This window comes from Pristis pectinata, chromosome 4 (assembly GCF_009764475.1).
Source record: "Pristis pectinata isolate sPriPec2 chromosome 4, sPriPec2.1.pri, whole genome shotgun sequence".
Classification (NCBI taxonomy): Eukaryota; Metazoa; Chordata; class Chondrichthyes; order Rhinopristiformes; family Pristidae; genus Pristis; species Pristis pectinata.
This window is the reverse complement of record NC_067408.1, coordinates 99,449,868-99,521,956: the sequence shown is the minus strand read 5'-3', so window position 1 is coordinate 99,521,956 and position 72,089 is coordinate 99,449,868. Positions and strand designations below refer to the sequence as shown.

The window sequence follows — 72,089 nt, the reverse complement described above, 5'->3', positions numbered from 1 at the left end:
ATACAGAAAATCTCTTCTATTTTACACTTTCTCCACAAAGCCCTCTAGTACAGTTCCTGAAAACCATGGAGCCCATTTATTCCATGTTGCTCCATTCTTCACAGCTTCCCAACACAGGTTCAGTTGTCAAGCTAGCTTTGAGCAGTGCAGGCTAACTTAAACTGAAGATAGCCACTAACTATATTGTCTCCCTCATGTTGGTCCCTGCTAATAAACAGTGTGATAATTGCAGGCTGAATGCAGAAATCTGATGCCCGTCAATGTGCTATCTACATAGCAATCAACAGGCGGAGGTTAATTGTTGGGAGCTATAACATAAAGCCCCCTTATCTCAGTAAGGATTCTTTCAGTTAGTTGGTTAACAAAATATATTCTTTCTTTCCCTGTTTCCATATGACCAGATCCCCTGTAGGGGATGCTGCAACTACATCCAGGAACCACATTCCTCTGAAAAGGCACGTAGGAAGTGTGTGGCCAAGTGTATTGTGGAATGAACAGCTGCTGCCATTTGTTCACTGTTGACTGCAAAATTCATGCCAATATTGAAATTCTTCCATCATCTTCTCAGAGGCAAAGGCCTCTGGAACGATTTCCACCCTCTTGCTGCAACCACAATGAACCTTTATATAAGGAGGTTCAGCCGGGCTTTACTCCATGGTGCAAACCACTCATGAAATTGGACTTGATGGCAATACTCTAAGGCAATTGACAATGTAATTAGCATGGATTGGATGCTTAGATCATGATAATCAACTGGCAGCCCTAATATTGTGCCTGGCTAGCACCAAGGACAATAGGTTAATTACACACAGATTTTGCATCAAAATCCAATTTAGCCCCTGCATGTCTTTCTGAAGTTTGTACCATTGTTTATTACATTTCTAAATTGTATACCCTGCAAGCTCTGTAATTATGCCCTACGAAACCAAACCCAGGATATTAAAATGTATAACAAATAGAGTGATCTCAATACCAAATTTGGGAACTACTACTGTATGTGTTACTCCATTACGAGAAACAACTGTTCACCACTACTTTCAATTCTGTGTCCCTTAACGAACATTTTATTAAAGCAGCCACTCTCTGTATAATCTCACAGGCATCAATTTTGCTAGTTTGTGGTACTTTCCGAAAAGCTTTCACCCAGTGTTTTGAATTCAGAAAAGGAAAGGTAAATGTATAAAAACCTACCTTTGCAGCTGGTGCTAAGTTTAAGACAAATGGAGGTTGGAGATCTACAAAACAGTCGCAGCACTCTGAACCCTTTAGCTTTGAGCCTGGCTCCCTATTTTTACTAAGGGAGAACTTTATTCTTTCAACTTATCCTAAATTACTTCTCCCTCAACATTAACTGAACCCAGTTGCTGTCATTACATCCTCACCCATCACTACTTCCCCTTCTACCACCATTGCTGCTCCATCACAACACTCACTGTCATTCAACCCTTCACTCCCACTCTATCATTCACTGCCACTCCTCAATCACCATAGCTTTAACCATCACTACCATTCCCTTAACACATCCACTTGCCATCTATCAACCCCACTCCTCTTCCAGTGTGCCTTCCCCCACCCCCCCCACCCCCCCCCCCCCCCCCCCGGCAAACCCAAAGTCCCCGCCACATGTCGATTTCCTCCCCATCATCAGTGACTACATTCCTCTTACATCGATGTCCTTCCCCAACCCCTTCACTATCACTCACCAACAATTCCAGGATCTCTCAGTTTTCAGTCCCAAATACTTACTTCCCACCACTAAGTCTAGGCACTGTTAACCCTGCATTCCTACACCCAGCACTGATCTAACCCCAAACTCAGAACAAACCTGATTTCCTGAGATTTGTGGCTATCTTCACTCTGACATTCTGATTGGTCACTCTTCGCCATTGGGTTCTCATCCCGCTGTTCACTCGTTGAAATGAGTAGAAGCCTCGGGGCTCACCTTTCCAGAGTAGAATATGAACCTTAAATCCCCCAATTTTACAAAACTTGAAATTCTGTGCTGCTGCCTTGTGGAGGTCCCCCTTCACCCACCCTGTCCATCTTCCATTGCAGTTTAATTCTTAGTTCACAAAATTCAAACTTCGAATTTGTGGCACCAATATAGGCAAGGGAATTACTCATTTAATTAGATTATGTTCAGTTGATGTGCTAACTGCTATAATATGGCTTTGCAGGTTATTACCTGATACACATGGAGAACTTGTATTCCCTGAATTATGAAGTAAAACACAATGAGTGATTACAATCCAGTCCTGATGAAGGGTCTCAACCTGAAACGTCGACTGTTTGTTTATTTCTCTCCATTGATGCTGCCTGACCTGCTGAGTTCCTCCAGCATTTTGTGTGTGTTATGTGATTACGTCAATCGTAGACTGCTGTGAGACCAGGTTTATCCCCAGCAAGCTAAGGTTGCTGGCTAATATTCGTTGCCACCCTCCCTCTACCCACGTAACCAATATAAAAAAAGTGCTGAAGAGCAGATAAATGTAAATACAGCAAGCATATGCCAGATGTTTAAAGAGCATACCACTGGTAAACTGAGACATTAATGTCAATGTTAGGACGGGTCCAACAATGTGATGCGTTGTAACTTAGCAGCAGTATTGGTATTGGTTTATTATTGTCACCTGTACTGAGGTACAGTGAAAAACTTGTCTTGCATACCGTTGGTACTGATCAATTCATTACACAGTGCATTGAGGTAGTGCAGGGTACAAACAATAACAGAATACAGAGTAAAGAATACAGGGAAGTGCATTGCAGGTAGTCAGTAAGGTGCAAGGTCATAACCAGGTAGATTGTGAGGTCAAGAGTCCATCTCATCGTATAAGGGAACCGTTCAGTAGCCTTATCACAGTGGGATAGAAGCTGTCCTTGAGCCTGGTGGTATGTGCCCTCAGGCTCCTGTACCTTCTGCCTGATGGGAGAAGGAAGAAGAGAGAATGTCTCAGATGGATGGGGTCTTTGATTATGCTGGCTGCTTCACTAAGGCAACAAGAAGTATAGACAGAGTCCATGGAGGGGAGGCTGGTTTCCGTGATGTGCTGAGTTGTGTCCACAACTCTCTGCAGTTTCTTGCGGTCCCAGGCAGAGCATTTGCTATACCAAGCCATGATGCATCCAGATAGGATGCTTTCTATGGTGCATCGATAAAAGTTGGTGAGTGTCAAAGGGGACATGCCAAATTTCTTTAGCCTCCTGAGGAAGTAGAGGCACTGGTGATCTTTCTTGGCCGTGGCATCTACGTGGTTGGACCAGGACAGGCGATTGGTGATGCTCACTCTCCTAGGAATTTGAAGCTTTCAACCCTCTTGACCTCAGCACCATTGATGTAGACAGGTGCATGTACACCACCCCCTTTCCTCAAGTCAATGACCAGCTCTTTTGTTTTGCTGATATTGAGGTAAAGGTTGTTGTCATGACACCATGTCACTAAGCTCTCTATCTCTTTCTTGTACTCCAACTCATAGTTATTTGAGATACGGCCTACTATGTATCATCTGCAAACTTGAAGATGGAGTTAGAGCAGAATCTGCCCATGCAGTCATGAGTATATAGAGAGTAGAGTAGAGGGCTGAGGATGCAGCCTTGTGGGGCACCAGAGTTGAGAATAATTGTACTGGAGGTGTTGCTGCCTATCCTCACTGATTGCAGTCTGTTGGTCAGGAAGTGAACAGAGGGAGGTGTTGAGTCCCAGGTCTCGGAGTTTGGTGATGAGTTTGTTTGGAATTATGGTATTGAATATTAGAATACGTCATCTCACAAACTACCCACCTGCCAATCCCATCACAGACCTCCTGACACACCAGTGGAAGAGTTGCAGTTCCCCCATTGGCCTTATCAATCAGTTCAGAACCCACAAAACCAAAGGGGAGGTAAGTCGTCCTTGATCCTGAAGGATCCCTGTCTAAGAAGAAGAAATAGAGATATCAAAAATGTCTGTTGTAACTTGCAAAACTTCATTGTATCAAAGAAACAAAGTGAAAGATAATTGTCCAACAGTAGCAGAAGAGGTTGAGGAGGAAATGGACTATGCAGAGGTGCAAGCAGGAAGTTCAATGCAGAGTACATTAACAAATAGTTACTTTCAGTAATTCCTAGATCCGGCCATGCACAACTACTGACAAGTTATCACTTTGGAGTTCCTGATGGCTGCTGTGCTGTACATAGGCAATTATTTCATCCTAACACACATGTAATAGCACTCTAGCATCTGTTGATACCATAATGTAGCTCACCCAACAAATGTTAGATCTAACTACTAGTAGAGGGCAAATTATAGTTGTATTGCCTTTACTCCTCCTACTTCCTTACTTCATGTTACATCAATGTGCACATGCAGATCCTGATTCAACATCTGTCTTGCTCCTATGTGCTCAAGGACTTGATGTTCCATCATTTCACGTATGCCACAAAATATGCTGCATGGAGGAAAAGGAAGAGGATGAGGTGGAGGAGTTCAAGGAATGTAAACTTATCAGGCTACACAAGACGAGTATGGTCACACCTTCTGTTTTATTCACATCTCCATATGCTAGCAAGGAACCGTAACTCTGCCTGAAATATAGATAGAGCTTATGGAAGCTGTTTCACTCAGAAATTTTTCAATGAACTTTTTACGTGGCAGAAATGTACAGACAAATTTAATCAGTATGGACACCATAATGGTTGTAACGATCATCACCACGTTTATTTTCAGGGGTTCAGGGTCATTTGAGTTGCCTTTTGGACCACGCCATGGAAGGTGGACCCGATCTGAATAATGCAAGGAATGAGTTTGTAATTATTTAAAGTGGACTCATATTTAATTAAATTTGCTTTATCTTTATATGCCTTTAATGATGTATTAATTTTAACAATTTTGATTGTAAACTTTTCTGCTCTGGTTTTCCTTTCTGTGTCTGTTGATCAAATTGTTGAGTCTCTTCTCTTTTTTAAAATTGCATTGACTGAAGACACCCACTTGAAGTTACACCTACTCCTTAATCCTTTCATATTTCACAATTCTTCAGTCTGTTTGGATCAATAGATGTACATATGCTTTACTTGTTTCCTTAGCCCCCAAATATCTCATTTCCTTTTCTGTGAGTTATTCAGCTTAGAGTTGTAGCACAAAATATAAATGGGAAGTCTAAATAATGACAGATGCCATTAGCAAATCATGGCCCAAGTACAGTCTATAGGTCAACATTCAGTACATTGGACAACTCATGGAAGTCCAATTGCTAAAATGTTTGGGTCAAAGGCTACATTCCTGCCACCCCAACCCTCTGCTCCAAAGCACAGTCATATACTAATACCTTGATAAAGCTGGAGAATTTGTAGGTCACCTGGAGGAGGGTCATGTACACAGATTATCACCACTATACCAACAAACCTATAGATGATTCATTTTGTCTTCTCTTTGAGTGTGTGCAAAAGTTTGGTTAAGGGAAGATAAGTTATCTCGATAGATCAGCCAATAAACTTGTTACTAACTATCTATTATTTTGAGGATATTGGTCTACTTTGCTCCTTCAAGCTACTCTAATTGGTATTGTAGCACCTTCACTGAATGACTGCTGCCTACCCAAAGCAAAACCAAAATCCAGAGCTTATATTGCAATCTAAGTGAAAAAATAGGAAGTAATTTGCCGATTAAAAGGATATTTAGAGATTAATGGCCTGGATGACATAAAACTGTATGCCCCTTCTCACATCCAACATAATCTTTCTAATAGCTTCATACTGAGAGCTTCTCCATGATCATATAGGACTGATTAATCACTTATTACATTCATCATTCTTAGTTACCAACCATTATCCATCTTTTTTCTAAGTCACCTGTCCTTCCATTTGCTTACTTGCTCACTTATTGGAATTTGTGGAGATAGACTGCCATTCACAAGTGTTATATGCACTTTCTCTGACTTAATTTGTATGTTTTTTATTATGTATCATTTTACTTCAAAAAGCACCTGTGGCTCTTAATTACATGACTAAATTAAACTGAAAATGATTGTCTACCAACGTTGTGTTTTCGCACTTGACGTATTTAAAATTCAGAAGATAAACCAGTGATCTTTTTCCGTTTATATTGTTCAGATTAACTACTTGACTCCTGGCTTTATTGACAGTGTTATTTAATCAGGAGATGAGATATCTAGAACACAGTACACAATAGAAAAGAACTACAGATTGATGCCCCAATTGTTTTCCCATCCTTTTCACTTGTTCCAAGTTGCACAGTAGAGATATTGGGCTAAAAATTAATTCAACTCCAATAAAAATGGTGCTGAGCTGATGAAATTCAGCTTAACCAAGAGTAGAATAATTTTGTGCCCATTTCTGGCAAATCTCCCTGGCAGATTCCTTCCAGGTATCCTTAGCTTTAGCCATAGAGGTCTCCATACCCAGCCTAGCACAATGCCTCCTGCTGGTATTCTACGTTGTCAAAGTCCTTCCAACACTTGACAGCAATTTTCCACTCCCTCTCCCAACATTGTAGCAACCATTCATTCAGTAGCTGCTCTCCCCTGTAGTTTCAAGAATTCTGTGTGCATTGTGTTATGCCCCTTTGGAACATGGTTGCAAAGACCACACCTACTGAGCTACATCCTAACAAGTGCAGCTCATCAGAAAGGAATATTGCACCAAACCCAACAGCACAATTCTGTGAGCCTTGCTATTGAAGTTTTTGGGTTTTTTTATATAACTTTCACAAACAACATTAGGATGACCCCCGACACTATTTTAACACTACAAATGGCATGAAGCAATTTCTAGATCATAGCCCCTATTACACTGCCAGATTCCTCACACTGACAGACTACTTGTTAGACATCAATTTGTGCATGACGCAAAACTTCCTCCAGTTAAACGGGAAGACCAAACTTGTTTTCTGGGTGGATTCCAGCAAAAATGTTATACCCTTGCCACAGAAATTATTCTCTTCTCCAGTTGCTAACTAATACTGAATACTGTTTACCTGAGTTAAGTTCAAGCCTCACAAGATTGTCTATTTCCTCTTCTGCAATAATAAACACAAGTAAGTAACATTGTAGCCTTTGTCACCTCTATACCTGATAACTTTAACATTGCATTTTGCCTACTCGTTCTTTGCCCTCAATAAATTTTAAGGCATCCAAACCATCATTCAAATCCTCTCTGATCTACAATAATTCCGTGCCCCCAGTGTGGTATATTGGAATCCTTGTCCTTATCTCTAATTCACTACATTCTTCTATCACATACATTTCTACAATTTGCTCCAGCCTATGTTGTCTTTGAAATATTTTTGTGCCTATCTCTGCATCCAACTTCCAGTACTGCAGCCTTCTGTTAATTCCATTTTTCTACTTGCAATTCCAGCATTTCATCTCCACTTCTCTCTTCACATTTAAATATCTCCATAAAATATTACATTTTGACCCATCATTTACTTGTTCCTCCCAATCTTTTCTTTTCTGACTACATCTATTTTCTGAATGTCTACTTGTGAACAGCTATGGAAACATTCCTTATGAATTAAGAATTTAAATTTAAAATCTTCATTTAAAATTCCAAGAAATCAACCACAACATGAACGTAGAAACCTGGTCATAAATTCAGGGCCACAAATTACATTATCAGCCAATTTTATATCCATTCAGACTTTACACATACCTTTTCTCTATATCATTATAATACAAGTTGGAACTTTATGTCTGTGTTCGCTGCTTAATAAATCATGATTCAATCCTGGTTCTCAATGTAATTCATTTTAAAAACCAATTATAGATTCTGCTTCCACCACTGGACATTCCTAATAAACTTTGTGCCGACAAATTTCTTCCAACCCCTCCCTTTTGTCAGCATGAACGAGTTGGGCCAAAGGGCCCATTTCTGTGCTGTACAACTCTATGACTCTGTTATTTTAATCTTCCATTCACATTCATTTGGCATTTATTCAATTCTTCTTCAAAATAATTTGGCCTCATTTAACTTCTTAATTTAGGTTTAAGCCTCATTGAAGAGCATCTTGTGGCACATAATTTTATATATTTCCTGGATTGTTCTATATATTTTTGATAAGGTTTCTTTGAAAGAATAAGGTTCATTGCTGAATAAACAGAATCATTACATAAACAGAAAAGAATAGTAAATTCCCCCACTATCCAAATGCATTTTTAAATCAATGTCATCCCAACACCAGAAAAGCAAAGTTGATAGTAACCAATAGGAAAGGTTTTCATAATTCCACACTGCTATCAAAATTACAAAACAGATTAGAAAACATCAAACTTCTATTTCTCAAATATTTCTCTGAAGCTCACCCGTTCATTAGAGTGGGTCTTGCTGCTGTTTCTTTCAATCTACATGTCAACTGTGACTCTGTTTGTAGCACTCTTACCTCAGAAGCTCTGGGTTCAGCAAATTAAGCCTGTAAATCCAGGCTGATGCTCCTCTCCTGAGGGAGTGCAGTGCTGTTGGAAGTATTTCCTTTCAGATGAGAAACCAAGGTCCCTTCATGTGGATGTAAAAGACCCTATGCTGGTATCTTGAAGAAAAGCAGAACATTAATTCTGGTGTCCTGGCCAATATTTATTCCCCATTCAACTTCTAGTCACATTGCATTTTATTGAAGCCCACTGTGTACTGTTCCCACTGTATGGTAACTACACTTCATAAAGGACTTCATTGGCTACTTTTTTATGATATTCTGAAAGGGATGTGGAAGGAAATATATAAATACAAGTTTTTTTTTGTTTCATTGTAACCAGATTGAACATTCCAAATGAAGCCTGGTCATTGTATCATAACATTTCAGAGACTTTATTTTATGTGTATATGTCCTAGCATTTCGTACACTATATAAATTATTTCAACACATTGTCTAGAGTTTGTCTAGACATTGTAACTAATGAGTCTACCATCACCACAGGTCCCTTTCTGAGCATGTTTCTGCTAAGTCATTTCCATTCATTGTGTCTTTATGATGCAAACCATTGCAACAGTGTGTAACAGTTTACATTCATCAATGTTATATTTGCGGCTTGTCTGCCTGATATATAGTTGATCTGAACTGCTCTGGAAAGCTTTTATTGCATTCTCCAGCTTTATAGCTTGTCCTACATGATCCTCTTCAGCAATGCTGACAGGCTTACGGATTAGAAACAACGGGAGTTGTCTGCGCTGAACCCTAGGGGACTTTACTCAACAGCTATTCCCCAAGCTGATATTAGTGTAAGGATTTTAAAAAATTCATCCAAAAGAATGGATTTATGACCTTGTTAGAAACTTGGCCAGTGGAAATCTTCCTCTTGTTCTACTTGCTTCACCCAATTTTCTCTGCAAGGCCCGAGGCTTCCATTTCATAAAATTCTATGTGGAATACATTTAATTAACAGCCTCTTTGAAAGTCCAAATAAAAAGGTTATGGGAATTTCAATTACTTAATTTCTTTGTATTATTCTCAAAAAGGGTAACTAACAAAAGTTTATCGAGCAGATTCACTGATCTACCAAATCCATATTAGTTGTTTCATATGAAGTGGTCACAGCTGCTCCATCTTACAAGTGGTCCACCCTATGATTCTGAATACCCTTCATCATTTTAAATGTGATTGATGTTAAGCTATTGAACCAGTAGCTCCCTGAACCTAAATTGTAACCTTCCCAAAAGTGGCGATGAATTAGCTGTCTGATACCAATGAGGTTTATATGTACATAGATCCTTATCAATTCTCCAGCCTCCAGGAGCTTAGGAATGTGTCATCTAACTCAGGGACATTGCTAGTCTCGTGGTTTTCATAAATCATTAGTTTAAATGTGAAGAATTGCAGAAGAAACCTTGAGGAAAAAAGGCAAATAAAAAAGTAAATGACTGCCAAGGTATCCCATTTTGGTCTATATTGCCATCTGTATCTACTCTGGTTCAAAATATGTGGCTGGTGAGTACAGCTCATGCATGCAAACACACATAGGTGGGTCTTTTCAGCTCAGTGAAAGGTGGAGCCAGCATTATAACTTGGTTTACACATCGTACATCACTTTCTGCAAATACTAGTCAAATTGGTACCTTATAGTCAAGCTGAATTAACCTGTTGTCTGAGCATACTTATATTGTCAATGCATCAAAAGATGTGAAAACTCACATTGAGCTATATGTGGACACATATTACTTTAAGTACTTGTATTCAGAAGATTGGATTAATATTTCTTAGTTATACTTTTAACTGAATTGAATCATAAATGCAGCTACTCATCACAGAGTAGATTTTAATGTGCAATTTGCAATGTAATGTTTTTGATTCAACCAGTCCTTAGTGCATTTTGTTTTTCTTGATCAGATTTTTTTTTGCACATGTTCGTTATGAGCTGAAAGCCACAAGAGCTCCTTGTGTTGAGAATGTAAATGAAGTGCTGGTTGCTGGGATTTCTGCAAGATTCTGACAAAGGAGGAACAGAGCCCCTTTCAGGTAGCTGAGAAATATACTCCCTTGGAGCCCGGTGGTTTTTCTAATAGCAGCAACTGGGAAGAGGTGTGTTAATACAAATAACTATGATTCCCTACCTGCCCGCCTTGGTACACAAACTCACTTATAGCAGACATTCCTTTCCTTGCCTTTCTCACAGAGTGTGACAGAATAAGTCTATGGCTTGCAGACTTGCTGAGGTAGAAGACTTGAAGATCGGACAAATGGATTCAACCAAGCTGTCAGAAATCCAAAAAGCTCACACTCTAAAACGATAATGATTGTTGAGAAGCTTTAGCTGTGAGACTAACATGACAAAACGGGGAAACCATTCTCACTGGCTGGTGAATTGGTAACTATAAAGCATTAGTTTAAAATCATGGCCAAAGATTTAGAAGATGTTTTGGTACACAGGGTGCTGTTAAGAGATGACATGCTTTTCTCAGAAAAAGATTAAAACAAAAGGATCACAGCTTTTAAAAGAGAAGTGGAAAATATCTTTCAAATACTAAAATCAGAATGAGTTGAAATAAATAACTCTTAGAACTCCTGCATTGAATCACACAGCACAGACAGGCCATCCAACCCATCATGAGTGGAAAAGTCATATCATTGTGGAGAAAGGCAGCATGGAAATAGTCCCTTGGCCCACCAAGTCCATGCAAACCATCAAGCAGCAGTTAACACTAATCCTACATGAATCCCACTTTTTTTTTCTCGCCACATTTTCATCAACTCCCCCCAGGTACTACCTGCACTAGGAAGAATTTATGGTGGCCAATTATCTTACCAATCCACACATCTTTGGGATGTGGGAGGAAACCCACTTGGACACAGGGAAAATGTACAAACTCCACATTGTCAGGATTGAACCTGTGTCTCTGGTGCTGTGAGGCACTGGCTTTACTATCTCCATCACTTGCCACCCACAGAACTATCCAGAAGGGCCCACTTTTTCATTCACCACAGCCCTGAAAACTTATCCTCAAGTACTTAGGCACAGGCAAAGTAGGTTGAATGATCCATTGTATAAAATTCTGACTGGATCTGCAATGGGATACAGATTTGTCATGACTTAAGCTCTAGATTGATACTTAAGTATTTAATCACTTTTATTGCAGCACCAAAAGTAGAATTATTGGCAGTTTTTGAATTAGAAATTACTGAAAGGGATGTGATTGTAAAAGACATAAGATTTATTTGCTAGGCAGTCTAAGGACATTCCAAAGAATTTTGACTTTAACGTGATACGATACCTTTTCTGGTATTTCTAGCCAAGTAAAATTCTGAATGTACTTAAGTGTATTTTTTTTAAATTAAGTACGTTACCACTCCAGGCCAATTTCCTATTTCCAAATCCCAGGAATTCTGTGAGTACAGTGATGGGAAAGCTCAAATAAAACCAGTCAAAGTATTTATATAGCTCCATCCTTATCACAAAGAAGTGGTGTGACTAGTTTTGAAGCAACTAATCTTTAGACATTAGCGACTAGCCAGATGTGCCCTAGGAAGTTTCTTTCAGTAAATAAAATGAAACATTTCCAAAGCTCCATTTTAATAACCTATTTGTTTCATATATATTTATACTTCATTGGGAAGGAGCACGAAACAAACAAACCTATAATTGCACATTTTAAATATTTTTACACACATTTGATTAAAATCCAAGTTTAAAGAGAAATTTTAAGCAAGAATGGAAAATGCTAAATAATAAAGATCACCTAAAGAAAAAGATTTGCAAGTTATTTTCTAAATGGGAGCAATATTGATTGAAGTAAGGTCTGATTTATCCCAATAATGCCACAGGTTCTAAAAGCCTTCAGTCCTTTTTATCATTTAACTTTAAACTATGAAATAAAAATTGTATCCTAAATAAATCATGCCAAAGAGTATTGTAGTAAGCTGTTTAATGGAAGGTAGGCAAACTGTATCTTTAATTTCTTCTAATTGTTCTTAGAAATGTAATTTAAAAGTTCAATATTTCATAATGTCTAAGAAAATTGTTTAAACTGATCTTTGCCCATCACAAAGTGTATGGCCATTTATTAGTTATGTTATTAGACTCGTAACCCTGAGGCACAGCCTAAATGAAATCTCAACTGGGAAGTTAAATCAAAAAGCTGAGGTACTAGAAATCTCAAATAAAAGAATTGCTAGAAATAATCAGCAGGTCAGGCAGCATTTGTGGAGAGAGAAAGAGAGTTAATGTCTCAGATGAAGGCCCTTCATCAGAACTGGAAAAGATCTGGGTAATTTGTATTCAATTAATTAAAAAAGCTCTTGAATAAAAAATGTATTTCTAATAATGGTCACCATGAAAATATTGGATTGATATTAAAATCCCATTAGGGTAGAAAATCTGCATCCATACCTAGCTTGAGTAATATGTTCATGCCTTCAATAAGTCGTTGAGTCTTAACTGCCTCTCTGAAAATGGTCTAGCAAACCAGTCAGTTCAAGGACAATCAGGGTTATCAATAAATGCCTTACAATTGACACCCATATCCCAGTAATGAATAAAGTGAATGGAAAATCATGCTCTGCCTGTCAAGAACCATCCAATCTTAGAAAATCCTTAAAGTAATCCAAATGTGAACCTTGAATGTACTTTAAATGGAAATATTTAATTAAAACATATTAAATTAGAAATAACAATTGTATGATATTTGTATGACAAACAGATATGTAAATGTAATACATTTACATATCTGTTTGGTGACAGTAACTTTATCACGAAACACATGAGGCTTCAAAGTATTTCTATGAGGAGGTTTCAATTAATATAATTTGTGTTTCATCATCTTCTGGTTGTTTTCTTTTCAGCAATTCCCTGTGTCACTGTTGGGTTTTCATTGATCAGAGACTGGCATTGTTGAAACATTTAGGGGAGCTTGAAGACTTACAAGCAAATATGTTGACGTATGTTCTAAATATTTTGACATATTACAATGAAATAGGTAAATGTATTTTATGGCTATATATTTTTGTCTTTCATGTTTTTGGACAGTTGCTTTATTTTTAAGGAAATTGCACTTCTACGGGAAAATATCTTTGCAGAAAGTATTATTGTAATCCATCATGTGATACTTTTCTCACTTCCTCTCCAACCATTTCCCTTTTCCTTCTCTTTTCCCTTATTTCTTCTAACCTCCCCTGCCACTCTTTTCATTTTCTCCCTCTTTCTCATCCAGGTCTGACCGCCCCTCCCTCCCACCAATTCTTCTATGATGATCTCCACTTTTGTTTCACCTGTTGACAGTATTTGATCTTGACCTAACACAGGTAAATCTAGCCTTTAATTGCAAGTAGTAAAATGGTCATTTGTGATGTGGCCACCTGTTTAACAACCCACCTATTTTCCTTTCCAAAACTAAAATAAACTTTGGATGGGTCATAAACCAGGTGGTTAAGTTGCTACTGCCCAGTTAAAAGAAGTAAATTTAGATGCCTCCTGCATCCCACAGCATGAAATGGGTGCTGCTGCAGCCTGCAAAGCCCTTGTACCACCTACAAAAGAAGTAAGTACTTCAAAGGGTTAGTAAAAAGATAACTCAATCTTGATAAATACAAAGTGAGCATAATTAAACTATTAAAATATTTTGAGCAAAGGCAAAGTTAGGCAAAACATGAGTTTGTTAAATATATTTTGAAACTTAACATTTCCAGCACCAATAGAAAAACAATAATGCCATTATTTATTAACCTGTTCCATTCCACTCTGCCTGGAGTTTTAAACAAACAATATCTTTAATAATTTATACATTGAATTTATTTTGTTTTTGCTTAGATGTTCATTTTCATTACTTTAATTATATGAAATATGTCACAAGTAACTATAGAGGAGATTAAGCTGAACACAATAATATACAAAATGTCAAATTCAGTATGTATTTGGCTTCAGAAAGCTGAATTATTTTTGGGAAGGAAAACTTAAAACAAAACTATTAAAAAACCCTCAATTTAATTTTTAAAAAAGGACATTTGTCTCTACTTAGCACTAATTAATTAGCACAAATTAATTTCCCCTTATTTTGCATCTTTTCATTTCCGTTATAGTATCAATCACATACTACTTCATTAGTCACATACAATGTCATAATAGATATTGTTAAAGCTACCAACAATAGCTTTTAATGGGGAGCAGAGTTATAATCATATTATTGTTTTTTTTTAATTTACTTGCACATACTTGCACATTTTAGTTTACAACAATGCTTTATTAGGTAGCGCTACTAATTGGTTTATACTGGCTTCCCTAATGGATTACTTCAGAAAATTCCATCCAATATTGGATCATATGATAAAGTGCTTTATCACAGGCTTAACAGCAAAGTTGAAATGTGTGGCACAGAAGGAGTATCCATAATCTGGATACAAAATTGGCTAATCAACAGACAACAGAGGGTCATGGTGAATGGAAAACAAATAAAACTGCTGGAATCTGAAACAAAAACAAAAATGCTGGAAGAACTCAGCCAGTCAAGCAGCATCTGTGGAAAGACAATCCAATTAATGTGTTGGGTCAGGGACCCTTCCTCAGAAATGGGAGCTTAGAACTGAGCAGTTCTGAGGAAAGGTTGGTGACCTGAAATGTTTACTGGTTTCTCTTTCCACAAATGCTGCTTGACGGGCTGAGCTCTTTAAGCATTTCTGTTTTGGGGTCACGGTGAATGTTTGCTTTTCTGATAGAGGAAGGTGAGTAGTGGCATTCCCCAGAGATCAGTGTTGGGGCCATTGCCTTTTCTGATCTATGTAATATCCCAGACTTGGGGTGGGGGTGAAGCCACAATTTCTAAATTTGAGGATGATACAAAACTGAGCAGTATTGTGAATTGCAAAGAGGATAATGATAAATTGCAGCAGGATATAGACAGGCTATTGGAATGGCGAGGCAAATGGTTTAATGTAGAGAAATTTGAGATGATGCATTCTGTTGGGAGGAATGAGGAGAGGTAATATAGAATAAAGGATACTGTTCTAAAAGGGATGCAAGAGCAGAAGGACCTGGGGGTATGAGTGCAGAAGTCATAGAAAGTGGCAGGGCAAGTAGAGGAACCAGTTAATTAGACAGTCAAATTCTGGGCTTTATTATTAGAGCCAGGGAGCAAACAAGCAAGGAAGTTATGCTGAACCTTTATAAAACAGTCTTATTTAATGGATTGTGTACAATTCCAGTGACCACATTACAGGAAGGATGTGAAGGCATAAGAGCGGGTCCAAAAAAGATTTACAAAAATGAGATGAGGTACTGCAGTTAAAAGGTTAAGTCAGAGAAGCCAGTTCTGTTTCCTTTGATGAAGAGAACGATGAGGGGAGATTTGACAGAAGAATATAAAGTGATGAGAAGTATGAAAACAGTGGATTGTGGGAGGCTTTGGAAGAGGGGGTTTGAGGACTAGGGGCCACAGGTAGAAAATAAAGGTGGGGGGAATTAAGAGTGACATGGGGAGAATAACTTTTTGTGCAATGTGTGGTTGTAACCTGGAATACACTACCTGCTGATGTGGTGGAGATAGGTTCCATTGTGGACTTCAAGAAGGAATAGGAGAGTATATGGTGAGGAAAAAATTGCAAAGCTACAGAGAAAGGGCTGATTGATAGAAGCTGAGAGTTGCTCTGGGGGAGAGCTGGTGCAGACAAGATGGACCAAATGGTCTCCTTCTCTGCTCTAACCATTCTATGATTCAATTTGGCTTCAACTCTACCCAGGCAGAGCTGGGGGAGAGAACTGCACTTTTTCACTACCAGCAGAGAACGGGGAGGTCTAGGAAGGAAATTTACTTGGAGAGGGAGGACGCACTCACGACCGACAGGCGGACAGACATCAGAAGAGAGCAGAGGCACTCAGGAAAGGGAGGGGGTACTGACTGGGAAAGGGACAGTTCAGCTTTCGGGAGAGGGAGGAGACCAGGAGAGATGATTGGGAGTGTGCCAAGCAGGAGTCCATGGTCTTCAATACTTTAGTGAAGCTTGTAGATTGCACCAAAGTCGCAAGTCAAGGATTAAGCTGAAATGAAACCAAGAAGTCCTGAAGTTCAATGATCACATTGTTCAGGCAAAAAATAAGTATCAAATGTGATGAGTTAGGCGCGTGTTTCATTTATGCACTGCAAGTATAGTTCTCACCATGTTTTGATCATAACGGAAAAGAAGGGGAGCTTTAGGATCCTTACCTGAATCAGGCACTATGTCCTTCGTATATGAAGGGAAGCTGCTGAAATGTACCGAGACATAAAATTATGGCTACACTGTGGATAACGTGCCTGGTTCAGGGAAGCATCCTGATCGGTTTGCGTAGAGTTCGAATGCCACTGTCCTCAAGGCAGCCAGAGGAACCCTGACCTACGACCTGAACAATGCTCTTCACAGGAACATTACCGCAACCTCAGGTGCTTCGCACCACAACTGCCAACATTGCCCTAAAGCCTACGCATTCGAAATCATTCAGGTCACCCACCCTGCACCTTCTCAGAAACTTTTCAGAAACATTTCTGATATTCAGATATTCAAAATCTCTGATATCCTTCATTAAATGTGCGTGCATACATTTAAAATAATACATGGCAGCAATATTTTGTACTGTATTGTAACTGCATTGGTAACAGGCTTGTTTGTGGTAATAATGTTGATAAGTGCTCATAATAAAACAACGAGTGCCTAAAAGGTGAAGCTGAGACTCTTCAGTATTGCAAATGGGAGGGACCTGTGCATGTGTTGTCCAATGAAATTGACGATTAAAGACCATGTATTGTCCAATCAGGAGTGAGCCCAGATTGTGCGGGCGGGGTTGCTGATGCTCCGATCAATCAGCTCCAAACTTTACGGAGTCCCAGCAGCCGACAGGCGGAGGGTACTCGCATTGTCTTTATGTTAATACTTTGCACCACTCTCTGTCCCTCTGTGCCCCTTCTCCGGCGCTCACTTATAAAAGCGAGGATGCGTGGATCGAGACCCGTCTGAGGTTGAAGCTGCATTTGTCGCTACCGTTCAATTCGAGTGATCAGGTCGGTCATGAGTTGTCTGGATGTTATGTATCATCAGTCTTATGGAGCGCACCAGTACTTACCAGCAGCAGCCGCAGCCGCCTACACTGCAGCGTATTATCATCACCACCACTCTCAGCAGGTAAGGAAACTGCCGACCTGCCTCCGACTGATAACTGATTGAGAGCAACTGGCCGAAGGGAGGGAGGCAGAGAGAAAGGAGAGGCGAGTTAGCAGCTGCCTTGTAAACTGGCTACGAGTCAGCTGTCACATTCCGCTGTGGTTTCTTCATTCCGTTTGACAACACATGACGCGATCTCTTTGATATGTCTGACAAGCTTGCGCTGAAATTCTCTGCATAGCAATCCGTGGTCGGAGGGGTGTGTTCACCAAAAAGTTTCAGTCGTGAGACCAAAAGCACTCTCAGAAGTAAAAAAAAGTCTGATTCGTGTATATAATATTCCCGACTGAAAGAAACTGATTTGTCTTCCTGTGTGCAAACATATCAGCATAAAACAGCCACGGGGTTTTACGTAATGTGGTTTCCATGATCAAAACGTCATTCTAAAATAGCTGTTGTTTTTACATTATTTGCGGTTTGTTGTTTGGTGAAGTGGATTAAAATACAGAATAAATAGATTAACTTGACAATTTCAGTAATAGTGCGATGCAAAGTCATAATTCAGATGGATTGGAAATACAGCGTTAAATTGCCTCTCCCCCAATATTACAACTACCGTTACAGTGATATTCACATCAGTCATTTTAAATGGTCGCTGAATCACAACAGGGGAACAAGTATGAAATCGATCAACAAGCGCATCCGTCGAAACGAACATAGTGACTCAGTGTAAAAAAAAGCGATTAAGCAAGTCTAAATAACTGAAGTGGATATCCCACATCAATAATGTAAGTGAACAAGGATAACACGGAACTGGTGGTGTTTAACATAGCAGAGTGATGTGGATAATGCTATCGCTTCACTGGACATAATGCCACGTTAAACTTATTCAAGATGTGAATAGTTCTGGGAGCAGACACGCTGGACCACGGTAATAAGCCGTGGGAAAGCGACACATTTGAGAGAGAATGATATTGGATATTATGGGAAACGATATTCTGGAAAACATAAGCGGACAAACCTTGCATTGAAAATGAAAGAAGGAGAATTGGGGGTCTGGAGCTCTGGCGGTTTTCCTTTTTTAAAAAAGGACAAGTTCTCATGAAATCACACAGTGCACAAGCAACGCCGAGCAAAGGCATGTCTTGAACACCTGCATTATTATATCTGGGTTAATTGGGGATATGGGGCTCAAGTATATTTCCATTAATTAAAAATCCAAAACATTTACCACCGACTATGTAAGAGTTCCGTTATAATACTCTCCAGCAAGAGTTCCACTAAAACAGATCACCGATATAATTTGAACACTGATTTCTTATGGTTCCTCCTGTATCTCATTTAACCCCAAATTCATAGAAGGTTCAAGCTATAATTTGAAGCGTCCCATTGAAGAAAACGAATATTATCTGGAGGGAATGTTCCGCCGTGCATACCCGGGAATTAACTGTCCTTTTTTGTTGAGGGGTGGGGAGGGGGGCGCAGTACGTTAAGGCCGTAACTTATTCCCGAAGCAGGCCAGTGGAGGTTTGGGAGGAAGTTTTGTGGTGTACTGGGGTGAAGTGTGCCTGAATTGCATTTGGCTCCTGTGTCCCCGCAGCAGAAGTTAGCCCTGTACGGCAAGATTCAGGAGTCAATGGAGAGCAACGCGCATGGTAAAGAGAGCGAGAAGGAGCAGCCTCCTGAGGCAGAGTACATCAGTTCCAGATGTGTGCTGCTCACGTATTTCCAGGGGGACATAGGCGCCGTGGTGGATGAGCATTTCAGCAGAGCTCTGAGCCACTTCAACGCGGAAAACTCGAGCTCAAAGACCCGCGCTCCGTCCAGCACCTTGTGGAAAGGTAGGAACAGCAACACATGAAAGCGAAAACTTCGAATCCAATGAACAGTCATTGGCGAATATTTTACAAATACGTTTTGGTTTAAAAAAAAGCATTGTCGACTCTAACTTACAGCGGTGGTAGGAGACAAAAACATCCTGGAATACTCAGCGCCAGAAGTCTAATAAAAATGATCATTAGAATTATACTTCAGGTGCAACATCTGAATATTTTGTTCAAACCAATCCCCGCGGTGGAGGTTACATTATTTGGTTTTACTAACCACCATTTGACAATATAATGCATCCAGCAAACAGCGACAAAGTGGACAAAACGTAAGTTCGCCAATTCCATATAATATTTACAAAGATTTAGTTCACACGTTTACAAAGTAGGTAGCCAGAAAATTAGTTTACTTCTGGTGGTGTTTGGAAAGAGAATGTATTTTTCTTTGTTTTTCTTTTAAAAAAAGGATTTTGTTACGTTCATCTCTAATATAGTGTAAAACTGATATTTTCAAAGGGTTTTTGTTTCTGACTGTAACTACTTTGCAAATCTGACAAAGATCAATTTATGCTGAGGATTCTTACTCAGAAAGTCTCCTGTCTTTCTGCTAATTCATTTTAGCGACTGGGCCGTTGGGTAATTTATATTTAACAGATTATACCATTGACTGAAAACGATTATAACAACCGATTCTGTGTGTAGCAACTACAGAGACTTAATTCCCAGAGCCAACTCACAATCATCAAATCGGATTGATCTGGTTTTAGTGAAACGGAGTCTCGGTGTAGGGTTCATAGATCTAAAACTGATAGTGTTTATAGCGTGGCAATGAAGGCAACGTGAAGAATAAACAAATCCATAATTTGGAGAAGGCCACCATAGATTTTAGGTCAGCCTAAGACCCGCCAATGAGAGATATGACAGTTCCGCGTTGACTTTCTTTTGAATTCAGTTGGCTGCAGTGGCGTCAACCATTGATAGAGATGGGAGAGGAGAGTTGAAGCGTTTTGAATCAACGTTGATTTTTCTTGATTACATTACATCTCTAAAAGCTTTTTTTTAGGTTAGACGTGTTTGTGAAGGTTTATGTTGTATGCAAATGCAGCTTTAAGCACGGTGTATGTATTTATTCACCCCGTATACAACACTGTAAAAAGTCCAAAAATACCACCTCCACCATACATTGATTCTCCTGCTCAAGATTCTGTCGCCACATGGTAGCACTTTGCAAAGAAAATCTGAGATTATACAAACCTCAATTTCATGTTTTTCAGAAGGATTGCCGGTTTCTACAAATCAGAAGAACAGCTTCCCGGCTTCTTTTTGGAGTAGTACCTACCAGGCCCCAGCACCACCGTGTCTGAGTGGCAGTCATCCCGATTTCTCCGCTGCGACTGGTGGTGTGTTTCATCCCCCCGATTCCATGGCTTGGCCTGGACATGGACTACACCAGCCCAGCGCTCCCCCACCAAATGCTGAGGCGTGGCCCTACACGTTGGCATCACAAGGGAGTTCCAGCTACCAACTTGTGCACGACGTTTACCCACACGTGCACCACCCACATGCCCACGCCCACCATCATAATCCACACCTGGACCCTCGTTATGGGTCATTGTTGGTGCCATCCGTGAGGGCAGCTAGGATTGCCACAGCGCCAGGCGAGATCACAAAGACAGGCCCTACTGCTGCAGCTGCTGCTTCCCCGTGGACTGGAGCCTTTCATGGAAGCCTGGACATGGCGCAAGGAGTTGACACAGGTGAGAAGTTTTTAACCATTTACATTGATAGTGGCAGGATATATCAACAACATTTTTTTTACATGGTGTTATTTCAAATAAGTAAAGATTACAATTCATTCAAAGCCACGATGGAATGTTAAAAAGAGAAATGCTTACATTTATAAATTGTTTTCTGAACTCTCTCAGTAGCACAATCCCCTCCCCCCTACCCAAACACCTCCCGCTCATCTTCAGGACAACCCAACGTGCTTCAGAGCCAATCCTTTTACGAACGCAGTCACTGTTCTAATGTGGGGATTGAAGCAGCCAATTTGCGCGAGGTCGGCTCATCCAAATGGCAATGTGATAAAAGACCAGATGATGTTTTAGTGATGCTGACTGAGGAAGAAAGACTGCCCACGATAATGTGTCACTATTTCTTACCTTCACGTCTAGCCAAGAAAGCAGGAGGTGGTAGGATTTAACATCTCATCGGAAAGACACCACCTCCAATAGCATTTCTTCAATATATTTTTGGAGTGACAGTCTGGATGTGCTCAAGTTCATACTTGCAGTTAAAAGTTGGAAACATTGAATTTAATTATTAAAAGGATATTTAAATATTTTCACAGAATAGCAAAACAAATAGTACAGGCTGCAATCAATGACATAAAATGAATCAAAGAAGTTTAGAGCACTTAAGAAAATCTCTTCAGCACAACATATCTGTATTTGCTCTTTGCTAACCCAATTGTGCTACTTTTTCTCCATAGTCCAACTTCATCCCATTCAAGTTTTATCCACATTTCCCGCAAACCATGCTACAATCTTTTTCAACTAATCCCAAATAAAGATTTTTTTCTTTCTGCCCTTGTTATTTAATGTTTATCTTAAAGTAATGCACTTATTTCTTCTGTCCAGCCAGATTATTTTTGTATTCATACCACTTAAAACTTCACAGAATTTTAAAAACCTGTTGTAGATATCTAGTTGAATTGAAATAGTCCCCATAAATCATAATTATAGTCTTCCAATATTCACATTATTCTGGCTATGCTGTGCCAATTTTATATACCTTTTGTAATAAGACATCCAAAACAATTTTTATACATTTTTTAGGAAGTGGACATTCCTGGCAAAGTCAGTATTTTTTACCCTTCTTAAGGACAATGAGGGATGGGCAGTTCTTCTGGTGAAGGTACTCCCAAAGTACAGTTGGGTGGGGAGTTGCATGATTTTGATCCAGTGATAAAGGAACAGTGAAATGCATCTGAGGATGGTGTATGAGTTGAGGAGAAATCTGCAGGGTGATGTTTCCTTGCACCAGCTGTCCTTGTCCTTGGTGGTAAGTGTCATGGTTATGCTGTCAGACAAACCCATGCAAATAATTTCAGTGCACTTTGTAGATGGTACACACTGCAACCACAGTGCACTTTTGGTGGAGGGAAAGGATGTTTGGTGTGAGGAGATGGGTGTTAATGGGTCTTGGATAGTGTTCAGCTTCTTGAGTACTGTCGGAGCAGCACACACCTACATTCCTGACTTGCATCCTGTAGATGGTGGATGAGCATTGGTGTCAGGAGAGCAGGGACTCACCACAGGCTATGCTGTCTCTGACTTGCTCTTGTAACCACAGTATTTATGTGGTTAGTCCAGTTGAGTTTCTGGTCAATGATGACCCTAGGGTGGTGGAGGACTCTGTGATTGTAATGCCATTGAATACCATGGGTCTTGTTGTTTAGCATTTCAGTGGTACAGATATTATTTGCTACCTACCAGCCCACGAGTGAATGTTCTCTGGATCTTACTGTACACAGGCACAGACCGCTTCCTTTTTGAGCATTTACAAATGGATTTGAATATTATGTAATCATCAATGAACACCACACTGCAAACTCTACTATTGCTATGGCCTATTATCTTCAACAAATTTGACATTACTTTATTGGTCTTGTACTCTACCCATCTTTATAAAACTCAAAATGCTCAACTTTCTTTTCAATGCCTTTAGCTAATTACATTCTCACTTTTAAATAGTTAAATATTTGAATTCCAAGTTCATTTTGTCCCTCTACAAATCTTTTGTGTATATATTACAATTAATTTTATACACCACATTTCCAGACCAATTCTCCACATGCAAATCACACTTCTCCGTGTTACATTTACCAGTTGCCTGTCCATCTGCTAACTGTCCTGGTCTTTTTTAAATTCTTCTTGCTGTTTATTGACCACCTTGTTTTGGGTCATCAACAGATGTCAATATCAAGCCCAATGTCCAGGTCCAAACAGGAATACTGCAACAAAAACAATGACTCTGGAACATACCATTTGCAATTCTTCCCCATTTCAGACACTTTGCATTTTCTAGCATCTTACACACACAAAATATGAATGTACTCAGCAGATCAGGCAGTGCCGGTGGAGAGAGGAAGAGAGTTCATATTTCAGGTTCAGAATTAAATTGTACCCTATCTCTATTTTCTGTTCAACTACTGACTTTCCCATTCATGATAATATCATGTAACTTTTTAACAAGCTTCCTATGAAACCACCTAGTAAATGCTCACTGAAAATCTATTTACACCACACCTCTTGTTTTTCCTTTATCAGTCTATGAATCACCTAGCACAGATCTTTAGAGAATGAAGACTGCCAGGTATTTTTGCTTTTAAAAATATACGATGCTGTTTTTAATCACTTTAATTGTGATTCTAAAAGTTTCCTCAAATGTAATGTTATTATCAATTCCATAATAAACTAATTTACCTTTCTCCTCCTTCTTCAACAGAAAAATGACAATAGCTACCCTCCATTCATCACAGCACACTTTACATATCCAGGAATGATAGAAAAAACTAGGTTAGATGCTTTGCTCTATTCTTTCTAATTTCCTTCAGTTGTCCAGGGACATACCATAAGGTCTCGTTAAATTATCCACTTGAGTTCTGCTAATATTTTCAGAACCAGTGGGCCATCTCCTATTCCTCTCACCTGGAATCACTACCCACAGTCTCCTCACATCTGTACCTACCCAGTCTGGATACTCAGGGCATTCTTGCTGGCCCAAAGCATCCAGAATTCCAGTGGTTCAATCTCAGCAGCAGCAGAGCTCCAGCCGTGTAATAAGAAGGTCCACCCCCAAAATTGCTTTGAAAGTTTTGACTGTTGGCAAAGCCCTGGCCGCAGAAGAAAGCTGTGAGCAATTTTTAATAGTCTTTATATGTTCCACATATCCCAAGATATTTAAAAATTAATGTTTAAAAATTTATTCACTTTAACAAAAACATTTAATTAAAACATTAAACTAAAGCCATCTATTTTCCCATATGCCTTCTAATCTATAGCCCCACAATCCCCATCGAAGTTAATGAGGTATCAGATACTGCACCAGGTCTGACCCAGAGGATATTTCCTCACTGTAATGTTGGGACATCTCAGCTTTGGCCTTCTCAATTTGTCATTAAGTCTGGATCCTGCACATTTGACAGATTGTGTGGAAATTCTGCACTTGCTGTCATGGTTCTCAACAGATCTGGTCCAATATCTTTTCTAACTACAACATTATTTTGGCTCAAATGTCCTTTTTCTATTAGTGTAGACCAGTCTGCTGAGCAAACACCACAGCCTTTGTAACATGTTACACAGACAATGTGTAATCTGATTCTAACTGCTACATTCAGTCATTTAGTCTCACCCTATCAGAGATACTCCCTTTATTTCACCCATCCCTCCCCCATCTACTCTGCTACTGAAACCAGTTTGTTTTCTCTCTTTCAAAGTTCCAACCTGAAATGTTAACAGTTTCTATTTCCATAGTTGCTGCATCATCTGCTGAATAGACTACTTTCTTTATTTTTAACTGTCCTAACTGGTCTTTAATTATTATTTTATCTATATATGTTTATAAAAGCATTTCTCTTTTTTTAATGTGATCTACGTGTCTTTCTTTCAACATCCAATTTAGAACTGAGCAATTCATGAATAAGGAATAAGGACTCTATACTGCAGTTTAAAGAAAGGTTCACACAATAACTTAGTAATGAAGTCATCAATCACTTGGGTACTCAGACTTGCAGATGGCTACAATCAGAGATTTTCTCTATATTCTAATGCATTTAAGGAGTTAACTGATGTTGAAGTGTCATTGATCTTATGAGAGGATACAAGTTGTTCATCAACCCTTTCTTATCCCATAAATGTTTAAAGCTTTTCATTTTTGGAATCAGTTTGAGGAGGGTCTCAAGTATTTTATACCCTTTTATTTGTTCCAAAAGAGTGTTGATGACTTTAAGATTATTGCTGATAAATTAGAAAAATTATTTTTTAAAGCTATTGTTTATATATTTCCGATTCTTTTATTAGGACTCCTACATCAAGAGAAAAACAAGGAGCCCACTTGGTTTTAGACCAAAGTTACACCCCCCTTTGTTCCACAACCTTTTAAATTAAATCTCTACTTCAACTTGGTATTAGCCCCTTGTATGGTGGATCTTTCCCTGGCTAAAGAAAAAAATGCACCCATGCAATCTGATGGAATAGAATTGGTGATCAAGCCTACTTGTTCTGGAACAATCATCTTCAGAAGAATTGTTATGATGGAAAACAGAGGGGATTCTATTCTGAACAAACTGCCAATTTTTTTGAGAGTAAATGGAAAATCAAACTGTTGGCCTATATGGTGTTTGAAGAGTGATAAAGTACATCAATAACTATTATTGCAGCAAGAAAACAATATTACACATTTTCAGTGCCCAAAAATGTGTTTCATAACTGAGTTATATAACATTTGATGGCTTTAGAGGATGATTAACGCAAGTAGAGTGAAGATTTGCATTGTGCATTTTCTGAAGGTGAAGCACTGGGTGGAATATTGTATTCAACACAAAAAATTCTTTTATTTTTGTGGTTTAAGAAGTATGTGAAGTGTTGGATTTTTTTTTTATAAATTTCTAATACTGTGATTGTTAAAAAATGTAATATGACACTACCAGGGATTTCTGCATTTTCTTCTTACTTATTTAAATATAGTTAACCATTTGTGGACTGCAATAGCACTTTCACCATGTCCTAAAAAAGCAGGTTTAAAGTCTTCATTTTCTTTGATCTACCATAGGAGATGCACAATTGCCCTAATCTTTTTGAGATTCAGTATACTAGTTTTTCCACCACCTTGTAAAAAAGAAATGGGGGGAAAGTATCTCTCTGGAATTAAAATAAACAAAGATAAAAAGAGGACAGTGTTTTATACCTAAGACTTTTCATCAAGATTCTGCAAAAATATTTTTTAATGGTTGATACTTGTAAAAAGAATGCTTGATAAGTTTGATTTATTTCCACATTTTATAGCATCCTCAAAAAGGAAAACATAAATATAGTTTCATCTTTTTAGATGGTGATAGAACCTTCCATTCCATTAATTACTTGATCACAAATGCTTTTACTTTGGTCTATTTGTACAATTGAATCAATTTGTCATATAAAAAATTTAAAAAATACTATGCTTGATAGTAGCAAATTTGGGAATTATAACTATTCTCCGATATGGAGATGACAACGTGGTGTTTTTCCAACTGTTCTATAGTAAGGAAATGCAAGGCATGATTTTGTACACGAGATTGCATTCTGTCAGGGGCCCAGTAGATTAACAACAAAATGTCTGAAAATGAGTTTAAATGTAAATACTTGCGGGGAGGAATGACGTTTCAAAGCCAATTTTCCCACAACATCATATGATATGGTAACATTATTAACTATAAGTTTTGGAAATTTTATAAAAGAAAGAAAATAGACGCCTTTATTAATGAATGGAGCCAGGATTCTATGTTGAACATATTCTTTCCGAGATGTTACATATATTGTTCTTTGTTTATAATGAAAATGCGTATTGAGTTAAAAGTCAGGCAAAAAAATGGGAACATTTTGTAGCAAAATTCTTTCTGCGAACTTCAGTATTATTTGTATAATAAAATGCAAAACTCGTTAATAAAAAATGATGAAAATATTGTTTACAACTCAAATATGTATGATCCTTCAACTTCTGATCAAAGGAGAATATTATTGTAATTCGCAGCCTTTTGCTCAGGAAAATCAAGTTCCAAGCACACCATCACGCCTTGATTCCATTTTTACCGTTAAAAAAAATCAGATAACTGTGCTCTACCGGTCAGTAGTGTCGTGCTATTCGCCCTCTTTCCAAAACCACGCAATCAGGATGATTCTAACAACAAACCTATCTAGTCATTTTTCTTTATACAGAAGCAATAAGCAGAGCAATTCGCTCGGTGATGCAGTTGTTGACGGAGCAGATTTAAACCATCTGCCGGGACATACAAAAGCTTGTTATGAATTTGTTCTCTGTTGAAATTTCTGCACCTGTCCATGGTTTTTCTGTTAATGAGCGGCATTTTGTTACATTAAAACAGTGCAGACAGAGAAGATCAAACTATTAAACTCCAGGCATAGGAAGAACTAACCTCAAAAGGACTGCACATTTGTGAAAAGCAGCATGATCTGTAGAGTATACGGCTTCAGACCTTCTAAAGGGAATGCAATGCCGGATTTACAACCTTTAGTTTAACCACTTCCAACAATGAACATACTGAGGTTGTAGGAGGCATATACGAGGTTGGAGTTTTTAGCAACATGTAAAGTGCAGAGTCCCATATTTGTGCAGAGTAACACGAACTAAGATCTGTCGCCAGTCTGGCCAAATGCAACCATCCGACTACACCATCCTGTTTGAAAACGCCGGTTAGTCATGTTTAATATTGTTCTGATATAAATGAGTGAAAGTTTGCTCAGTCCGTAATGGCACGTGTTTACCAACAGTACACGTGGAAGCCTTGCACGGCCTGCTGCGTGGGAAACCCTGTGCTGTACACCAGCGAGATCAATTACTTTGTAATGAAGTTGCTGAATAATCAGTTACCCCCATTGCTCCGTGCAGCTGCGATATTAATTCAACTCTGGAATATTTGCTCATTTGCCTTTAGTGCAACCGCATCTCCTCGGTGGCTATCAAATCAAAACCCTTCCAATTTTGTTGTGGATGTTTTGCACGTTCATATGTGGCCTTGTTTATCCTTATAATATTATTTATCCTTATATCATATATTTCCCCTTTTTATTACCTCAGTCTCTAACACTATACTTATTTGCCCCCTCTGACCCATTTATTCTTAATTAAATCACTTCTCTGTTCACCATATTAGCATGTGTTTCCTCTTTTCACTTTATCCTATCCTGAATTTTCTCACGACACATCCCCCTCCCGCCATTTGTTTGAAGGTCATAATCTCGCTCTAGAACACTGATTCCAATCTAGTTTAATTGGAGCCTGTCTCAATGGAACAGCTCACTTGTAAATAGGGCTTGACCCGGTGTCCGTGAACCGAAATCCCTGTTTCTCAATGTATCCGTTCAAACTCGTGCACATTTTCATCATCGCAATCAATGTGTTAAACAGAAATCAATTTAGTCATCATTAAAATTCATCTATTGGGGAAAAAGGGATGAATGACAAGCAAGTAAACCATGAAAGTCATATTAACAACGGCCATGGCAAATGTCTGAAAGTTCACAGCCTCGGGTTGATGTTTAAAGATGAAAGTGAAGTGAATAAAATATGAGCAACAATCTGCTGGAGGAACTCAGCAGGTCGAGCAGCATCTGTGGGGGGAAAGGAATTGTCCACGTTTGGGGTCGAAACCCTGCATCAGGACTCTGCAATAGGCTTCCTGTAAATGAGTACTTGTTGGTCAGCGCCGACTCCGTGGACCGAAGGGTTTTGCGCTGTATGACTCCAAGATTATAATTAAGTGAAAGTGCACTCGTACACTATCTGCAGTATGAGGACCGAGGCCATTCATGTCACATTGCCTATACTGGAACCGCTGATGTTGACGTCAGCCGGTAGGTTACTCCCCAATTGTCCAACAAAGAACACGGCATCAGCGTGATCTTCCGCGGACCAGGTTCAAACGTGCACTGGGCAGGTATGAACTGCATTGGGACTTGGGCAATGGTAGAGGTTTCAGAAAATAAATATATTTAAATAAGCAGCCCTTGCTCCCTTTATCAAATATTTCTCCTATCAGCTGTGCGTATGTCTCTGAGCATTGTGGTGTCATTCACATACACCTCGTGATTAAACATCAACACAGCGAGTGAAACTGCGTCCGGGGAGATTTGCTCTCGGTCAACTGTCTAAAACCAAAGTGAATCTGGGGACAATTCGTTTGGGTGCAGTATAAATGCATCCTCATTTGCAAATGTTCTAGTTGAAAGTGGTTTCCTATTGTGGCCCAGAGACATCCTTCCAACAAGTGAGCCCCTATTTTGCAATAGCATTTGGGTGAGCAATCCACACAGATGCAAAACCTCTGCAGTGAAAAGGGCGTTTCATTATTTTGTGAATTAGAGTTCGCAGCATTCCGCAAGAATATCTTTCTCGGATATATTTCAAATTCTTCCAACTGCTCAAAAACAAATTATTTCCAGCTGTGCGGAGGGAAGGTGTCTTACCTTCAAAAGGGAGACTCGATTCAATGTGTCGCCTGAGAGAAGTGTTCGGTCCAGAAGGAACAAACCTAGCTTCAGCGAGGAAAGTCACAAGGCACACGTGCTTTCAGCGGACAACCGAAGACCGAGAGACATGATACTCATTTTTAAAATGTTGAGAGCAGTCCTGGGGATGTGCTCAAACCATCTTTGGTATCCTGAAACAGCAGAATCTTATCTCAAGGGAGTAAATAAATTGGGCGAAGTCCACCACAGAGTAAACTCATACGTGGTCTGCGGAATGAACAGCCTATTCTCATTCTTAATTCAAAGCACAGAGCAATGTTTCCTTCCGACAATTTCCGTGCAAGTCACGGATTCCAAATACGTGTAAATAAGTGCAGCTGTATGCTTCAGCCATGCACAGGTCGCACTTGCAGTGGAGTCTCAGCAGTTACCTTGTATTAACATTATATTGTCACTGAAGTGTACATCTGACATTAGTTCCCACTGCTGTCAAATTTATTGCAAGGTCTATGAACTAAAATGCGTCTGTGGAGCGTGTAACTAAATTGCCTTCAGACAGAATGAAGGTGAGCAACTCCGAGGCACAGTAATAAATTATTAACTAGGATGCCGCTGCCGGATTAACCTGTTCTGATCCATGGTTGAAGTGTGCATCTGCGCAGATCATTTATGCATCTTTGTAAATGAAGAGCGCGCAGAGAGAACATAGTCACATGTGGTTAAATGTTGCCTTCTAACATTACGTCCAACTTGCTTGTGAACTATTGTCCAGTTGTGACTGGATAAACAATGCCCACAGTTAGTGTGAAACTGTGTTTACACAGACTATTTGAATTATCAGTGGAGTCAGAGCTTTGCACATGCATTCGGTTCAAAATGTATGGTCATTGTGCTCCTCGCTGTTTTTCGTCCGTCGTAAACAATTTTAGAAAATGGTTAGCCTAAATGGGGCGGTGCATGATTGGCGAATCACGGCGAGCCGAAGTCCGACAGGACTAAACAAAAGCTAAACGCTCTTAGATTTTTGGAAGGCTCCATCAGTGCTGAAATTTGTGTAAGTGTGCACAATCCCGTTTCACGTCGTGCCTTTAGCAAGAGGCTCATGCCTATCGAGATAATCGAACGCAGCAAGATTATAGGATAGAATTAACATATCAGAAACTAAACAGTTTCCCCCGATGGAAAAATCGGTATTACAAGCATAATACAAAATGTCCATACGTATAATATCTAAGTAGCATCTTAGTATACAGTTGGTGGTATAAAGGTGAGCAGAAGAAAATAAGGGATTAGTTTTAGTAGCTGTTGTTTCCCGATACAATGCGACCGCCGTGTTTGACGTTTAACTTGAGTCAGATGCCGAATTGAAGCCACATACCGTGTAATCCTTCGCCTCTCTATCACCCACCTATCAAAACAGTACAACACAGTTTATATCTCCAGTTTTACTGATTCTGTGACATCTCTTAAACGGCGGAAAAATCAAAACCTTTGTTTTACTTGGTCAGGGATGTAGAAATGCCTACTGCCGGTTTTAGGCAAAATAGTCCGCAACTGACAGAAACATGTATTATGTAAATGCCCTGTCGCCACTCTATACTGGAGCTTATTAGATAATCATTTTGAGTGGGTGCAGAAACTCCCGTATTCTTGAGCTCCTTTCTACTTGATTTAGGGTTCAAGCTATGAAGGATACTTAAGAAACTGAAATTTCTTTCAACAGAGAAATGAAAGATGGGCATGTTTATGGAGGGAATCCATAAAGCCAGTCAAGCTACAACCGAATATAGAGGATTATTGGTACCTGCTCTAACCAACTGAGCTAATAAGCCCACAATAATTATCTCCAAATTGCAAATCAAAGTTGATTTTAGAGTATTCAGTGCCACCGCTTCTCAGTAGTTTACTTGTCGCGCCGATAGCCTTCTTTTACTCCAATCGGCAGACCAAAAACAGCAAAAAAAGACTGAAAGACCACTCCCTAAATTAATTAGTTTTTGGAGCCAGTGGTTTCTTCACAGAGCGTCAACCGTTTCTGCAATAAACCAATTTAAAGGAAATACACAAATACACTTTTAGTGAAACCCATCTTGTGCCAATACTGAAACAATGAGGGAAAATTTTGCATGGTATGGTAGGTTGGAGACAGTAAGCCTGACGTAGTTACAATGAATCATGTAACTGCAGAACAATTTATGAATGACTCTTGATGAGATCTCTTTTTGTATTATAGCCATTTCTCCCTTTAGGGCAAGATTCCAAATATAAGTTTACATGAAAAATGTTCTTAGTAATTTGGTCCTCACTGCTGCCGTCAGTTATAGAGTTGAGATAATCTGGAATGTAAATTTAGTCAATTGCTTTGAATTCTGTATTCAAAGAACAAACGATGGTCAATGATACTGTTTGCTATCATTGCATAGTAGAATGTTTTTTATAATCAATTCTGTTGATCTATTTCCAAAACGCTGTGATGCACGCAAACATACCTAATAATGCTGCAAATTTGATTAACAAAGACACTAATGCTAATAAGGATTATACTCAAACTTTGCATTTAGATACAAGAACAAAGTATTTTTCTATAGTCACAATTCATACAGCCTATTACAGAGATTTCACAGCATAGTATTGGACTCCAAATACCTCATAGTATTAACGATGGAACATCAAGCAGGAATATATTTACACATAGCTTTAACAATAACAGTCAGAGCAATCAACTTAAATGTATAATAATATCTCACTAGAATAAGCAGAACAATGAAAATAAGACCACAGTTACTTTTTAACTGTGCACCGTGCTCAAAGGTGCTACATATCATTTGTAGGGAATATTATGGCATCTTGTCAATTATTTGGGATGTACTCTATTTTTGTTTGTACATGATAATCATAGGTATCTGTTAATTAACATGTTCAAGGTTTACTAAATTTTCAGTTTCCAGCTTAAAATGCCACATTGTTTTGTTTTCTTTCAATTAATCTGCTGTGTATATACACAAAATTAAATGTCAAATGTAAATAGTGGCATCTGGACCAAAAAAGAAGCCCAATGTAAAAGAATTTGAAATGAAATTAGGTGTTCTATTTTGCTGTGATTAAGACAGGATTTACTCTGGAACAAAGGCAATTTAGTACTTTTAAAATGATAAACATTCTTCACAGGAGTATTATAAAACCAAGTTTGCCAACGACCTAAATATGGAGATATTAGGGCTGACAGTCAAATGGTTGTTCAGAACAGTAAGCTTTAAGGGACACTTTAAAGAAGAAAGAAAGATAGAGAGGCAGATACATTAAAGGAGAGAATTCTATAGTTTAGGTCTTTGGCAACTGAATGCATGGGTGCCAAAGGTGGACCAATTAAAATTGTATATGTGAATTCTTTAGAGGCCAGAATTGGGTTGGAGCAGATATCCTGGAGAATTTTAGGGGTTAAGATTAGAGAGAAAGAGGAGGCAAGGCCAGAAAGGGTTCTTAAATCGAGGTGGTGCTTGACCAAGAAACAATCTAGGTCAGGAATACATTGAGTAATGAATGAGCAGAACTTGGCATGAGTTCCAATACATCTAGCATTATTTTGGATTTTCAATTTACAGAGGGTAATAACAAGGAATGCCAGGAATTAAGTTTAGAGGCCACAAAAGTATGCATGGGTGTTTCTTCAGTAGACGTGCTGAGGCAGGACAAAATCAGATGACCCTATCAAAGCAAAAGGCAGCCTTGGTGATGGTGTAGAATTGTGCTCCATAGCATGAAGGATGCACACAGACTAGTTCCAGTTTAGATGGTTGACAGGAGCTGGCATAGTGCTAGTAGCTCCGACATCATTTTGTGACAAAGATGGGGGCAAATATGGAGTCCATAATTAGAAGTCATAAGTATAAAACAAACTTTAAGAAATCCAGTGAAGAATTCTGAAGAATTTTCATTCACCCAGAGAGTAGTTAGGATCTGGAATTGCTGGGATGGATAGTAGGTTAAGCAAATAGTTTTGATGCATCAACAGGAAATTAGGCACGCGCATGAGGAAGAAAGTATTGAATCAAATGAAGTGGGACGAGATACCTGTGGAGTTAGGCTTTGGGATACAGGCTAATTTTTTAAATCTCCTCCAACTATTAGGGTGAATGGAACAGATTTCCTACAAGAAATAGCTTATCCAGAGTAAAAAAGCTTCTTTAAAAAGGCACTGTACTGTTTTTCATTAATAACTGGAATTAAAGGTAAAAATGTTCAATTATTGTTCATGGGAGAATGGAAATAGAACCTTGTGTATTATATCAAGTCTACAGTAGAATTGCTGTGCGTGGACTTTAGATGAAGCAACTGAAGGGCTAAATAACCTTTCCTTGTGTCACTGTTCTTGCTTAGTTCTTAAAATATGGAAGGAGAAAAACAAACTAAAGCAAAAATCTTACTACTGCAGATGCTGCAAATCTGAATCTAAAGCAGCAAAAGCTAAAACCCATATAGCATCCGTTGCCTTCTGTGGAATGAAGAGAATCTGTTTTGGACTCGTGCCCATCATTGGACAATTAAAGAAAGAAGCAGAGTATCAGAGTGTGGAAGAGACTACATTTTTAAAAATATCACTGCTTCTATTTCTGATGCTAATAATATCCATCTGTCATGTTTTTAGATCTGATGAACATTGTTGTCCCCACAGGTGTTCATTGACATACATCTCCAGCTTTTTCTGAAGACGAATATATATTAAGATTTCAATGCTCTTTTGGTGGGCATTGATTTTGACAACAGAAATTTATTTTAATCTAATACTTTTAGATTTGAGTAATTGAATCCACATTTTATGATTTAATTTAGACTTGCAAGTCAGAAATCCTTCTTAGTGAACAAGTTAAGTTTTATACCCTGCATATAGATTAAAGCTACAACCACTGCAATCTTTAAGATTTAAATGTCACTAAGGAATTCATAAAGGTCAATCTTCAAACAGTTTTTTTCTACTGTGATTGCACTTTTGAAACTTTTCAGGACTCATGACATTCAGAAGATCATCAAAACCATTCACCATCACTATGGATGGAGTTTAGCTGAGGCCATCCCTATGGTAACAGTGTTGGTTGTTAAAAACCTTCACTAGGATCCTGTTGTCCCTTCACCCTCCTGTACAGAGCAAAAGGCTTTTAAAACTTTTGTTTCGCTCCCAGCCGGAATCCTGATTTCAAAACAAGGATTGGTGGTTTACTAAAAAACAAAGCATGGTGGTCCTAACCTCGTAACCTACTTCTGCTGACTGATTATTGGGCTTACCATCATCTATACACATTTTTTTTTAAATGGGCATTAAAAGCAATCACAGATCTGAGGCTAAGGAAAATGTTAAAATCAATTGTATTCTTAAAAGAACTTCTGGAAAAACTCTAATAATTCTGCACTGCCTTGTTAACTAGACGCAGTGTTTGCACATCTACAACTAAACATCAGAAAATATTTCCGTCTTCAACCCCTGTGGAAGTCTTCGTTAAATAACTGGTGTTCTTTTAATTATTTTCATAGGTTTTAATCCGGTGCCACATTGCAAGTTGCAGGTAAAATAACATATTCATACAATACTCTACATTTCAACGATTATCAAAATTTCCCGTTACATTTACGAATCCAATAAAGAACCAGTGTGTGAGAAAACAGCATTTAAAGATATTTATAGTGTTTTAAATATGGCTGGAAATAAATTCAGTAATGACTCCAAAAATTTATTTGTTTGACTCAAAATCATTTCTACAAGTATTTCCTCTATCCACAGTCTAATTGGAAGTCTTAAGGGAACTCCATGAACTGAGCTGTCAAAACATAACATGGACTTTGCTGCATTCCTGTATAATTAGACAGATGACTATGCTAACAATCATGTACACAATGCCAGCTGTTTGAAGCTTAATGCTTCATAAGCATTACCATCCTTTCAAGGTACCAGACCATATGGCAATCATAGGAAGTTTTCATTTTTTACTTAAGCTATACCTTCTCTACAAACGCTGAAACCTTGTTAGCTCTGAGTGAACAATTTGAACCAATTTGTTCTCCTTTAGAAACTTATGCCAACAAATCCATCATATGTCTGCCACAGAGCATATTGTGCCAATGTTTGTGTAACTGCATACAGTAAAAACACAGCTTTTAATTCAAAGATGGGTGAAAGGAGAGTACCAGTTATATTTGGAGATAAGTAATTGCAGCTGCTGCATTATACTGAAGATTTTGCCTTTGACCAAGTGATGTGTTGTGGCTCTAATTAGTGACAAAGTGTCTCAAAAGCCACAATTATATAAAATACCAAGATTTCATTCCCGTCCTCGGCCATCCATCTGAATATGCAATAAAAGTTTACAAATTAGCCTTTTTACAGTAAATAAATTTCAATCTATTTGAAAAGTCAATTTCCACGGCCATTTTTAATGGAGCTGTAAAACAGATGCCTCCATAATTTCTCATATTTCTGACAAATGAAACTCATGCACACACTAAACCTATGTTTTTTGTGAATATTTTTTGAAAATACTTGCCAACTTTATAATGTATTTTCTATTTCATTGCAAAGAATGTAGCCACAATTGATGAATACCAAACCAACAATCAGTACACAGTTCTAACTTGGTTACAGTACCAATCTCTGCCGTTCCTTACCATGTGGGAGTGAAATAGGGATCGTTTGTCAAATATTGTTTTTTTCTAATAAAAAAGGTTAAGCTAAATACGGCGAATATTTTTGAAAAGATCTTTATGTTGTATTAATCTCGATTGAATTAGATGATTGTGTATAAAGAGAAAAAGGCAGATTGTGGATGTGGACAGGTAGTCTACTCATTTTCTTCCATTTTAATTTTGCCTAATTTTAATGAATGACAAATGGTATTTAGATCAGCCAATGATGGAACTGGGTTGAGTAAATAGATACTACTGAAGTCTCAATCACCAAATATCCAGACATATGACATTAAAGATATGTTACAACTAGCCTAAGATTACAAAACAGTGTGCAACATACTGCTCAGGTTCAAATACACTGTTCTAGATTGCATATTTGATGCACTTAAGTACATTGAAGTAAATATTGTAAAACTTTTATTGCACTTTAAGTATTCCAATTATGTTTTTCCCTGGATATAAATCAATGAAGAGTGAAGCAAATGGTTATTGGCATCATATGGCAATGCTTTTTAATGTGTCCTGAAGTGGGTGCAGACTGAACAGTATATTGCCAGGCTCGATATTTTATCAATGGCATCGCTCGCGGTAGGGAAGCCTATCTTTCCCATCAGTGTAAATTTAAATTAAGAAAAAGGAAGTGATTTTAAATAAAGGAGACCAGTTTGATTTTGCATAAGTAAATAAATACCCATACAAATAAGTTATAAGGTGCTACAGTCATCAGAATGTCCAAACTGAATTTAGTTGAAATCTTGTGCACAGAAAGGCTTCTAATTTTCAAACCTGTTCACAGTATTTCAAACTACTTTGTATCAAATGTATTTTTTATGAAATGTCAGATTGCTACTTATCAAAATAAGCTTACCCAATTAAAAAAAAGTTGAAAATGGAGATTATTATAGTCAAGTTTTATTTTAAGTTTCTCATGTTCAAGTCATGTGAAATGTCCAAAAATTCGAAGAACTTAGAGAGTGTAGTTACACAGAAACTGCCAACACCTGTGTAATTCATCTGCAGTCAACCTTCTCAAGTTATATCACCAAGTACAGATTGCATTGGAATCACTCACAAGAATATTCTGCCTTCTGCAGATTAGGGAATGGGTCAGGTGGAACCAGTAGGAGCATTTACTGTGGTTCCCCACCAAAAAAAACAGGTTATAAGAAAAAAAACATTGATGTTCATCAAATCTCAATAGCAATAGGTGATAAGTAGATGAGGTCACATTGAACTGAAATATTGACTGTTCCTCTCTCTACCAATGTTGCCTAACCTGCTGAGTATTTCCAGCATTCTCTGTTTATTTCAGATTTCCAATATATGCAGAATTTTATTTATGGCGTATCCACAAGGACACAGGTTCCGTCCTCTGAGGCACAGAAATTCCACTGGATATAGGAACTTAATTTAAATAATACAGTATGTTTCCTGCTGGTTCCAGCACTGGATTCTTATTTCAAGACCTACTTTAAAATCTCTTTGCATGTGGTGTTGGCTGGTTTCCAGTGTGAAATAAAAATTGCCCTCACTGCATTGTGGACAACATGGAAGATGGTGGCGAGTGAAGCTCCTCGGTTTTCACCAAGGCCTGCAAATCTGTGCTGGGTAATTTAGATACACCACGAGAAGGGAAAGTAGTACACTTTGAAAACAATTTATTCATCAAACTGTATCTGAAATAAAAAGGTCTTTGTCAAACAATCTTACAAAATAAAAATAATCAAAAATACTTTTCTATTAAAAATGCATGAACATTGACAAAAGCATTCTATGACTATTAACTTCTAACATCCAAATAGTTGTGAGAGAAGATGGGCATATCCTTCTCTCCTTTAACATGCTGGGTGAGGATGGGGTGGTGACATTAAGAACGATATTACATTCAATGGCCCATGATGAATGCAAATCACTAATTCACAAGTTTAAGGTGTGCTATGGCAATGAGCTGCTTCATTTGTGTACTGCAAACCTACTCAGTTCAGAATAATCCATCAGCAGCAATCAGCAGTCATAACAATGAAGTCCTACAATAGTATTTCTGCACCAAAACCCTAATACAGTTAACTTTCTTACATTCTACAGTTAGGATACATTCTAAAACTTCTGGACTGTCAACTTCATTCATCAATCCAAAATAAAAGCTGCATGTGGAAAATCAGAAGGTCTTTTAGTAGTCAAAAGTTGAACTTAAAAATCAGATAAAACAGATCCCAATTTTATCAGATGGAGACTGGCTCCTCTAAGTTAGTAGCAGCTGTCAGGGCATTATTTCAAATAATACTGGCTACTTCTATCTTCACTTTTACTGAGTGCTTTCTCTCCCTGGCTCTAACACAATATCTGGGTTTTTACTACATTGAAAAGTCTCCCTGCATTTTTTGTTGCCACTTCCATACCTCTGTTGGTGACAGTGTATTTTCTCACTTCACTGCAGTGCAAAAATTGCAACAGTCATGCCACCTACACCAGGTTGTTTTTTTTGGTATTTTGGAATTTTGTTGGAGGAGTGTAATAGAAATAGATTTCTTTTCTAATTGCTGTGATCTAGTTGATGAGTGTAAACTATATAGCCTATTGTCTTTTCACTAAATGTGGTACAGCACACACAGCTCAATTATTTTTGAAAGGAGGCAATCTTTTGTGATGCCTGAGGTCATCTAAATACTCAATGCTTATGTCAGATTACCCATCTTCTGCACTTGTAACGTAGGAATAATTGACAGCTCCTTCTTGCAGTGCACTTGAATCACTTCTCATTTTAAGTGAATTGATTTTTAAGCAGCTATCTGGGGAGTGGCAATACATGACGTAATGAAGTCCATCTCCATCTTCATTAGTTACTGATGTCAGTCTTACACCGGTAGAAATGTCATCATCACATCTCTGCTTTTCACGGCCCTCCCCTAAAACAAAGACAGAAGTATATATGACATGAAAACAGATGCCAAAAATACATGGCAGGCTATAGAAGAAAAATCCAGGATAAATATCAAGTTATACTAGAAATGAAAAATACAGCAGATGCTGGAAATCTGCTATTCCCTTATTCATTTTATTCCACTATTCATTTTATATTACTACATAATTAGAAGCTTTGGTGTATAAATTTGGGCTCCGTTTCTTGGTGTAACCATTCATTAGAACTATTTACATTTGTTGTTGAGTAATAAAGGTCATCTACATTGACCTAAAAGGCACCAATCCAAATTTACTTATTTTAAGCTATATCTTTAATCAATACTTCTTCAGCGTTAACAGTTAAGCAGAATATGCAAGAATGGCCTTATACAAACAAAGAAATTGAACAAACCTTTCATATTGTTTCCCCTTTCCAGGGGTATCCCTGTGTGCTACTAAAACTAATCATCATTTGTATGGATGTGGGCTGAATAAGACTAAATTAAAATTTACATTCCAAAAATGTAATTTTTACTTAATAATTTACATTCCAAAAAAAGTACTCAAGAAATAACTCATACTTTAGCACCTAATTGTACAATATGGGCAAAATTGTCCATTTTCTGTTAATGACAAAAGCCTTTACAGGTCAAAATTATGTCTGTACTAAAGAAACACTTGTGAAATTAGTTGTGTTGCATGTAAAAATAATGCCCACTGGAAATATGTAAAGTAAACAGATCAAGATGTCAGTCAATGTTTAAAACTTATTAGGCAATTGGGAGTTCAAGTTCACAGATGACATTCTACTTAAGCCTGCAGGGTAGAGGAACACATGGAAGAAGCCCACTATCAGTTTATTTGAAGTGATCATCAACTATTTTCAGGTTATTATCTGACTGATGCTTTTTGCCATTGCTGTGATTCTGTGGAAGTTTGTAGATTTACAGAGTTGATTCGAGTGGCAGAAATCTACAGAGTGATGTGAGGGTGCTGAAGGACGTTTTTGCTGACTTCACAAACTAGTTGGTCCTGGACATGGGTGTATCAGCAGATATTCCCTTTTGAGTACACCATGACTGGGAAAAAGTGTGCAGAACAAGAACAGTCGCTGGTGGAGAAGGATCGGGGGCTCAGATGGCAATTCTCCGACCTTAGTGTCAGTAAAGAACAGTCTGTGAAGTGACTTTAATTCCATAAGAATGGTCACCTCCTGCAGCCACAACCAAAATGTTGGAACAGGGCAAAGACTGCATTGCCTGAAGCTATCAAATTAACCCTGGTAATATAAGTCTATACATCATTCACCCTCTAAAATGGACTTATAGAGACATATAGCATAGAAACAGGCCATTCAGCCCACTGAGTCTGTGCCAACCATCAACTATTTACACTAATCCTACATAAATTGTACTAGACGTTGGTGAGGCCACATTTGGAATATTGTGTTCAGTTCTGGTCACCTTGCTATAGGAAAGATGCCATTAAGCTGGAAAGAGTGCAGAGGAGATTTATTAGGATGTTGCCAGCACTTAGCGACTCAGTTATGGAGAGAGGTTGAGCAGTTTGCGATTTTTTTCAATGAAGCATAGGAGACTGAGGGGTGATCCTATAGAGGTGTATAAAATTATGAGGGATAGAGATAAAGTGAATGCACACAGTCTTTCTCCCAGGGTTGGGGAATAAATAACTAGAGGGCATAGGTTTAAGGTGAGAGGGGAGAGATTTAATAGGAACCTGAGGGGCAACTTTTTCACCCAGAGAGTCGTCAGTATACGGAATGAGCTGCTAAAGGAAGTGGTTGAGGTAGGTACATTAACAAATTTAAAAGGTACTTGGACAGGTACATAGAGAGGAAAGGTTTATAAGGATATGGGCAAACCACAGGCAAATGGGACTAGCTTAGATGGGAATCTTGGTCAGCATGGACCAGTTGGGCTGAAGGGCCTGTCTTCGTGCTGTATGACTCTATAAACCCTATTCTCCCTGAATTCTTAAACTCCCCCCACTTTCAGATTCTTCCATTCACCTCTACACCAGGGACAATTTGCAGTGTCCAATTTACCTACTTACTCACAAATCTTTGGGATGTGGGAGGAAAATGGAGCATGCAGGGAAACCCATGCAGTCACAGGGCAAACGTGAAAACTCCACACAGACAGCACCCAAGGTGTTCAGAACTGAACCCAGATGCTGGCACTGCGAGCCAGTGGCTCTACTAGCTTGTCCACTGTACCCTCCCACACGCACCCCTCCTCACCCCTGCTGGTCCAAGCTGGAGATACTTGCAACATTTCACAGTTTGCCAAGAACTGTTGCATCAGGCAGGTCATGAATGCTTTCTAGTTTCATTGGTTTTTTTTGCCAGAGAGCAGATCTTTGTGAAGATCTTAGACTTCCACAAGCTGCAGCATATGATTAAATGTAGGCATGCCACCTTAGAGAAGCTGCATGTCAATATTGACCCAAGCTGGATTCAAAAGACATTCCATTCCCTTAACGTCCACTTGCTGTACGGCCATTGGCAATGAATGATAGAACATAATGCTTTAATTCAGCATTATGAAACCAACATTATAAATCAAATCACTGGCATGCTGAAACGTGCTGCCATGGCCTGAAGGATCTCCTCAGTACTTGGGAGACCAGGTGTCAACATCCATCTGCTGTATGCTACACAGCTTTGCCATCATGAGGCATAGCCTTTGCCAGATGCAATGGAGGAGGAGGTGCAGTTAGAGAGGATGCAATCTGAACAATGTTTTTCTGCCTGGGTTGTCTGTAGAAAATCTAAGACAAGCACTAATCCAGTAACCACAACTTCACTTCCTCAGTCACCAAGGACCCCATGCTCTCCTCTGCCATCGACCATTATAGGCTCTCCTTGACCACAATACATGAATGAAAGCCACCACATAGTAAGGATCTCAGACTGACTTAATGAACAAAATCATGGCATATCCCATATAAAAGTCAGCTACTTACCCTTGAACACACCTTTATGCTCATCTTCCATCCACCTTTTCCTATCCTGATACTTCTAGGCAGAGCTGCCTTAATCGCAGTAATAGGTCTCATGGCAAGTCACTGACTTTCAGTGCAGGAGACTGCAGGTGGGCTTTAGAAGATAATACACTAGTGTAGTTGCAGGGGTGAAAGGGTAAATGCTGTCATCCTAACAAAGGAGAGCAGAAGAATGCTCAAGAAAATGTTACCATCTCAGGAATCTAAAGGACCACATATTGCTAGATTGCTTTAACATCCTGGAAGCCCCCTTTTGCACACTGTAATCCACAGCCATGATAGCAGATACAGAGCTTGAATAGGAACAGTCTGAGTTTGCAGTCTGAATTTCCGCTGTCTCATGCAACAGTGGGCAGCTGCTGGTTTTACTTCTGCGGAGTTGTAATGTCTGCCACAAAACACAGCACCAATGTTTACAAATGTGTGAATGGAGCGCAGATGGTCACATCACATCCATGTGGGCAGCAATAGGGCACCAAACTTTGGGCAAAACCTTGTGCCCAGAGGATGCATGGAATAATTAAGTGCCTTTCCACCACTACCTGTAGCCAGACAGTAGATTTATTGCAAAGCACCAAACCCACTGGAACGAGCCTTTAGCTTTGTAGACGCATTCCTGTTTCTCAAGCCTCAATCCAGGCAGCTTCAACAAATAAAAATTAGGAGGAAGTGTAGGTCACTCAGGGCTCATCCACCATTTAATAAGGTTAAAGCAGACTGGCAGTAACCTCAACTCCACGTTTCTGTCTGCCTATTGTAACTTTTCACCTTACATTCACCCTCTTGCTTATTAAGAATCTATATCCCCTGCATTAAAAATATTCATAGACTCCATTTCCATCTCCCTTTGAAGGAAAGAGTTCCAAAGATTCATGGCCCTCTGTTAGAAAAAAAATTCCCCTCATCTCCATCTTAAACGTACAACCCTTTAGATTTAAACAATAACCACGTTCTTGATTCTCCAGCAAGCGGAAACATCCTTTTCACATGCACCTGACAAGACCCCTCAGGATCTTATACATTTCAGTCAAATACCCTCTCATTCTTCTAAATACCAGTGCTTACAAGCTGAGCCTGTTCAACCTTTCCTAAGAAGAAAACTTGTCCATTCCAGGTAACAGTCTCTGAACTGCTGTCAATGCATCCTTCCTTAAGTAAGGAGATCAATACTGTACACTCCAGATGTGGTTTCACCAATGCCCATACTTCTGAAGCACCATCTCCCTCGCAATAAAGAATAACATTCTGTTAGCTTTTCTAATTACTCGCCGTACCTGCATACTAGCCTTTTGAGAAATATTAGTTCTGTTTCTCTCTCTGCAGATGCTGGCTGACCTGCTGAGCCTTTCCAGCATCTTCTGTTTTTATTTCAGATTTCCAGCATCAATATTTCTTTGCTTTTTCATTTAAAACTATGTTTATTATTGTGTAAACCAGTGACATGAACTTTCTGATAAACCTGGCACCATGTTCATTCAAAAGCAAAAATATCATACCTCTATGTTCTATATTCTATATCCCCATCCATGCTAAAGTGACATAGTTCAACATGTTCCAATAAATCATAACCCTTTTTTATAAAAAAGCAGAATAGTTCTGTGTAAAATTTAAAGGAACATTTGTTTCTTATAAGATAAAGATTGAAATTGATTTTATTTTTGCTAGTTTCTATGGGATCTCTGCAGACTTTGAATATGATGTTGGCTTTGTAGTTTACCTTTAAAGAAGTTTGCTCAGTCAATGTATGGTTAGACCCAACTTGCATTTCATGTAAACTTAAATAGCCAATATTATAAAAAGAATTAAGAGAGACAAATTCCACATGGCACCATTTAAATAATCTATTTCTGTTCAGAAGATGTAGAACAATTCAAGCCTGTTCAATGCCCTTAGGTGGACTGATAGTGATTACTGCAAGAAACTGAAATAGATGGATAAGTTAGATTTGTTGATTAGTAAATTACACACTAAATAGCTGAAATTGTAATTCAATTTCATGCATAAATGAATAGACAGAACCATCCTTTATATTTTATAAATGGATGTTTCATTATCTAAACTGGAAGATTAGAGATTGCATTTATAAAGAACACTGCATTTTAACAATGCCACAACCAAAATAGTGTCCATTATAGCTTAGTGTGGTATAATTTGCAGTGACCCTATTATCTCAATGGCGACTCTCCAGCCCTATTCTAAATGTCTTATTTGAAGGAATGTATGTGGCAGAACCTGCAAGAAATCTTAAAGATCCATTGAACACTTAATTTCACACATTGCAGACTCCATGCTCTTGCATAAGGTAATTGAAAGAATTTGTTTGCTTTAAGGAAATGCTTCTTTACCTGAGTAGATGTGAATACTGGGCAGAATTGATGGTGACTGAGAACCATTCACCTGTTCTCGTGCTTTTGCATTTGCATTTCTATTGGAGGCCCACAGGTCAAACAGATGCCTTTGTTCTCACTGTGCAATGACTAATGTGATAGCTGTGGCTATTATTTCCAAATGTATTAAAGCTTCCCCATGGATTGAGTCTCTGAAATTATTTGATCGTGCTCATTACCCATGTACTCAAATATGCCCAGTAAATGTCACTGATGCCATACTCTGTTCCGTGACAGAACACAGGACATACAACGGTTGCTGTGCGCCACTACCCAGCTATTCCTAAAATCAGCAATTCCATCCGCATCAATTTCTGGCATCTTGTGCAACATGTTCAGAAGTCAGGATAACTAACTATCCAAGTCATGTACACTGGTGTAATGTAATTCGCAGAGATCTTAGCCACAAGTATTTTGTCTTCAAGTCAGACGTCTTCTGTGGATCCATTCAGCTATAACAGGCCACTGAGATAGCAGTGACCTCCAATGTGGTTGGTCCTCTTGTTTGCAGAAACCCCAGTCTTGTCAGGAGTTTCCTTTTTATCCCAATTTTTTCCCCACTGTTCACAATAATCTGAGAAAGTTCAACTACAAAGCCTACTTTTCCAATAACATACTTTCCTCTTCATTGCAACTCCACACCCAAACAAATTGTAACAAAATTCTGATGTTTTAGATTAAATCATTTTACTTTAGAATTTTTAATCTCACCTCGATCTTGAGAAACTTATTCAAGAACATAAAAGAATAAATTCAGTTTTTAAAAGCCTGTTTTTCATTCCATAGGTTTCAACGAATAAAAAGAAATAGCATGTCTAACTATGATCGGACAGGTGACACACTCAATTGGTTTACCACTCAGGTAAATGAAAATGTACCCGAGTCTCCATCTACAACAGATCAGTATGGCTAACACTTTCTACCTCCACTGATTCTCTCCCTATCCATGTATGTTTTTCTTTCTTATTTGTCTTGATATATATCTGGCTAACTCTGCATTTTTTTTTCTTAGTGTCCACTGTGCATTTTGTTTCTCATCTGAGAGTACAAAGTGAGCTGTTGGAACGCAAGATGAAGTTGAACACACCTCAGGGAGAGGTTTCCAACCCAAGGGTTACAGAAGGTAGCTATGCTGTGGTGATGATCCAGGTGTCAAGAATATAAGGAACACAGGTTATTGCAACAACAGCAACAGCAGAGTAAATGATTCTTTCCAACAAGTTTGAGGCATTGGCTTTCTTTGGGAAGATGAGTTCAGCAGGATAACCAATTTGATTACATGACACCAAAAATAACTGGCAAAAGGTTAAAATGGGGCAGGAAAATGAGATGGCTGAGGTGAGGTGGAAAAAGAAATTGGCTCGCAGATCTTCAGAATAACAATGCCGTATTTTAGGTGTTTCTAAACTTTAAAGATTCATACATAAAACAGTGGCTCCTTGAATTTTCTAAATGAAAAGCTATAAAAGACCTTTAAAAATGAAGAAATGATCTCGTTCTGGTTGGTTACCGGTTACTAGTGGTGTGCCGCAGGGGTCGGTGTTGGGGCCGCTCCTTTTTACCTTGTACATCAATGATTTGGATGATGGAATAAATGGTTGTGTGGCTAAGTTTGCGGATGACACCAAGATAAGTGGAGGAGTAGGGAGCATAGAGGAAATAGAAAGGATGCAGAGGGACCTAGACAGTTTAGGAGAATGGGCAAGGAAATGGCAGATGAGATTCAATGTTGAGAAATGTGCAGTTGTACACTTTGGAAGCAGAAATAAGCGGGTAGATTATTATCTAGAAGGAGAGAAGATTGATAGTACGGTAGTACAAAGGGACTTGGGGGTACTCGTACAAGATACCTTAAAAGTTAACCACCAGGTTGGATCGGTGGTTAAGAAAGCGAATGCTATGTTGGCATTCATCTCGAGAGGTATAGTGTATAAAAGTAAGGAAGTGTTGATGAGGCTCTATGGGGCACTAGTGAGGCCACATTTGGAATACTGTGCGCAGTTTTGGGCCCCACATCTTAGGAAGGATGTGCTAACATTGGAGAGGGTTCAGAGGAGATTTACGAGTATGATTCCGGGAATGAAAGGGCTTAAGTATGATGAGCGTTTGTCGGCTCTTGGACTGTACTCACTGGAGTACAGAAGGATGAGAGGAGACCTCGTAGCGACATTTAAAATGTTGACAGGTAAGGATAGAGTAGATATGGCTAGGCTGTTTCCCTTGGTGGGCGAGTCCAGGACCAGAGGAAACAATCTTAGAATTAGAGGGTACAGTTTCAAGACAGAGATGAGGAGAAATTTCTTTACCCAGAGGGTGGTGAAATTGTGGAACTCCTTGCCACGCACAGCAGTGGAGGCCAGATCAGTGGGGCTGTTCAAGGAGGAGATAGACAGATATCTAAATAGTCAGGGTATCAAGGGATATGGGGATAAGGCTGGAAAATGGGATTAGAATAGTTTTTTTTTCCCCACCCCATTTCTTTTTCCCTTTTCCTTGGAGCAGACTCGATGGGCCGAATGGCCTGCTTCTGCTCCCTTGTCTTGTGATCTTGTGAGAAAAGCATTGTAACAGATAGAAGTGATAAAAATGGGAAAATGAGAGGAGAGATTGTAGGGATATTTAGTTTACTCTTGTTTCCTCACTATCAGTGCTTAGTCCTGTAGATTACACTCACTACCCTTTGCATGAAATTTATAGTGTTCCACTAATAATTTAAGCCTATGTATCTCTGCAAAGAGAAATAGGTCCTTTTTATTCACCATCTTGGCTCTCATAATTTTATACAGTTCCTTAGAAAACAATCCCAGCTTAACCTGGTCCTGGCAACATCCTCATAAATCTCTGCAATCTCTCCGGTGCTTGCACCTGCTTCAGTCAGATGAACAAAAATAGACACAGTGCTCCAGTTCTAGCATGACATCGATGGTCTTATAGTCTTGTAGCTTGGTCAAGAAAGGCAAATATCCTGCTTGCCTTCTTATATATCACCCTGTCCATATTTGCTGTTTTTTCCCAGCCACCTACAGACTACATGCAAGATCCCCCTGCCTCTCCAGTTCTTACCTTCCTACCATTTATCCAAATACATTATCTCACACTAGAGAAACAAAGGACTGCAGATGCTGGACTCTAGATGAAAAACACAATGATGCCGGAGGAACTCAGCAGGCCAGGCAGCATCCGTGGAGAAAAGCAGGCGGTCAATGTGGTTGCGGTCAATTGTCCTCACATTTCATCCCACCAGCCTACGTATCCAACATATCATTCTCCGCCACTTCCGCCATCTCCGACTGGACCCCACCACCAAGCATATCTTCTCCCCCCCACCCCTTTCTGCCTTTTGCAGGGACAGCTCTCTCTGCGACTCCCTCATTCACTCCTCTCCCTCCCCCCAACCCATCCTGCTCCTACCCTGGGAACTTCCAACTGCCCCCGCCATAGGTGCAACACCTGCCCCTACACCACCTCCATCCAAGGATCCGAACAGTCCTTTCAGGTGAGACAGAGGTTCACCTGCACCTCCCTTAGTATCATCTACTATATTCGGTGCTCCAAGTGTGGCCTCCTCTACATTGGTGAGACCAAACGCAGACTAGGTGACCATTTCACAGAACACCTGCACTCTGTCCGTAACCGTGACTTGCGTATTCCCATTGCCAGTCACTTCAACTCCCCCTCCCACACTATCACAGATATGACAGTCCTCAGCCTCCTCCACTGCCAGGAGAATTCCAAGCGCAAACTGGAGGAACAGCACCTCATTTTCTGTCCTGGAACCTTGCAGCCTAACGGCACCAATATTGAATTCTCCTACTTTAGGTAATCCCTATCCCCCTGCCCCACAACACCCCCTCACCACCATGCTTCTTCTCTTCTTCCCTTTCTTTGTCTCCTTTTATCCCCCCTCTCTCTCCTTACCTTTGACCCATCCCCCAGTGGATCTGCTCTCCCCTCCTCCCCCGCACCTACCTATCACTATCTCTTACCTGCATCTACCTATCACCACTCTGTGCCCACCCCACCTCCCCTCTTTTGTCCATCTATCACTGCTCTGCTTTTTCCTCCTACATATTGGGCTTCCCCTTTTCCTATCTTCAGTCCTGAAGAAGGGTCCTGACCCAAAACATTGACTGCCTGCTTTTCTCCATGGATGCTGCCTGGCCTGCTGAGTTCCTCCAGCATCATCATGTTTTTCACATTATCTCACACTCCTCCAGACTGTTGCATTTGCCATTTTTGTGCCTAGAGCTTTCCTCCTCATTACCAACCACACTGACTGTGTGGTTGATAATGAGGAAACTTCTTAATAAAGGCCTCTTCATTTAAATCCAAGTCACAGATGCATCCAATGAAAAATAAAGTACTAGATGCTGAGCCCTGGGAAACCAATGTGCACTGCCCTCTGGTCACAACCATTTCCCTTTGCTTTTCCCCACTAAGCTCATTTGTAATCCACCTTGCCACCTTCCCTTGGATCCCCTGATTTACTTTCCTAATCAATCTGCCTCAAGGCTCCCTTTCCAGATAACTGCATCTAGTAATAAATTTTAAAAAACCTTGCATATACCAGAGCATTACTAATATTCCAGTAAAGTAAGACTTAATTAATACTTCTGTCTATCGTCTGGTTTGCACTTCAAAAAATCCAGCTGCTCCTATTGTATTTATTTCTGATTCTTCTTCATAGGTAGTCCCTTGGGATTAAGGGTGCCTTGCTTCCACTCCAGTATTGTGGACTCGGTGGTGACTGATGAGGCCAATGTGGGACCTGCAGACTCTGCCACAGGTGGTACTTGGCAGTGCAGATGGTGACTCCTGACTGGAGCCCTCCCAGCACGCAGTAAAGCTTTCCATAACACCATCTGCCTGAGGCTTGCTTTGGTTAAGTTCTTTCAAGTTTTTCCTTTTTAAAGCAATTAAACAACTTCAGACTCATTTCTAGACATTCTCTGGAATGCTAGATTTAGTTTCAATACACCCCAAGCATTCTATCAATACAGTTAGTTTATTTATAATATATTTTCCACTTTTTTTTATTTGGTTTTCAAACCCTTAAAGGCTTCTAGAAATGGAATATGAAACTCTAACTACACTGCATAATTTGAAAAATTTCTTCCAACCCGAGTCCACCACCTCCCGCATTCCTTCCCCTCCAAACCTTGCATCCTCCCCATCTAACCCCCGTCTTCTCCCCACCCCCACCCCCACCCCCATTTCCCTTTCCTCATACAGTTTAGGATCTGTGAGCACTTACAAAAACAGTAATGGAAACACTACTCTTAGCCAAATAACTAAAATAGAAACATTACTTGCATTTTTCAAATAGTTCCTCTATTCATAAGAAAATATTAGGCATAGTGCATCACTTCTGGGGGCAATGGAACTGAATGCAAAAATATAACATTACTTTTGCAACTCATGAATCACAAGGTTTTTACATCTGTTCAGCATGTCGTGCTCTTCAATCATTTGACTGTAGTTATGCCATGTGCTTCCAGAATTCACAATGAGATCACTGTCTTCTGGTGTGCAGTGGTGGCAGTCTGTCAAAACTCTGAGTTTATTTTCAGGAAAAAGTTAAACAAAAGTGAAGGCCAAAATTCACAATATCTTTGCCATTCGTCAGCGTTAATGTGAAATGTTAAAGACATACAATCAAAGTACAACTGTTTACTTCTTTTGCAACTGATTGCTCTGAAATTGCTGTTGTCGGTGGCATGAGTTGCACATCATAAGAGATCCCTCTTTTTAACAGACACTTTTGTAGTCTCAGTCTATTATTCTGAATGTAATTTGATATCCTTCCTCCAATTTAACATTGGGCCCTACTAAAATGCATTTTGTTTTGTTGTGGGGGAAACAAGCTGGTCACTATTCTTGAACCCTTGGAACTAAGTGTTTCACTTCTGATTGCAATATACACTCTGAGATTTGCTAATATTCCACAAACTCCAATAACATCCACAGTTTACTGCTCCTTCTTCAAAGGCGCTACAGTCATCACTAATTTGATATTGGACTCCAAAAGCCAGTAGACAACTAACAGTTTTATGGTGGCAGTCTGAGCTGAATTCAAACTCTGATCCCAGACAGAGATTGAAACACCACCATGTGAACTAACCCTGCCACTCAGTTCCATTAATTTAGTGTCAAACCTGTCCGAAAACAGTGTTGGGTTTGAAACTTTCTGATGGATAGCTCCATGGAAAACTTTGTCACCAAAACAAATCAGGCTTCCACTGGTTAATTTAATTCTAAAGTGAAAGGAGGAAGTGAATAATTGGCATACTGTCAAAACTGGATAAAAATGACAATAATAACATGGTTAGTTTGATGCAACTCATTTGATAATTTTTCAGAAAAATATCAATTTAGAAGTCTAATTTAAAATAAAATATCAGTTCACTGATTCAATGGAGCAGGTGTTCTGATGCAGTGTGATACAATGGCAACTAATCTCAAATTTAATTGGTCATTTTACTTAATGCAGAATGGTTCAATTCTTTACTAAACTTATGCGTGATTGAGAAGTTCTTTGTTTAAAACCAAGAAAAATTGATAAGCCATAGGTCAAGTAAATATTGTCAACAGGAGAAAAGCTGACAGCCAAATAATACATACAAAATGTAATGAGCGCCAAAGAGAATTTGGACATAGTTAGACCTACAGATAGCAGTGAGATAAATTATCACTTTTTTATGCATGCAATTTAAAGTTGCTACTTCACCAATAAGTGATGGATACTGGAAGATTACATCAGTTTCTCTTTTAACTGTGCAACAGGGTCTTCTATATCCCCCAAATTCAGGTGGGGGAAAAAACTCCACAAATGCCTTTCAAATATTGCCTTAACTGGTGTATATGTTTACTAGACAGGTCTTACACATAGTGACTGCTCTTTTTTTTTAGTTAACTTTTGGGATCTGGGTATTGCTCACAACTCAGCATTTACTCCACATTCCTAACTGCCCTTGAGGTGGTGGTGGTGAGCCATTCCCTTGAACTGCTGCAACCCCTCTGGTGAAGTACTTCCACAGAGTTGTTCCAAGATTTAGACGCAGCAATGATGATGGCCCAGCAGTCTATTTCAAGTTTAGGATGGTGTGTGATTTAGAGGGGAACCTGCAGGTGGTGGTAATTCCTGATGCCCGTGGTCTTCTTGGTAGTGGGAGCCATGAGTTTGGCAACCGTTGTTGCAGTAGGCCTGGTGGGTAACTGCAGTGCATTTTGGCCCACATGGCAGGCACTCTGCAAAAGTGGTGGAGTGAATGAATGTTTAGGATGGTGGATGGGGTGCCAATGGTTGGAGCTTCTTCAAAGTTGTCGGCACTGCACTTATACAGGGAGGTGGAGAATATTCCGTTACGCTCCTGATTTGTCTTGTAGGTGGTGGAAAATCCTTAGCGTGTTGGAAGGTGTGTCACTTACAACAGGACACCCAGCCTCTGAAGTACTCTTGTGGCCATGGTATTTATGTGTTTGGTCCGACTGAGTTCCTGGTCATTGGTGATCCCTAGGATGTTGATGGTGGTGATAACTCGGTGATGGTAACACCACTGAATGTCAAGAATAGGTGGTTAAGCTTCCTCTTGTTGGAAATGATCTTGTCCAGCACTCTAATGGCATGAACATTATTTGCTACTTATCAACCCACATCTGAATGTTGTCAATGTCTTGCTGTACGCAGCCATGGGCTGCTTCACTTGTTGAGGAGTTGCAAATGGATGTCACACCTCGTCAAATGCTGCCTTGATGTCAAGGGCAGTCAATCTCACATTATCTATGGAATTCAGCTCTTTGGTCCAAGTTTGAACCATGCCTCAGGATAATATCTGGAGCCAAGTGGTCCTGACCAAACTGGGCATCCATGAGTAGGTTATTGGTGAGGAAGTGCCAATCGATAGTCCTGTTGATTTCCCATTAAAAATGCCATGAGATTCTGATTTTGAAGGCAAAACCTACATTTAGATGACTTTACTACTTCTTGCAGGTGTCTTCATCCTCCCACTTCCCGAGAAGCAAAATAGCACATACAGGGCACCAAATCCTGTACCAGTATTGTAATATTTAGGTCCCAGTGTTAATGGGGGGAACACATTTGTTGGGGGCAAATAGTGGAGATGTGGGTTAGTTGATGGTGAGCAGTTTTATAGTTGGGAACAGCAGAACTCAATTAGTATTTTTGAAATCTATTTCTTGGCTATAAACAGCTAATTGGGCCTATTTGGCTGATTGACTGGATCTCAGATGAGTAGGCCTGTGATCCAAGGCCATGGCCGCAGAGCGAGAGATTAGGGGTCGGGGAGGAAGAGAGACTTTTGTTGGGGAGCCGAAGAGAATGAGGGAGTTGACATCAACAGGAGAACGGTGGAGACGTCAAATAGATTGGGGAGTGCGAAAATCATGGGGGGCCTTGGAAGATAGTGAATTGGAAGGCACAACTGGGGAACAGGAAATGACTGTAACCATTAAGGACATTGGGAGGACTCAGAATTGCTGGGGGTTGGAGGAAAGTGTGAGCAGTGATTGTTTACTGATGAGGTTAACAATGAGCACTGCTGCCCCTGCCCCATGAGAAAGGCACTTACTTTTTCTATGCAATTGTCCTCACTGAGAGCCACAACTCTTGACTATCCTGGGTTAAAGATGGAACTGAGAACACTCATTAAATGACAACCTGCACCACCTCACTCCACTTTGGCCTCCAGTAAAACTGGAAGTGGCTGGATTCAAAGTCAAGTGGGCTTGGGTCTGAGATTTTTAATATTTTTATCTCTCATCTCATCCAAACCTGTCTGTTTTTGGAGGTTAAAACACCCCATTAATATAGCTGCAGTGGGCTTTAACCAACTGTAAGTTCATGATTAAACTTTAGTAAACTTATATTTTTAAAAACCTGACAGAATCAAGTGCATTTTTTAAAAAAAAGAAATTAGACCTTGACAGCTTTGTTGGCTGCAGGAACCTTTCTACCACTTCAGTCACGTAGCTACAAAGAATTACATTAAATGCCCAAGATTCTCAACTGTGACCCGAGCCAGATGTTGGTTTAATGCGAATAGCCATAGCTCTGAATTTTTATTCCTCAGGATCTTTCCAGCCATTTACAAGGGACCTGGTAAAAATGAGCATTGCCTGACACAGTTGGAATCCAGAGTGTCACCAGGGTTTTCTGAGGAATTAACTCAGTGTGTACATTTTGGCACCAACCCTCACAGCAGATATCTAAGCAGCGAGAATTCTTTCAAAGTTTTTCCAAGTTTGCAGAACATCAACAATGAAGACCTTGAAAAGCCTTCAGGAGAACACGGCAAGCCTGCATCAGTGTCAGACTCACCACTTCTAAAAGCAGCAGTTCTGAAACACTGATGGATTACTTGCCAGAATATCACTGTGAATGCCCAGTTCCAAAGATGATTTCTGCTGCCTCCTTGCTTATGTCAGAATACCTGCAGTCCTTTTGTTGCTCATCTGTCTCTTGTTGGATAAATTCAGCACATGATGCAACATTTTCTGTACTATCATTACGTAAACTCCATTTGAGGCCGGGACACAATTGAATATCAGAACAAACAAATGTAACTGGCATTATTGAAGCAAATCCTTATTCAAAATTGGTCCTCCAGTATCTGCTGTGTGAAAAGACTTCCTTTTATTGGTGCTGTTAACCAAAAATGGCTTTGCTCAGTATGTTTGATTTGTTCAATGGCTGTGATTATAATGGAGACTGATTCTGATGGTGGTCTCCAGCAGCAGCACTGGGATCAATTGTGGTTGCTTTACATGTTAATGCTTTAAAGGTGCCATATGTGAAAATTTGATGAAGCTGTTAAGAAAAACAGGCCCCACACACATCTACTGGTAGTCATGCAAAAAGTTGTCAATGTTAATTCAGTAGAATGAAACACAATAGACTCTCTCTCTTAAAGAAGTGCACTTGTCCTGCACTTATTCATGGCAGTGCATCAGGGATGAGGTGTTCCAGCACACAGCAAGTGAGAATGCTTATGTACATTTTTAATGCATAATGCATAATTTCCCTGATAAATGGGTAGTTAGTAATTAAATATACTCCAATATTGCATTGCTGTTGATCCATTAATGGGCTAATGGGCTCAGGGCTGCAACCATTGAAAATGTCAAATAAATGCAAGGAAAGGAGTGTAGAAAATCAGCTGCATATAGTGATAACATCACCAGAGGTCTTGGCATTCTGATAGCAAGCTCATAGGCTCTAACTAGAACAGACTGTCCTTCTTCACTTTATACTGAGCACACAATCTTTATAATTTCTTTTTATAATTTATAATCTAATTTTATTTTTTATATTATAAAAATAATAATATAATCTAATTTATAAACTAATATTATAAAATAAATAAAAATAATTTATAATCCCAGCCAAAGTTCAAAGCATCCATTTCAGTAAGTTGTGTGAAGTAGTTGTGAATGCAATGGTTTAGTGGAATGGGCAGTCTTTTCCAACGTCAGTTATGCAATGCCCAATAATATGGCCACTGTCAAGTGTTCCACACTCCTTTGAATTGAAAAGGGACATATTATCAATGCCTGTGAATCTTATTAAAATTTCATTCCTTATGATCTACATTCCTTGCACTGGTGATGATCAAGGCATTAAGCATCTGGTTTGTAAAGAACTGTCTCAATGTCTGGGTGTTGGATACAGAGATAAGGATTTACCTAACCAAAATATCGGCATTGAGTATCACACTGTACCAGTTCAATGCCAATGTCTGGCAATGAAAGACTTCTCAGGACTCAAAGCTGTACCTCTATAATAAGGCAAACAACCTGGCAAACCAGCTGTTGAGTCTGCCAGGATTGAGTTGAGACAGTAACGAACCAAGTCTTTCTGCCCTCACCAGAAATGAGAAGGCGGATGTATAAATAAAGAAAATGCTGGAGATACTCAGCTGATCTTGTACCAATAGCAGAGATAAATATGTCAAAATTCAGCATTTGCACTCGCAGTATTTTGCTTTTGCGTAGCTCATAGATCAGTTGCATGGAAAGGATTCTTTATGAGACCACTTTATCAAGCAATAATCACCCTGAATATGCTGACAAATCCACCACCAGGGCTGTTTGAACATAAGATATAGAAGCAGGAGTAGGTTATTTGGCCTTTCAGGAATGCTCCACCATTCCATAGGATAATGGCCAATCTTTTATCTCAGTGCCACCTCCTACACTCACACATACCCTGTGATTTTGTTAATATCAGAAAACCTATCAATTTCTTCATTGTATATACTCCATGACTACCTCCACAGTGAACTAGGGTAGGATACTCCAAAGATTCACTACCCTCTGAGTGAAGAAATTTCTTCTCATCTATCCCGAATTGCCAACCATTATATTGAAACTGTGACCCCTGGTTTCAGGCATCTCAGTCAGGGGAAACTTCAACTCTGCATCTTCTTTATTATAAACCTTATTTTGCAAATTTCAATTATATCTTAAGTGAGTAAATGCCCTTGCTGCTTAATCTCTCCTCACACAACAAACCCACCAACCAAGAATTAATATGGTGAACTTTCACTGCACTCCCTCTGTTGCAAGGTTATCCTTCTTAAGGTAGGGAGACCTGACCTGTACCCAATATTTCACATGCAGTCTCAACAGAACCCTACATAACTGAAGCAAGATACGTAGGTACACAAGTACTCAAATCCATTTTGCTGTACTTGAACGTTAACTTGCAATAATTTGTATTTGTGGACATCCAGATCTCTCTGAACACCAGTACCATGCAATATCTCAACATTCCAAAAAAAACTCCTGCATTTCTACTTTGTCTGCTGAAGTGACGACCTCACATATTTCTATATTCAATTTCTGTGACACGCCACTAGTCAGAATCTCTGAACCTAAAAATCACACGTTTACCCCTCCTGTTTTCTGTTCTTGAAGCAATCCACAATCCACACCATTTTATTACACACCCCACTCCTCAATTTCAGATGTTCTAAATTTGTTTAGTAATCTCTTATGTGACACCTTATTAAAGGCCCTCTGAAAGTCTAAATGCATCACATGAAATAGATCACCCTTATCTATTCTGTTAGTTACAACTTCAAAAATCTCTACCAAATTTGTCAAACATTATGGCCTTTTTATAAATCCATCCTATTCTGAATATTCTTTTTTTTTCTGATTGTTACCACTTCCTTATTAATAGATTCCAGGACTTTCTTTACAACTGATGGCACACTAACTGGTCTATAGTTCCCAAAGTCCTCTTTCTCTCTTTCCTTAAATACTGGGGTTACACTTGGCACCTTACAATCAGTAAAAGTCTGAAAGATGACAACCAGTGTTTTCAATCTCTCCAAGGCAACCTCCTTTAAAGCCCAGGCACCTACTGCACATTATGCTAATTAAAGCAGAGAATCCATTTCGAGTTAAGAAAATGAGGAGTTCTCCCTTAATTTCTGCTGTTTTATAGCTATCTTTATGGAGATCTTGCGCGTGTCTTGTGGTCAGCTTAAGGCAAACTAATTGCAAGTTTTACTGCATACATTAGTTGTAGCTTGCAGAATGTGAGATATAAGATTTAGACCCAACTGCAATGAAGACCCAGCAATATATTTCCAAGTCAGGATGGTGTGTGACTTGGAGTGGAACCAGCAGGTGGTGAGTGCATCCATGTACTTGCTACCCTCATCCATCTTGGTGGCAGAGGTTATGAGTTTGGAAGTTGCCTGGGTGAATAACCATAGTGCATATTGCAGATGGTGTGCACTGTTGCAATGCACCACATGTGTGCTGGCAATGGAGGGAATGAATGTCTAGGGTGGTAGTTGGGGTTCTAACCTTACAGTCACACGTAAATATGTGGCTGGTACAGTTGGAGCTTTGGTCAATAGTGATTCCCAAGATGTTGATGATGCAGATTGGGTGATGGTTATTCCATTAAGTGTCTGAGAATTTCTCTTGTTAGGAGTTCATCATTGCCTGGCACTGTTGTGGCATGAATGTGTTTAAGAGAAAAGAGCAGCTTGCACTAAACAACATCATTTTGGTCAACAAAGGATATTGAAAGTTAGATCAAGAAAATAAAAGGAAGCATATGACTAGCATAGACAACTACAATTGAGTGAGTCCCTTGAGGGATATAGGGGGTGTAGGAGAGAACTTCAAAAAGAAATTAGGAGGGGAAAAAATGGGCTATGAAATATCCTTGGCAGGCAAGATGAAAGAAAATCCCAAAATGTTCTGTAAGTAAATTAGGAGCAAGATTAAGGAAAATTCCAAGATATTCTATCGATAAATTAGGAGTAAATTGGGGAGCTAGGGAAGGAGTGGGTCCCCTTAGGGACAAAAGGGATAATCCATGTGTGGATCTAGGAGACGTTGGCAAGGTCCTAAATGTTTACTTCTCATCTGTATTCACCAAGGAAAAGGATGTAGAAGATAGTGAGTTCAGGGAGGGGTATGTTGATAATCTGGAGCATGTCAGTATTGAGGAGGAGGAGGAGTTAGACATCTCAGAATGCATAAAGGTGGATAAATCCCCAGGGCTTTATGCCAGGATGCTATGGGAAGCAAGGAAGGAAAATGCTGGGACCCTGACAGAGACTTTTACTTCTTCCTTAGCCACAGGTGAGGTATCAGAAGACTGAAGAATAGCTGATATAGCTCCTTTATTTAAGGAGGATAGCAGGGCTAACTCAGGCAACCTTAAAATACAGGGTCAGCCATTCCTGTCAGAGATGAGAAGAAAGTTCTTCACATGGGTAATGAATCTTTGTAATTCTCTGCCCAAGAGGGTTAAGGCTCAGGCACTGCATATGTTCAAGACAGAGATTTATAGACTTTAGAAATTAAGGAAATCAAGAAATATGGGGTTACTATAGGAAAGTGGTGCTGAAGTAAGAGATCAGCCATTATCTTGTTGAATGACAGAACAGGCACAGGAGCTAAATGGCCTACTCCTTCTTAGTATAACCTTATGTTCTTTAAATAGCAAAAATGAGGAGATTATTCCTGCGGCTAAATTTTAGATTCGAGCCTGATATTGGCTGCAGTGTTACGGTCCAGTTTGTAAACACTTGCATCGTATCAGCATTGGTCTGAGTTAATTAAAGGTCTACCTAGTTGGCATACTGCCAGTACACAAGAACACAAACATGCCATCAGCCTTATCAAAATCTGGGCAATAGGACCTTTGCTACAGATGTGTTCTTGTGTGATACACACTAAATTGAAAACAAATTCATCCCTGTGCAAAGACCATCAAGGGGCTGATTCTTGAGGTCAGTACAATGAAATGAGAATGGTCAATATAGACCTTGCAGGAGTAACAAAGGCTCTAATTGTGACAAATATAATCAGTGCAAAAGTGTATAAACAAAGAGGGAAAGGAGACAGGTAAAGCAGTTAACACAATGCATCGGTCAAATACTCATTCACTACCATAAAAGTGAAAGTGTAATTGTAGAAAATTAGAAATATATAGAAGAACTGAAAGGCTCAAAACTGAGGATGAGCACAAAGTAGTACAAGCTCTGAATGGCTAATTGCTCCAAATAACCACAGGGAAAAAATAGGAGTCCTGGTTTCTGAAACACCTACATCCCAAGTAAAATAACTGGATTCATTACAAATGAGATCAAAACATGGAACAAGGAAATTAAATAATTGACCAAATGTCTCATTTTATTTGTGACCTAGTTTAGTGTTGAAGGGTTATAGACCAGTAAAGGGAGTCCAGGAGAAATTAATTCTGACTTCTCCTTGCACCTTTCAGCATGAATAATAAATAATAAAAGGAGCTGTGATTAATTTTCTACCCTTCCTCGTGCATGTCTTTCAATGCTAATTGGAACATCCCAATTGATATGCCCCCAGAATGAGCATAAATGCTTCTGTCTTACGCAGTCATCAACTTAAAAGTACTTGAGCTATTTGATTCAGTTTCCCATGGGCAGAAAGCAAACAAAAATTATTTATTTGCTCAAACATACTTAGTTTTTACAATGCACAAAATTCTCTATGGTCTGAAATTATTTAATCTCCCCACTTAAAAAGCTACAGGTCAAGTAAAGATCTTCAAAGACACTGCATGGTTTTATTCTAATAAAATGACAAACTCTCTATAGTGAGCCAGAGATTTTTGTTTACACTAAAACAGGTATTTTAGTAAGTAATTATAATGGTGGGGTACATGATACTTATTAAAATTGGTAGGATCAATAACATATACATGCACATTCATAAAACAACCCTGGTTAAGAAGTATATCTGTATTATTTCTTTTACTGTGAACAAATAAAATTGCTAAGAAGATAGCTACAACAGAACCTTAAGATAACATTCCATGATGCAATGACCCAAGACCACTATTATTTCTAATAAAATGTATCTATACTATAGCTCCACAGTGGTCTAGCATCTGCAAGAGTAACAGTGGGATACCCAATGTACCAAGAATAACAAAGGGCAGTGTGGGAATAAAATTCTTGACAGTAGCCACTACACTGATGTAAAAGTCACCCTGTCATCCTCCTTAACACCTGTCAATCACTGGAACACAGTAACCACGACACCCTGCTGTAAAAAGGCAAGTACTCTGCTGGCTGCTGATCTTCATATAAAACCCTCACTGCAGGAAGCATGGTGGACAGGCTACCTGGGAATGCGAGTGCTAGGGCAGACTTGTCCATTGGCTTCAACTTAAACAAATAACTGGTGAATGTTCCCTTAAAAGATGCAGTCTGGACTCAGTTCAATTGGATGGTAGAACAATAGAATCAACAATAGAATTAACATCCAATTTGTATCAATTCCCATTAGGCCAAGGACAGTTATGTTATCTCCCATCTATACTGCTAAGAAACACAAAGCTCTTATTTCTAACCCTTAAGAGGGACAAAGCTATATTATCTCACTTTTTCCTATTTAGGGATTACAATACCATCAGTTATTCAGCCAAAGCATGGCACATTTACCTTCAAATGCTTGATTGACAATACCCTGGGAGATGTCACTGTTCCTGCAGCCATCATTGTAGTGCACAAGAGCATTCTGACCGCCTTGGGGGCTGCTTTTCAGGTGTTCTAGGCAGCTTTCAATGTACTGGAATGACGTCCTCTTGTGGGGTTCACATGTCCAACACTTGAGCATCAGCTGGTGGCTGTTTTAGGAACAAGGAAAGATGATCACCATGGATAAGGAGAAAGCTAACTTCATTACTTAAAAGACCGTGCATGGAATGTCAAACTTTATAATAGATTTGACAGCTTTTCTCTGTTTTTTCTGATAATCACAAAAGGTTCTTTGACAGTTATAAAATAGACCTTTGTTTATTTCATTTAGCACCACTGCATACATTTGTAAATGCTCTGCATTAGTCACATTCCAAAGACAGCCACTCTCTTAGCCAAAGAATTTTATTTTAACATGCAAGAAGGAACTTAACTTAATCAATGCATTTTAAATTTTTAAAATTTACAAAGCCTTCAGGAATCAAGATTTACATTTTCTCCAAAAAAATCACAACAAATTTAGGGAATATACTGATAATAAACTAATTAACATATCTTGAAAATTAGGTTGAAAGTATCATTTTGATAGTACTGACCTTTTCCAAAAAAACAGACAAACGAATACTTATGCAAAATGTGGAATCATGTCAACAACTATCTGAACAGGAATATTTTGCTTTTTGTACATTAATTTTATTATAAAGAGAAGCCATCTGATTTGAGATGAGAATGACTGACATTCTCTGTTATATAATTAGGCTTTATACAAGTGGTGAAATGAATTCAGTAATACTCAGAGATTGCCTGTTGATATTAGCATACTACAGAACCTGGCAATCGGCTGTATAAAATCCCATAATAGCGCCCTGAAATGAAACGTAACACAAATATTGAAGATAATGGAAACCAATCAGAACAGATTCCCAATTTTAACACACTCTGAGAAATGACTTAAGCTAAAACAAATATTTGAAATAGTAATTCAGTGCTGATTTTAATATAGCATAAGTGATACCTTTGCCTGCATCAGTAAATGCATGCTTGTGAATTAGCAATCTACTTTAAATAACCACACTGTTGTTTCAGCAATTTACATCAGCGGCACGAGACTCCAAATGCATAATTGGATTCAAAATTATACAGAAGTATGGACTGAACATTGGGCCAGATTTTGGTGGAAAATTTCAGCAACTCCATGCACAACAGCCAACATTTCCTGCATAAATTCCAGGAAATTTGGGATTTCCGCGCATGGGTTTGCACAAATGCACAAAATCACTGACAGTTGTCTGGAAACATTTTCCAGATTACACTTTGTTGCTGCACTCCTTTAGGTGTCCAGCAGTAGAGCACAAAGTTGTAGCTATTTATCAGCATGTATGTTGAGCAATTCCCTCAAGGAAGATGGCTTCAAGGGAAAAAGGTACATATCAATATTTTACATTGTTTTATAACTGAAGTTTATTTGAATATTTTTAAATATTTAAGTATTTTAGGATGCTTCTGTGCTTTAGTATTTTCAAACTATTTTTTAAGTAAGTTATCTTTTCAAACAGTTTAAGTTTGACTAGTTTTGGAATGTTTCTGAAAGTTTCACAAAGTCAGAAATATTCAAAAGCATTCAGGCCCAGATCCTATTGATAACTGCCTGGAGTTCTGACCAGAACTGCTGATGCTTACTTGGTTAAACAGAAGTCTCACGCCTTGCTCCAGCATTTATGCTGCGGAATTGCCCCTTGGATGCTGTGCCAGCTTGGAGCTGGCACAGGATCTCAACCCTGGTGATTTCAATGGAGATTGCAGCACTGCAGGTATAAAGTGAAAAGGAAAGTATGTTCTTTTTTTAAAATTCTTTCAGTTTGGTTTGATGTTTTGGGGTGATATTAGACTTAATTAATTACTTTAAAAAATTGAAGCAATTTATCAAATGCAATTATTGTCCTCGTTTTTTAATACATTTTTGAGACATCCAAAAATCATTAATTCACCCTCATGGCAAAACTTTGCCAACTGTAAGTACATTCAGGAATGGTCCAAAGGGTGGGGCATCTTCAGTGGGCAGTTGAAGGTTCCATTAGGTTAGATCACTGGAGCCCATGATACGTGGCCAGCAAGATGGGTCCCTGCATCTGGACCAGGGGAACAAAGGGATGGAGAAGACCATGGTCTGTGATTTCAATCAGCGGGCCTAGACCTGTGACCTAGACCTAGCCCTCAGCGGTTCAACAGTTTTGACAGCCAGCTACTTTGGGGGGAGGGGGTGATTTAGTTAGTTATCAAAAAGTCTTCTCAGCAGTTACAAGGACCAAGCCAATTGTGGTCCAGCCCACATGATGGGATTTATGCACAATTGGCCTTACCACTGTTGGGAGTACACACAAGTACAGGCATAGCATTTGGGTAACTTAAACAGGACTGTTATAAAATGAAGAATTTGGCAGGCATAACACATCTCAGTCTTGGATCCAAGAACCGACATATTTCTGATATGAAGGTATTTCTATGCACCAATGTTTGTCCTTCTCAATTCAGTAAATTGGTATTGTTTGATCCACCAACAAAGAAGGAAATAGAGATGTTTCGCTGATGAGTTAGATGAGAACGTGGATAGAAAAAGTTCAGAACAATATGGGCCAAATGCAGGCAAATGGGACTAGCTCAGGTAGGCACCTAGGTTGCCATGGACATGTTGGGCCAACAGGCCTGTTTCCATGTTGTATAGCTCTATGAGAAATAATAGAAGGAGGTTACAGTAAAGCATGTTCTTCTCCCCCCCATTCTCATCAACTCCCCCCAGATTCTACTTCTCACCGACATACTGGGAGTGATGTACAGTAGCCAACTGACCTGCCAATCTGTGTATCTTTGGGATGTGTGGGGTGGAGGGGGTGGGGAGGGACCAGAGTGCCTGGGGTGGGGAGTGGGGACTGCATCATCACAGGAAGAGCACATAAATTCCATAGAGACAGGACCCAATGTCAGGATTGAACCCAGGTCTCTGGCACTGTGGGGCAGCGGCTCTTCCAGCTGCGCCACTGTGTTTCTCCTGGAAGGAAAATGTCTCCAGTCCTCTCAGAGGCACAGATGCCAGGGATTCCAGCACTCAGGGAACTCAGAAGACTTTGACATCTCAGTCCTATGCGCAGGATGGCTGATGGCCAAGTCAGGAGACAAGGAGAAAACCAAAACTCATAGGTATTGGTGAAAGGGACATAAAGGCCTTGACAATAATGTAACAACGTGGGAAACTGCATCTGATGACAGAAGTGGAGGATGACACTTAATGGGAGGGATGTGCCACCATATTGATCGGTGGCTTCAACACAGATGCCACCACCGTAAGCAGGCCCACAGAACCACGGGTCAACAGACATCATCGGACAACAACACCCAGGCAACCTGAGGGGCAAGTTTTCCACAGAGAGGGTGGTGGGTATATGTAATGAGCTGCCAGAGACAGGTTCAATATTGACGTTTAAAAGAAATTTGGATAGGAAAGGTTTCAAGGGATTTGGGCCAAATGGAGACAAATAGGACTAGCTCAGGTGGGCACCTTGGTCAGCATGGATGAGTTGGACCGAAGGGCCTACTTCCATGCCATATAATTCTGTGCTCTATTTTTTCCTAATTCTATACAAGCTGCTGTCAACCACTTCCAGAACACCAGAGGATGTGACAATATTTGTCTTATTCATTCATCACAGCAGTGCACAATGGCAATAACTCAGAACAGTAAAGTATTCCAACCAGCTATATTTTTCATATCACTCACACACCTCACTGAAATATGGAAGGATTGTCACTGCACCGTAATCAAAACATGCACATTAGATGTATGTCCTTTGGCATCTGACACAAAATGACAATTTTGGTGTTAGGGTGCGAGTTAAATTTTAGGAAATCAACATTTAAAGGTGCTTCATCTTCTGTTTTAAGTTAGACAGTCTACTGTTTAAAATGAGGTACAAAATGAGATGTTTAAAGCAGTAAGTTACAAACAGAAATGATTCTAATTATATATTCTGTTTGTGAAAGAACTTACAATAATTATATTTAATTTAACATTTCAGGCAGTACAGTATCGTAGCAGTTAGTGTAACGCTATTACAGCACCAGCGATGGGGTTCAATTCCCACTGCTGTCTGTAAGGAGTTTGTACGTGCTCCCCGTTACTGCATGGGTTTCCTCTGGGTGCTCCAGTTTCCTCCCACATTCCAAAGACGTACGTGTTAGTCGGTTGACATGGGTGCAATTGGGCGGCACGGGCTCATTGGGCCAGAAGGGCCTGTTACCATGCTGTATAAGTAAAGTTTCAATGACTTTTATGCTAAAATACTATGTGTGAGAAGCTAGAGAAGTACTTTATGGTTTCATACACAAAGCAGACACAATGATAACACTAGAAATATAGTGCTATCACATCACAGACCTAACTACACAAATAATTGCTGTTAGAAATTAGAAGGCTGCATTGCAAAAGTTTGCACTGATAAAGATTATCAATATCATTATGTTAGTCAACCTCTCCAACCCAGAGATGGTTGTAAGCTGGCTTGAAAAGTTATTTTAGATTATTAATTCTTTTCTTCTGTCTTTCATTGCTCTCTCACAATGCAGTCTTTCTTTCTCCTCTTCCTTTATCTATTAAATTTAATCCAAAAATTTCCTTCTCTATCATTCACTCCCTTTCTTTTTCTGTTCTGAAGATTTATTAGTTGAGATTCAAGACTATCAGTTCTATCATTTTAAGTTGCAGAGAAGGTGGGGAGGGATGGATAGGACGAAGCAAATGTTTCCAATAGGGTGAGGCAAGGTATGCTGTGGGGAGAAGTTGTGGAAGTCATCAGGTCGGTGGGTTAATAGGGACAGTTAGAGAGAGAAAGATGGAACAAAAGTTATGATGCTGCCCGACCTGCTGAGTGTTTCCAGCATTTTCTGTTTTGATTCCATATATCTCACTGCAATTCACACTTCATCTTTCGGCAGTGGAAGAATAGTTAGGACTGAAGGATACAGACAAAAATTCCATCTCCCGGCATGCAAGCAAAAATCACAGCTCTAGTAAGTTCCAGGCCTCTATAATCTCTTGATGTCCAAATGCTCTAGATATCACGCATAGCATATAAATAGAGAGGATTTTGGAAACACTCAACAGATCAGTGAGTATCTGTGGAGAAAGAAACTGAGTTAATTCTTAAGATCAATGGCCTTTCATCAGTTTTGAGGTCATTGATATGAAATGATAACTTTGTTTCCCTCTCCGCAGATACTGCTTGCACTGCTGAACATTTCCAACATTTTCTTTTTACTTCAGATTTCCAGTATCTGCAGCATTTTGATTATATAACATGAAACACCAAATATTGTATGAAAAAAGGTAATATATGAATTCAATTTTGCAATCTCAGGGGCAGCATGGTGGAGTTTGCAAGTTCTCCCTGTGACCACATGGGTTTATTTCAGGTGCTCCAGTTTCCTCCCACATCCCACATATATTTCGGTTGGTAGTTAATTGGCCATAATTAGTATGTTGGTGAGCAGTAGAATCTTGGGGAAACTGATGGGCATGTGGGGAGAATAAAGTGGTATTAGTGTAGGATTTGTGTAAATGGTTGCTTGGTGGTCAGCACTCGATAGATCAAAGGGCCTATTTCCATTCCCTATGATTAATACCTTTACTTTTTTTTGAAACACAAGGCCCAGTTTTAATTCTGGGCCAATTTTAGTAGGCGAGTTTTAGGGAGGCAGTATCTGTGAAAAGGGAAACAAAGTTAACATTGCAGGTCAATGATCTTTCATCAGAACAAATGAATGGTCATCGACCTTAAATATTAACTCAGTTCCTTACCCCACAGATACTTATTGACCTGCCGAGCATATTGGAAACTCATCACTGCTCCAGAGATGCCCGGAAGCATCATAATTCTCATCGAGATTCCACCAGTTAGATCTGGAAGAAAGCTACAGGGAAGTTTGAGCTTTCCATTTGGGCATGGTGAACTACCTTTAGTCCTAGAGATAGATGAAAATAAAACACAACATTTTTGGATCTCATATGATTCCAATCTTCTTTCATGCCATCTCTATCTGGTAAAGAACCTATTGAAATCCCAATTTAAAACACTGAAATATTACAGGGAGCTGGTATGCATATGTAAAAAAGAATCCTATTGGTTTAGACTTTAGACAGAATAGACCTCCAAGGTCGCTCTATGCTTGAGAAAATTTTTAAAAACAATATATTAATTTGGAACTTAAAATATTTGTGGTTGGTGAAATTTCAATTAACAAATTCTAAGGATGAAATTGTTGCTGATATGCTAGTAATCATGGTGCATTATGTAAATAAACTGAGGAGGTGGGGTATTATCATTTCTACCACCTTTTAAAACGAAATAGAAGCACGCACCTTGTCCAGCATAATGATTTGACTCCAGTGCATTTAGCTCTCTCCTTCACGTTGCTTGGTCTCTAGTTTCCCTGGGAGCTGCCCAGCAACCACCGGGCACACATTGAGGAAAGCAGCTCAAAACTGAAAATGCTAAACCACAGGGGATTTATGGAAACAACCAATTTGTTTTCATAAAACCTGAATGACCAGTCAAGGAAGTCTAGCAATTTTTAAAAATATATATAATTGTGAGCCAATTGATTTGCAACAGCATTTTGTTCTTCAAGCACAAAACATGATTAAAGATTTCAAAACCAAGAATACGTAAGAAATAAGAAACATTTTAAAAACACATTCTGCAATAACATGATTGCATTTACCTACTCAGGGACTTCTTGTGTTGTTCAATAACTTTGTTAAATTTTTTTTTCTGTAAGGCTTCAACCTCCATTTAAAAAAAAATCAAGGTTTGGATTGATTTATTTGCCAATGGCTATGACTCCATTGCCTGAAGGCAGCTCCCAAAGTCCAAGTGTATTGTTTACTCTAATTATCCTGGCCCATATCCCTCCCTCAATCAGCACAGAATCTTTTTATCTCAAAGCCATCTGTATAAATTTGCACTGCACAAGCTGCCAATTAGATTTACCTACAAATCACAATCATCAAAGTTCAAAAGTAATTCATTAACTGTGAAATATTTTGGAACATTCTAAGGTCATGAAAGATGCTTTTATAAATACAAGTTTCTTTTTCTTTTTACATCTGTTGCAGCTTGACTAAACCCTTTACTATCCAGCCTGTTGGCATTATTAAACAATGATTCCACTGCCTAGACATGGTGTTGGCTTCCTTAAGTAAAGTTAACAACTTGAATTTACATTCAGACTTTAACATGGTAAAATGTCCCAAAAGGAAGAATATTCCACTGGGTTGTGGTTTGCTGTAAGTTGCATAGCTTTACTCTGCAAAACTGGCAACACATTGAGCCATTAGACAAAGATCTTCAGGAGGATGTGAGAGAGGTCTCTCAAAGTAACACCTCCAGTTGTGTGCAACAGATTCTTTAGCAATAGGTCAGTGATGTGCTCTTGCTGAACAACTGCATGTTGCAGAAGTGTAAGGTCTCAATATTTCTTAAGTATTTGATCATTATCACATTCCTGTTTGTGGGAGTTGTCCATGCACACATTCAACCATGATTACTGTTCAAATGTACATCTTTAGCTGTAGAACATTTGTCTGAAAGAAGATATGAAAAACAGTGCAAGTTGTTCTTAATTTGTTTGATTAAATACCTTCAAGGTCTTCCCATTCTCAAATAAAATTACTCTGCAGAATCATCAGTAAGTACTGGAATACCACAGGCAATTTTTTGAAACATTTTAATTTTACTACCTTATACATCTTCTGCACAGCAATCCATGAAAGTTCTCTCTCACCTACTCTAGTGTTCCTCCACTGGCTGTAAAATGGAAGATGAATGCCTCTGGGGCTCTCAGCAACATTTGAAATACAAATGGTTGGCAAGCTTTGGGATCTCTGGCCTAGCTGCAGGTTGTACCAGAGAGGCAGGTTGTACTTGGCTTCTACCAGAGTTACAATGCTCAAGTAGTGCTATACCTAAAGGGTAGACTATGATAGATCTAGATCATGAGAGTCTAGACATCCTGTCATGCTAAGAGATGGCAAAATGTTTCATTCCTATCTCTTAACTACCTGGCACCAGGCTGTATCTCAGCAACCTTATTGCTCTACAGAGAACAGAGTTTAAATTTGTTTATTAATGTCACATGTACCAAGGTACAGTGAGAAACTTTGTTTTGCATGCCATCCATACAGATCATTTCATTACATCAGAGCATTGAAGTAGTATAAAGTAAAACAATAACAGAATGCAGAATAAAGTGTAACTGCTACAGAGAAAGTGCAATGTAGGTAAACAATAAGGTTCAAGGCCATTACGAGGGAGATTGTGAGGACAAGAATCCATCTTATCAAACTAGGGGACCGTTCAATAGTCTTATAACAGCGGGATAGAAGCTGTCCTTGATGTTGCATGCTTTCAGGCTTTTGTTTCTTCTGCCTGATGGGAGGGGGAAGAAGAGAGAATGTCCAGGGTGGGTGGGGTCTTTGATAATGTGGGCTGCTTTAACGAGACAGCGAGGTGCAGACAGAGTCCACGGAGGGGAGGCTGGTTTCCACGATGTACTGAGCTGTGTCCACAACTCTCTGTAGCTCCTTGTGGTCCTGGGCAGAGCAGTTGACATATCAAGCCCTGATGCATCCAGATAGTATGCTTTCTACGGAGCATTGATAAAAATTGGTGAGGGTCAAAGGGAACATGCCAAATTTCTTTAGCCTCCTGAGAGGTGCTGGTGAGCTTTCTTGGCTATGGCGTCTATGTGGATGGACCAGGACAGGCTACTGGTGATGTTCAAGGAACTTGAACCCCTCAACCCTCTCGACCTCAGCACCGTTGATGTAAACAGGAGCATGTGCACCGCCCCCTTTCCTGAAGTCAATGACCAGTTCTTTTGTTTTGCTGATATTGAGGGAAAGGTTGTTGTCATGATACCATGTCACTAGGCCCGCTATCTCCTTCCCATACTCTGACTCATCTTTATTTGAGATATGGCCCACTACCGTGGTATCAACTGCTAACTTGTAGGTGGAGTTGGAACAGAATCTGGCCACACAGCATGGGTGTATAGGCAGTAGAGTAGGCAGCTGAGGATGCAGCTTTGTGGGGCACCAGTATTGAGAATAATTGTGCCGGAGGTGTTGTTGCCTATCCTTACTGATTGCGGTTTATGGGTCAGGAAGTCAAGGATCCAGTTGCAAAGGGAGGTGTTGAGTCCCAGGTCTCGGAGTCTGGAGATGAGTTTGCTTGGAATTGTAGCACTGAAGGTGGAGCTGTAGTCAATAAACAATAGTCTAACGTAGGTGTTTTTACTGTCTAGATGAGTGTAGGGCCAGGGTGATGGTGTCCACCATAGACCTGTTTTGGCAGTAGGCAAATTGCAGTGGGTCAAGGTTGACTGGGAGGCTGGAGTTAATGCGTGCCATGACCAGCCTCTCAAAGGACTTCATGTCGGTGGATGTCAGATCCACTGGGTGGTAGTCATTAAGGCATGTTACCTTGTTTTTCTTAAGTACCGGGATGATAGTCGTCTTCTTAAAGCAGGTGGGGAATTCAGACTGAAGCAGAGAGAGGTTAAATATGTCAGCCCGCCAGCTGATCTGCGCAGGATCTAAGGACACGGTCAGGACACCATCTGGGCCAAGTGCTTTCCATGGGTTACTCTCCGGAAGACTGATCTGACGTCTGCAATGGTGACTGTGGGTTTAGATGCATTGGAGGCTGTCGGGGTGGGTGGTGACATTCCAATCCCCTTCTGTTCAAAACATGCATAGAATGCATTAAGCTCTTGGAGAATCATGATCTGGTTACAGGCTTTAATCAAACAGCCTACCAGTACGATCTCATGTGACTGAAGCCAAGGCATAAGACCCTTGTATGAGCAACCACAAAAAGATACTACTACAGATGCCACAGATTCCTGCAAGGCAAGCATGGCTGTGCATTTTTGGAGATCAATGCTTCAAATCCAAACCCCATGCATATTCTTGGTTAGCCCTTCAATACACTCTAATGTGCAATGGAAGCTTCTTGCCAGTCGGCCTACCGTGGAAGGCAAATGGTGCAACATGGAAAGCACCTGTTGGGGCATGAACTCTGTACCTTTGCAAACTTCAGTATAGCTAGGATTTGTGTGAATCCTCCGTAGAACATTCCTTCTACAAGGTGGACATGCTACTGCTCAGATGCTTGGTGAATCACCCACTGTATATCCTTTAATTGTTGATCTATATTAGGAAGGCAGGTTATTTCTGTGTTGGAACTTCTCCAGTGCACCTGTAAGAACTTAGATCTTAGACGGACCCCAGAAAAGAATACAGGGACAAAGATTAATATGCAAAAATAAGGTTAAGGAGCAGCAGATGAGTGCCAAGCCAGGTTACTGTGTTGAATATGTGAATAAGGGAGGTAAAAAGAGAGAAATCAGGGTATGTAATTTAATATCTTTCAGTGAATCTGAAATCCAGCAATCTGAAATATTCTGTGCCAATTCTCTTCCATTAATGTTGACAGCAGTTCTGTTTAATGTCATCATCATCTACATTGAGTCAAATGTTCCTCCTGGTTTCGTGTACTTCATTAAGTAATTATGTAGCTGCTTTCCTACATGAGAAGTGAATGTGGTTTGGACTGTGCACTGAACTGAAAGCCTAAAGCACTGTGACAGAAAGTGATGGCAAGTAGGAGACATAACAATGAGGTCCCCAGCAAATTTTGCAGTTTTAATTGCTTCTGGTGGAAGTACAGTGAAGAGTTTGATGATCAGAAAAGGCCTGGGAATCTGGAGTAGGAAAGATCAATAGTGCTGAAATTAAATGAAAATAAAATAAAAACTGCAGCTGCTGGTGATCTAAAATAAAAGGAGATAATCCCGGAAACACTCAGCAGGTCTGGCAGCATCTGTGAAAAGAGAAACAGATTTAACATTTCAGGTCAAAAACCTTTGTCAGATGAGGAATCTAACAAAGGATCTTCCACCTGAAATGTTAATTCTATTTCTTTTCACAGCTGCTGCTTGACCTGCTGAGCTTTTCCAAACTTTATTGGGTTTATATTTGTGCTGAAACTAAAGATCAGCTTGCAAAGTGTGCCATGAATAAGAGAGATGTGAAGTAGAGACTAAACTTGCTTGTCCTGATGATATCATCACATGATTTCCTATACTGCAGTCAATTCCAGGGAACACTGCTTGTGATATTAATGTGCTCTGCTACCTCTCTGCACTGTTTAGACAAATATTCCATGAATTCTATCGGAGACCTTCTATTGATGCCTTAGATTATCACAATTCCAGCACTGAATTAGGAAAATAGCAGGACCAGGTTAATGTTTTCTTCTGCTCTAATGTTTCAATGTGCATTATCCACCATTGAAAAGTGCATCTCTGCTCTCCTTTAATGTCCTGCAGCATGACTTTACATTATGGCTATCCTGGCAGGTTTT

At 39.3% G+C, this 72,089-nt stretch overlaps 1 protein-coding gene across 2 annotated transcripts; it reads left to right on the top strand.

Moving 5' to 3' along the window:
• The first annotated feature begins 17,213 nt into the window (after positions 1-17,213).
• Positions 17,214-27,103, top strand: vgll3 (vestigial-like family member 3). Of its 2 annotated transcripts, none has more exons than XM_052014585.1 (4): positions 17,214-17,563; positions 19,146-19,383; positions 20,643-21,125; positions 25,452-27,103. In XM_052014585.1, exons 1-4 carry the CDS (start codon positions 17,450-17,452, stop codon positions 25,493-25,495), a joined length of 879 nt encoding a protein of 292 aa, XP_051870545.1. In that variant the 5' UTR covers positions 17,214-17,449; the 3' UTR covers positions 25,496-27,103. The 2 variants fall into 2 exon arrangements, with proteins under 2 accessions (XP_051870545.1, XP_051870544.1); XM_052014584.1 differs by having other exon boundaries at positions 17,450-17,563; positions 19,143-19,383; positions 25,452-25,740.
• Positions 27,104-72,089: the final 44,986 nt, after the last annotated feature.

Excerpts from the sequence above, each read along its gene's own strand:
- vgll3 (XM_052014584.1), top strand. The coding sequence starts at position 17,450 with ATGAGTTGTCTGGATGTTATGTATCATCAGTCTTATGGAGCGCACCAG. Across the intron at positions 17,564-19,142 it reads ATCACCACCACTCTCAGCAG|CAGAAGTTAGCCCTGTACGG; the intron begins GTAAGGAAACTG and ends GTGTCCCCGCAG. Across the intron at positions 19,384-20,642 it reads GTCCAGCACCTTGTGGAAAG|AAGGATTGCCGGTTTCTACA; the intron begins GTAGGAACAGCA and ends CATGTTTTTCAG.